The sequence below is a fragment of the Anastrepha ludens genome, chromosome X (genome assembly GCF_028408465.1).
Source record: "Anastrepha ludens isolate Willacy chromosome X, idAnaLude1.1, whole genome shotgun sequence".
In the NCBI taxonomy this organism is placed as follows: domain Eukaryota; kingdom Metazoa; phylum Arthropoda; class Insecta; order Diptera; family Tephritidae; genus Anastrepha; species Anastrepha ludens.
The window spans coordinates 4891472-4963560 of NC_071503.1; positions in this window are offsets into that span (position 1 = coordinate 4891472).

Consider the following 72089-nt stretch of genomic DNA (forward strand, 5'->3'; position numbering starts at 1 on the left):
CTCCCTCCCTTTCCGGAATAGGTGCCTCTACTATCGGAATAAGTTTTGGGTGCCTTTCATATTTATTACTGTTGCATATGTTACAATTTTTTACATATTGCTTGAACTGGTTTATCATCAATGGCCAATAATATTGTTGCCTAATTTGGGCCAAATTTTCACTATAATTTCTATGTGCCCTATTGTGAGTTTGCTCAATAATCGCTCCCTGATCCTCTCTATTAGTAATATGGTTTGGGAACAATTTCGTTTGAAAAAATTTTACAGTTGGAAATGCCTCCCTCAATACGTTTTTTATTTCGTAAATCCCCTCAGGTGTGCAATATATTCCCGTAACCAACTTTGGGTTAATATATTCCTTTAAAACCCCAACAATATTTTCCGGTATGTCGTATTCGATCAAAAATCGTTTATTATTAAAATAAGAAATTGTCTCTAACACGGTTATTTTCGCCCCGTTATCTATCAAAATTTGTTGCTTAAAATGATTTAATGGCTTTTTTGTTTCATGAATCTGATATTCATTACTGCTTTCAGCAGAATGTTGTGTGTCCGCTAACGAATCACCGGAGTCACTATGTTCTTCGGAATTCGTCAAATTATTAAGCATTTGTCTCGACAATGCATCAGCAACGACATTGGTTGCACCTGGTTTGTAAATAATTTTTGGAGAAAATTCTTCAATAAATGATCTCCATCTCTTAATCTTAATATTCGGATTTCTTTCCGTAATCGCAAATGACAAAGGTTGATGATCAGTGTGTATTTCCAGATCACTAACACCGTAAAGGTAATTACGCAATGCTTTCAAAGCCTAGACTATTGCGAACAAGTCTTTCTCATTTGTAGCATAATTAAGCTCCGTAGAATTTAATGTTTTTGATATAAAGACAATAGGTTTCCCCTCTTGTGACAATACTGCACCCAAAGCTACATTTGATGCATCGGTTGTTAAAACAAATTTTTTTTTATAATCAGGTTGTGTCAATTCAACCTGTTGAGCCAGTAAATTCTTCAATTTTTCACAAGCAGTCAATCCGTCTTGATCTAGATTAACTATCTTTTTCTTTGACAAATACTGGGAAATTTTTCCGTTTTCCCCCTGCAAATGCTTAGTTAATGGCTTTGCCACAACCGCGTAATTGTGTATAAATTTTCTATAATAGCCTGTCAGCCCCAAAAATCCCCGCAATTGACGCAATGTCTTTGGTATAGGATAATTTTGTATGGCTTCAACCTTTCTTGGGTCCGTTTTGATTATATTCTTTGCCACTATATATCCCAAAAATTCCACCTCTCTTTGGTAAAACTTAGATTTTTCAGAGGATATTTTCATATTTGCCTCCCTTAATATATTAATTACCAAACTCAAATGTTTTTTATGGTCTTCCAAATTTTTTGAAAAAATTATAACATCGTCGACATAAACGTGACAAAACTTTCCAATATATTCTCTTAATACATTATCCATAGCTCGTTGAAAAATACTTGGTGCATTTTTCAATCCGAACGGCATTCGTAGGAATTCGTACTTCCCGTTATTTGCCGAAAATGCCGTTTTCTCTATATCACCTTCTTTCATTAATATCTGGTAAAACCCAGACTCCAAATCTATTGTAGAAAAATAATTAGACTTTCCCAAATTCGAAACTATAACCTCCGGATTAGGCATTGGGTACCTATCAGATGTGGTTTTTTCATTAATTTTTTTGAAATCGATGACCAATCTCAATTTAGGACTTCCGTCATCATTTACTCCTTTCTTTGGAACCATCCATACTGGAGAATTGTATGGACTTTTACTTTCCCTAATTATATCCTTTTGCAACAGGCTTTGAACCTCATTATTAACAAAATCATTCACTGATATTGGGTAAGGGTATTGTTTTGACCAAATTGGCCTTTCTTCAAAAGTTCGTATTTCCACCTTTACGTCGGTACGAAAAGGTAAATCTAAATTAACATCACTATGTGTTATTGAAATTTCCTCAATCACCTTATTTTGCAAACCTTCGATCGACTCCCCTTTCCTATCTACTTCAAAGGATATCTTTGAGGACTCCGACCTTAAATTATTCAATGAATTTCCAATTTGGGAATCTTCATTCTTATCTTGATTTTTCAATTTTTTTATTTTCGCGGTATCTACCTCAGCTAACGTTTTAGGAGTTAGGTTTTCCGAAATATTTTTTTGCAAATTTTTATTATTTTTTTTGTTTCTAGTATAAGTTTTGGCAGGCCCCTTCTGACCTTTTTTCCCTACAGGTTTCTGATTAATTTTCTTCACACCGTTTTTGGTATTTCTTTCATTATTTTTCCCTTTTGGTTTATTGATAACATCTTCGACAGACGTTTCAGGACCTTCTTGTCCCGAGGGGTTTGGTATATCAAAATCATCAAGAAAATGAATTTTTTCTGTTTTGTTATTACCATAGATCAACACCCGATTTGGAATATCAATCTTGGCCTCGATTTTACTCAAGAAATTTATTCCAATTAAGAGATCACTTTCCAAATTTTCAATCTCGTAAAATCGCTCCTGAACATCAAATAAATTGATATTATGGAAAAAGTTTATGATGGTCGAACCATGAATGGTTCTTACCCTCTTCTTAATTTCTAAAACATTTTTATTTACATAGAGCCCGGCCCGTATATATGAGCTTGTTGCTCCGGTATCAACTAAGATTTTGAAGATTTGCCCCGTCTTCCTATCTGTCTTGACAATGTAGGGCAAATCAGACCTTACTCTAAAAAATGGTTTTCTCTCATGTTATTAATTTTTTGCACCTTCTGTTGAGGTTGCGTACTTATTTGCGCACTATCATTCGACCTCTTTGGCACAGCATATGCCTGATAATTATAATTGGTCTGCTAATTATTTCTATTGCCTCTCACCTGTTGCTGGTACGTTTATACCGGGGTGGGCCTATTTGTGATCTGTAATGATGGATCAACGTCCATTGGCTCTGGACGATTTTGTTTGACCTCATTTGCTTGGGTATTCCTTGGTGGATACCTTAAATTGTTCTGAAAATTCGCACCCCTACGAACGCCCTGAGGAGCGTTTCTGTTTATTGTACAATATTATTATTATTACTATTATTATTACTCCTTGAAAAATGCAATGCGAATTGTGCTCCAACGTGAAGAGGATCTGGTCCAACGGAGGGTTAAGACCTGTAATGAAAGTTCGAAGAGCTGTTTCCCTGTTTTTGGTATTAAGCTCCTTTGTAATTGCGGAATTCGTTCCGTACTCCATTATCGTTTTATTAATTAATAACGTCAGTTTTTTATTGACCTCGTTGTAGAACTCTATTAGGGTACCAGGTCCTTGCGTAAGCACACTCATTTCCTGTTCTATTATGTGACACGGCCTCTTATCAGCGAAGGCAAAATCTAGCCTACTCAGAATTGCATCGAAATTAAGAACCGTACCGTGGTTCGTTAAAATATCGTTAGCGTCCTGCGTAATTTTGTTACGCAAGATAGTCAAGGAAGCAAAATATTTTTTGCTTCCCCTAGTATACAATGACATTGAATTGTTAGCAGCCTCGCGCCAGCTAACATAATTGTTGATTTTTCCTCAAATTCAGGAAGAGATTTTATGACATCTAAACTTTCCTCACAATTGATTGTTGAATCTATTGATTCTGTTGCATATTCAGCAACATTATCGGAATTACTTAAAGCCTGCAACTGACGTCTAACTTGTTCTACCTCGCTACGCAGCAAGGCGGTGCTAGCAGCTATAAGTCGCGACACAACATCCATATTGGACGTGCTGTTATTATTATTCACTATGGGCATATCTGCAAATCTACTTCTCAACTCTTCCAGCTTTATTTTTGATAAAATTTGAAAAATTTTTAATCACTTCTTTATTTTTTACACAATTTTTGTGGTATTCTTAACACTTTTCACAATAGTGTAATCTCTCGTAACCTAAGCTACTAGGTCTATTGCCCATATGCTATACTTATTCTCAATTAATTAATACTTTACAACTTTTAATTCTTAAAAATTATATAATTTCTTACTTATTATTGGAAGATCCTTTCAGGTCCAACTTGGTGATACCGTTTGCTTGCTAAAATGTTTGCATACAGATGGATTCTATTTGATTTTCCCTCAATTGAATGAGTTTTTCCTCATTTGCCTTTTTTCCTTGTTTGATATTATATTTTGTAGAATTGCTCGATATTTTATTCTTATTATTTTTTTAGACTAGGATGCTTTTTGGTTTTCTCCTTTTTTAGTCTTTACACAATCTTTTCATTGCACTTCCTTTGGCACAATAAAAAATAATTTTTACAGCTGTAAATTGCTGTAATGATTTGTTTATTAAATTTTTTCTCCTTTTTCCGGTTTAGGGGTACTTATTTATTTAAATTATGCACTGCCTTTTTATAGGCTATTATAGTACACAACTTTAATTTATTTGGTCCACCAGAACTTAAACAGCTCCTGGCAGGATCGCCAATTAACTTTTGCTTCAATAGCAAAAGCTTTTTAAAAAATGCGCGTCTTTTTGTCGCGCAATGCACAACGGATAAAAAACTGAAGAACAAACTTTATTAATTTCAATATTTATAGAGAATCTGCTTACAACTACATTCATAAGTGAAACTTAAATCTTAGGTTAATTGTTTACATACTGGGTTAGTGGTGTGTGGTCTTTAGCAAAGAGTCAATGACATGGGAAGTGGCTTGCGCTTTTAATCTATGGTTAATTGTTTACATACTGGGTTAGTGGTGTGTGGTATAGGAGGCGTTAACTTGCATATTCATATGATTGCCTTTATGGCTGTTTTACAAATAAATTAATTCAAAAGAAGTATGAATAATGTTATATAGAAAATAAATTTCTAAATAACAGGTATTAGAAAAACCTGAATACACTTTTTTAAATCAATTCTAATTAAACCAAATATAAAAAATGAAATAAAAATATCGAACAAAAAACTGTGCATAGGACTTGAACTTGAGTCAAATATGGGACGATGTACTGCATACACGACACGTCTTTCACGATTGCGTTAAACTATAATTAATAATGAACTATTCTAAATCACTCATTTATTCGATTCGCAGTTTTATATGCACTTATTCTGCGTTAGTTCAAAGTTTGTATGCGTAATTATATGCATATGTATGTGTGTATGTGCGTTTGACTTTCTGGACGGATATTATAATGATATTTTCTCATCAATATAATTTGGATTTGATGAAAGAGATTAAAGACATATGTACATATTTTCTGTTTTGATTGATTTATATAAAAATCAGGTCATATCCAGTATGAACTACAATATTTTATACCGAAAAGAAATTTCCATTTATGAAATACAAAAAAAACAGTATTTTAAAGAAATTTTAATTAAAATAAACTCAAGAATTTTACCAAACTTTCCTGGTTTGAATTGTAAAAAAAAAATGTGCAAGAAAAAAAAATATGACTTCAGGACTTGAACCTGAATTAAATACGTGCCAAAAAACAAAACGAATAATTCCGCCGACTTGAACTTCTGCACCACAAATTAACTGCCGCGCGGCCTTCTTAATCGCAAATTTATTCGCTTCGCTGTGGGCATGAAATAAGTCGATTTCCTTAGTAGTGTGCCGAAAAATATTATGAACTTGCTCAGTAGTTTGGTAAACGCAGAAAAAATCTGAATTCCTGTCCTAGCGTGGTAAGTAAATATAGAAACCCTCCACTCGCGTGGTAAATATCTGCAATTCCCCACTCGTGAGGAAAGTTGAATTTGAAATTACCTCATTATGAATCTACAAATTAGAACTCGAAAAAAGCTGTTAAATGAGCTTTTTTTTGCTCCTTCTCATTGCATTAACATTCTCTGCTACAAGACAGTGCTGAGCACTTTTAACAAAAATTCCAACACATTTACAAGTATTTTATTAGTCTCTAATACAAGCTCATTATCAGAATAGCACCCTACAAGACAGCTGACTATCATATTAGCACTCATATTATCATTATCACTATCATCATCCAACTACACATTTTTGTTCTAGCCATGGGAAAGTTCTGAAAGTTTCCCCTTGTCGGTGTGATATTCTATCTCTCTTTTAACAATAGAAATTTCTTATAACTGAAAATATATCTGCTTTGCTCTAAACTACTCATTTTCGTCATCAAAAAGTAATCAGCACAAACTCCTCAATAACTCCTCGTTTTCGTTAAAAAGTAATCACGCTGATGAGTTTCGTTAAATTGTTTTATTTAGAAATTATAAAATTTATATTTTTCATTGAGATTCGAACTCACGAATTTTCAATATTTTTTTGTTTACATTAAAAAACTTGTACACACAAATTCGGTGTTTCATCCACTGAGATTCGAACTCTCGAATTTTCAAGCCTTAGCCAAGCATCTACTTGCTCGGCTATAATAACTATTCAACAAACACAGCTAAATTTCACACTAGAACTTTCTTCAGAGCACCATATTATTTCTTTAAAATTAATCAACACTGATGCCTTGGCATTTAAAGTACAGTAGATATATTTCTCACTTATATAAAATTGCTATTGGTAAAAGAGAGATAGAAGTCACACCGAACAGGTGAAAAGAATATCAAATGATATATTTGATTTCCTCATTAAAAAATGTGGTATATGCTATTCTGATAATGAGCATGTATTAGAGACTAATAAAATACTTGGAATTTTTGTCAAAAGTGTTCAGCACTGTCTTGTAGGGGCATATACAACATTTTTTAATGGGGAAATCAAATACAGTGAAATTCCCCATTACGGACAGTCCTTATAACCGGACAGCTCCAATTTCTCATAAACGGACAAAATTCAAAAATATCACAGCAAGCTTTGTTGTTCATTATAAAAATGAAATAGGTGATTCTCCTTTTAACATGTATGCACACATTCAAGTCCTGTGTTTTAAACTAAGAGTAGTTTTCCATTCAGTTTGTTAAGTCAGTTGCATGCGAATGGTTGCGCTCAAAGTTCGTAATAATATGGCGCCGAAAAAGAAGGTACTTTCTATTAAAGAAAAAATGGAAATTATTAATATTTTCGAAAAAGATAAATTATCAGTACGTGGAATTGCAAAAAGGTTAAGTACAGTGAGCCCAAAAATTTAATGGTAGGTACACGTTTCTTTTGCTTTGAAAGGTTCAATATTGGCAAAACACTAGCTGCTGAAATCAAAAAAAATAAAGAAAAAATTCGTTCTAAATGGGAGTCTGGAGTTAATGTTCATCAAAAGCGAAGCTTTCTTAAAGAAGGCGGCTCTGAAATAGACAAGATGTGTTTTAATTGGTTCGCTAAAGCTAGAAGTCAAAACATTCCGATTTCTGGTCCCATTTTGAAAGCAAAGGCAATGGAAATTGCAGGCAAACTGGGTGTACCTAATTTTAATGCTTCAGATGGATGGTTAAACAAATGGCGAATAAAGAATAATGTTGCTTTCAAATGCGTATCTGGTGAAGCTGCAGATGTAAACCAGGATGGTGTCGAACAGTTTAGGACAAAACTGCCATCTCTGTTGACCGGTTACAAGCCTCAAGACATTTAGAACGCAGACGAAAGTGGGCTTTTTTTTCGTGCCTTATCTGACAAAACCCTCGCTCTTAAATCCGAAAAATGCGTGGGCGGTACACTATCAAAGGAAAGACTTACAATTTTGTTCTGTGCTAACATGGCTGGAGATAAGGAGCTGCTTTTGGTTATAGGTAAAGCAGCCCGTCCTCGATCTTTTAAACATGTTCCAATCGCAAAACTGCTAGTGGATTGGAAGTCTAATAAAAAAGCATGGATGACTCGAGAAGTAATGAGTGAATGGCTGCAGCAGTTCAATCGAAGAATGAAAGCCCAGAATCGAAAAATTATCTTGTTTTTAGATAAAGCGGCTTCTCACCCAAAGGAATTAAACTTAACCAACATAAAAATTATTTTGTTGCCGCCAAATACAACGGCAGTTAGCCAACCCCTTGATCAAGGTTTAATCCAAAATTTTAATATTTTGTATAGAAGCTTAGTTTAAAAACACTAGTATGGAAATGTAAAGACTTGTACAATGTACTTAATCGATATATGTACATATATGTATTTATATGCAATACTAAAGTATGCAAATATTCTTTACTTCCAAAAATTTCTTAAATAAACTATGTACAATACAATTTATATGTGTGGTATATATTTTGTGACTTCATCCCTTATAAGCCGACATCTCCTATAGCCGGACAAAAACACTGCGACGGTGAGTGTCCGGTTATAAGAAATTTCACTGTATTTCATTTGATATTCTTTTCCCCAGTTCGGTGTGACTTCTATCTCTCTTTTACCAATAGCAATTTTATATAAGTGAGAAATATATCTACTGTACTTTAAATGCCAAGGCATCAGTGTTGATTAATTTTAAAGAAATAATATGGTGCTCTGAAGAAAGTTCTAGTGTGAAATTTAGCTGTGTTTGTTGAATAGTTATTATAGCCGAGCGAGTAGATGCTTGGCTAAGGCTTGAAAATTTGTGAGTTCGAATCTCAGTGGATGAAACACCGTCTTGATCTAGATTAACTATCTTTTTCTTTGACAAATACTGGGAAATTTTTCCGTTTTCCCCCTGCAAATGCTTAGTTAATGGCTTTGCCACAACCGCGTAATTGTGTATAAATTTTCTATAATAGCCTGTCAGCCCCAAAAATCCCCGCAATTGACGCAATGTCTTTGGTATAGGATAATTTTGTATGGCTTCAACCTTTCTTGGGTCCGTTTTGATTATATTCTTTGCCACTATATATCCCAAAAATTCCACCTCTCTTTGGTAAAACTTAGATTTTTCAGAGGATATTTTCATATTTGCCTCCCTTAATATATTAATTACCAAACTCAAATGTTTTTTATGGTCTTCCAAATTTTTTGAAAAAATTATAACATCGTCGACATAAACGTGACAAAACTTTCCAATATATTCTCTTAATACATTATCCATAGCTCGTTGAAAAATACTTGGTGCATTTTTCAATCCGAACGGCATTCGTAGGAATTCGTACTTCCCGTTATTTGCCGAAAATGCCGTTTTCTCTATATCACCTTCTTTCATTAATATCTGGTAAAACCCAGACTCCAAATCTATTGTAGAAAAATAATTAGACTTTCCCAAATTCGAAACTATAACCTCCGGATTAGGCATTGGGTACCTATCAGATGTGGTTTTTTCATTAATTTTTTTGAAATCGATGACCAATCTCAATTTAGGACTTCCGTCATCATTTACTCCTTTCTTTGGAACCATCCATACTGGAGAATTGTATGGACTTTTACTTTCCCTAATTATATCCTTTTGCAACAGGCTTTGAACCTCATTATTAACAAAATCATTCACTGATATTGGGTAAGGGTATTGTTTTGACCAAATTGGCCTTTCTTCAAAAGTTCGTATTTCCACCTTTACGTCGGTACGAAAAGGTAAATCTAAATTAACATCACTATGTGTTATTGAAATTTCCTCAATCACCTTATTTTGCAAACCTTCGATCGACTCCCCTTTCCTATCTACTTCAAAGGATATCTTTGAGGACTCCGACCTTAAATTATTCAATGAATTTCCAATTTGGGAATCTTCATTCTTATCTTGATTTTTCAATTTTTTTATTTTCGCGGTATCTACCTCAGCTAACGTTTTAGGAGTTAGGTTTTCCGAAATATTTTTTTGCAAATTTTTATTATTTTTTTTGTTTCTAGTATAAGTTTTGGCAGGCCCCTTCTGACCTTTTTTCCCTACTGGTTTCTGATTAATTTTCTTCACACCGTTTTTGGTATTTCTTTCATTATTTTTCCCTTTTGGTTTATTGATAACATCTTCGACAGACGTTTCAGGACCTTCTTGTCCCGAGGGGTTTGGTATATCAAAATCATCAAGAAAATGAATTTTTTCTGTTTTGTTATTACCATAGATCAACACCCGATTTGGAATATCAATCTTGGCCTCGATTTTACTCAAGAAATTTATTCCAATTAAGAGATCACTTTCCAAATTTTCAATCTCGTAAAATCGCTCCTGAACATCAAATAAATTGATATTATGGAAAAAGTTTATGATGGTCGAACCATGAATGGTTCTTACCCTCTTCTTAATTTCTAAAACATTTTTATTTACATAGAGCCCGGCCCGTATATATGAGCTTGTTGCTCCGGTATCAACTAAGATTTTGAAGATTTGCCCCGTCTTCCTATCTGTCTTGACAATGTAGGGCAAATCAGACCTTACTCTAAAAAATGGTTTTCTCTCATGTTATTAATTTTTTGCACCTTCTGTTGAGGTTGCGTACTTATTTGCGCACTATCATTCGACCTCTTTGGCACAGCATATGCCTGATAATTATAATTGGTCTGCTAATTATTTCTATTGCCTCTCACCTGTTGCTGGTACGTTTATACCGGGGTGGGCCTATTTGTGATCTGTAATGATGGATCAACGTCCATTGGCTCTGGACGATTTTGTTTGACCTCATTTGCTTGGGTATTCCTTGGTGGATACCTTAAATTGTTCTGAAAATTCGCACCCCTACGAACGCCCTGAGGAGCGTTTCTGTTTATTGTACAATATTATTATTATTACTATTATTATTACTCCTTGAAAAATGCAATGCGAATTGTGCTCCAACGTGAAGAGGATCTGGTCCAACGGAGGGTTAAGACCTGTAATGAAAGTTCGAAGAGCTGTTTCCCTGTTTTTGGTATTAAGCTCCTTTGTAATTGCGGAATTCGTTCCGTACTCCATTATCGTTTTATTAATTAATAACGTCAGTTTTTTATTGACCTCGTTGTAGAACTCTATTAGGGTACCAGGTCCTTGCGTAAGCACACTCATTTCCTGTTCTATTATGTGACACGGCCTCTTATCAGCGAAGGCAAAATCTAGCCTACTCAGAATTGCATCGAAATTAAGAACCGTACCGTGGTTCGTTAAAATATCGTTAGCGTCCTGCGTAATTTTGTTACGCAAGATAGTCAAGGAAGCAAAATATTTTTTGCTTCCCCTAGTATACAATGACATTGAATTGTTAGCAGCCTCGCGCCAGCTAACATAATTGTTGATTTTTCCTCAAATTCAGGAAGAGATTTTATGACATCTAAACTTTCCTCACAATTGATTGTTGAATCTATTGATTCTGTTGCATATTCAGCAACATTATCGGAATTACTTAAAGCCTGCAACTGACGTCTAACTTGTTCTACCTCGCTACGCAGCAAGGCGGTGCTAGCAGCTATAAGTCGCGACACAACATCCATATTGGACGTGCTGTTATTATTATTCACTATGGGCATATCTGCAAATCTACTTCTCAACTCTTCTAGCTTTATTTTTGATAAAATTTGAAAAATTTTTAATCACTTCTTTATTTTTTACACAATTTTTGTGGTATTCTTAACACTTTTCACAATAGTGTAATCTCTCGTAACCTAAGCTACTAGGTCTATTGCCCATATGCTATACTTATTCTCAATTAATTAATACTTTACAACTTTTAATTCTTAAAATTTATATAATTTCTTACTTATTATTGGAAGATCCTTTCAGGTCCAACTTGGTGATACCGTTTGCTTGCTAAAATGTTTGCATACAGATGGATTCTATTTGATTTTCCCTCAATTGAATGAGTTTTTCCTCATTTGCCTTTTTTCCTTGTTTGATATTATATTTTGTAGAATTGCTCGATATTTTATTCTTATTATTTTTTTAGACTAGGATGCTTTTTGGTTTTCTCCTTTTTTAGTCTTTACACAATCTTTTCATTGCACTTCCTTTGGCACAATAAAAAATAATTTTTACAGCTGTAAATTGCTGTAATGATTTGTTTATTAAATTTTTTCTCCTTTTTCCGGTTTAGGGGTACTTATTTATTTAAATTATGCACTGCCTTTTTATAGGCTATTATAGTACACAACTTTAATTTATTTGGTCCACCAGAACTTAAACAGCTCCTGGCAGGATCGCCAATTAACTTTTGCTTCAATAGCAAAAGCTTTTTAAAAAATGCGCGTCTTTTTGTCGCGCAATGCACAACGGATAAAAAACTGAAGAACAAACTTTATTAATTTCAATATTTATAGAGAATCTGCTTACAACTACATTCATAAGTGAAACTTAAATCTTAGGTTAATTGTTTACATACTGGGTTAGTGGTGTGTGGTCTTTAGCAAAGAGTCAATGACATGGGAAGTGGCTTGCGCTTTTAATCTATGGTTAATTGTTTACATACTGGGTTAGTGGTGTGTGGTATAGGAGGCGTTAACTTGCATATTCATATGATTGCCTTTATGGCTGTTTTACAAATAAATTAATTCAAAAGAAGTATGAATAATGTTATATAGAAAATAAATTTCTAAATAACAGGTATTAGAAAAACCTGAATACACTTTTTTAAATCAATTCTAATTAAACCAAATATAAAAAATGAAATAAAAATATCGAACAAAAAACTGTGCATAGGACTTGAACTTGAGTCAAATATGGGACGATGTACTGCATACACGACACGTCTTTCACGATTGCGTTAAACTATAATTAATAATGAACTATTCTAAATCACTCATTTATTCGATTCGCAGTTTTATATGCACTTATTCTGCGTTAGTTCAAAGTTTGTATGCGTAATTATATGCATATGTATGTGTGTATGTGCGTTTGACTTTCTGGACGGATATTATAATGATATTTTCTCATCAATATAATTTGGATTTGATGAAAGAGATTAAAGACATATGTACATATTTTCTGTTTTGATTGATTTATATAAAAATCAGGTCATATCCAGTATGAACTACAATATTTTATACCGAAAAGAAATTTCCATTTATGAAATACAAAAAAAACAGTATTTTAAAGAAATTTTAATTAAAATAAACTCAAGAATTTTACCAAACTTTCCTGGTTTGAATTGTAAAAAAAAAATGTGCAAGAAAAAAAAATATGACTTCAGGACTTGAACCTGAATTAAATACGTGCCAAAAAACAAAACGAATAATTCCGCCGACTTGAACTTCTGCACCACAAATTAACTGCCGCGCGGCCTTCTTAATCGCAAATTTATTCGCTTCGCTGTGGGCATGAAATAAGTCGATTTCCTTAGTAGTGTGCCGAAAAATATTATGAACTTGCTCAGTAGTTTGGTAAACGCAGAAAAAATCTGAATTCCTGTCCTAGCGTGGTAAGTAAATATAGAAACCCTCCACTCGCGTGGTAAATATCTGCAATTCCCCACTCGTGAGGAAAGTTGAATTTGAAATTACCTCATTATGAATCTACAAATTAGAACTCGAAAAAAGCTGTTAAATGAGCTTTTTTTTGCTCCTTCTCATTGCATTAACATTCTCTGCTACAAGACAGTGCTGAGCACTTTTAACAAAAATTCCAACACATTTACAAGTATTTTATTAGTCTCTAATACAAGCTCATTATCAGAATAGCACCCTACAAGACAGCTGACTATCATATTAGCACTCATATTATCATTATCACTATCATCATCCAACTACACATTTTTGTTCTAGCCATGGGAAAGTTCTGAAAGTTTCCCCTTGTCGGTGTGATATTCTATCTCTCTTTTAACAATAGAAATTTCTTATAACTGAAAATATATCTGCTTTGCTCTAAACTACTCATTTTCGTCATCAAAAAGTAATCAGCACAAACTCCTCAATAACTCCTCGTTTTCGTTAAAAAGTAATCACGCTGATGAGTTTCGTTAAATTGTTTTATTTAGAAATTATAAAATTTATATTTTTCATTGAGATTCGAACTCACGAATTTTCAATATTTTTTTGTTTACATTAAAAAACTTGTACACACAAATTCGGTGTTTCATCCACTGAGATTCGAACTCTCGAATTTTCAAGCCTTAGCCAAGCATCTACTTGCTCGGCTATAATAACTATTCAACAAACACAGCTAAATTTCACACTAGAACTTTCTTCAGAGCACCATATTATTTCTTTAAAATTAATCAACACTGATGCCTTGGCATTTAAAGTACAGTAGATATATTTCTCACTTATATAAAATTGCTATTGGTAAAAGAGAGATAGAAGTCACACCGAACAGGTGAAAAGAATATCAAATGATATATTTGATTTCCTCATTAAAAAATGTGGTATATGCTATTCTGATAATGAGCATGTATTAGAGACTAATAAAATACTTGGAATTTTTGTCAAAAGTGTTCAGCACTGTCTTGTAGGGGCATATACAACATTTTTTAATGGGGAAATCAAATACAGTGAAATTCCCCATTACGGACAGTCCTTATAACCGGACAGCTCCAATTTCTCATAAACGGACAAAATTCAAAAATATCACAGCAAGCTTTGTTGTTCATTATAAAAATGAAATAGGTGATTCTCCTTTTAACATGTATGCACACATTCAAGTCCTGTGTTTTAAACTAAGAGTAGTTTTCCATTCAGTTTGTTAAGTCAGTTGCATGCGAATGGTTGCGCTCAAAGTTCGTAATAATATGGCGCCGAAAAAGAAGGTACTTTCTATTAAAGAAAAAATGGAAATTATTAATATTTTCGAAAAAGATAAATTATCAGTACGTGGAATTGCAAAAAGGTTAAGTACAGTGAGCCCAAAAATTTAATGGTAGGTACACGTTTCTTTTGCTTTGAAAGGTTCAATATTGGCAAAACACTAGCTGCTGAAATCAAAAAAAATAAAGAAAAAATTCGTTCTAAATGGGAGTCTGGAGTTAATGTTCATCAAAAGCGAAGCTTTCTTAAAGAAGGCGGCTCTGAAATAGACAAGATGTGTTTTAATTGGTTCGCTAAAGCTAGAAGTCAAAACATTCCGATTTCTGGTCCCATTTTGAAAGCAAAGGCAATGGAAATTGCAGGCAAACTGGGTGTACCTAATTTTAATGCTTCAGATGGATGGTTAAACAAATGGCGAATAAAGAATAATGTTGCTTTCAAATGCGTATCTGGTGAAGCTGCAGATGTAAACCAGGATGGTGTCGAACAGTTTAGGACAAAACTGCCATCTCTGTTGACCGGTTACAAGCCTCAAGACATTTAGAACGCAGACGAAAGTGGGCTTTTTTTTCGTGCCTTATCTGACAAAACCCTCGCTCTTAAATCCGAAAAATGCGTGGGCGGTACACTATCAAAGGAAAGACTTACAATTTTGTTCTGTGCTAACATGGCTGGAGATAAGGAGCTGCTTTTGGTTATAGGTAAAGCAGCCCGTCCTCGATCTTTTAAACATGTTCCAATCGCAAAACTGCTAGTGGATTGGAAGTCTAATAAAAAAGCATGGATGACTCGAGAAGTAATGAGTGAATGGCTGCAGCAGTTCAATCGAAGAATGAAAGCCCAGAATCGAAAAATTATCTTGTTTTTAGATAAAGCGGCTTCTCACCCAAAGGAATTAAACTTAACCAACATAAAAATTATTTTGTTGCCGCCAAATACAACGGCAGTTAGCCAACCCCTTGATCAAGGTTTAATCCAAAATTTTAATATTTTGTATAGAAGCTTAGTTTAAAAACACTAGTATGGAAATGTAAAGACTTGTACAATGTACTTAATCGATATATGTACATATATGTATTTATATGCAATACTAAAGTATGCAAATATTCTTTACTTCCAAAAATTTCTTAAATAAACTATGTACAATACAATTTATATGTGTGGTATATATTTTGTGACTTCATCCCTTATAAGCCGACATCTCCTATAGCCGGACAAAAACACTGCGACGGTGAGTGTCCGGTTATAAGAAATTTCACTGTATTTCATTTGATATTCTTTTCCCCTGTTCGGTGTGACTTCTATCTCTCTTTTACCAATAGCAATTTTATATAAGTGAGAAATATATCTACTGTACTTTAAATGCCAAGGCATCAGTGTTGATTAATTTTAAAGAAATAATATGGTGCTCTGAAGAAAGTTCTAGTGTGAAATTTAGCTGTGTTTGTTGAATAGTTATTATAGCCGAGCGAGTAGATGCTTGGCTAAGGCTTGAAAATTTGTGAGTTCGAATCTCAGTGGATGAAACACCGAATTTGTGTGTACAAGTTTTTTAATGTAAACAAAAAAATATTGAAAATTCGTGAGTTCGAATCTCAATGAAAAATATAAATTTTATAATTTCTAAATAAAACAATTTAACGAAACTCATCAGCGTGATTACTTTTTAACGAAAACGAGGAGTTATTGAGGAGTTTGTGCTGATTACTTTTTGATGACGAAAATGAGTAGTTTAGAGCAAAGCAGATATATTTTTCAGTTATAAGAAATTTCTATTGGTAAAAGAGAGATAGAAAATCACACCGACAAGGGGAAACTATCAGAACTTTCCCATGGTTAGAACAAAAATGTGTAGTTGGATGATGAAAGTGATAATGATAATATGAGTGCTAATATGATAGTCAGCTGTCTTGTAGGGTTCTTTCTACTCTACGACGCGACGTCTTGCTCTTCTACTCGCCGTCAACGATCATAACAAAAAATTCAAATTCCTTAAATTGTCAACTACTCTCTGCGCATCAGTTTTTTACTCACGCAGTTATCCATATCTGTTTGCTACACAATGTATATATATAAATGGACATATACGTACTCCACTACATACATATATATGCGCCGCGACACATGCACTTGTCGCAAAAACACACACATTTGCATGTTTTCGCGACAAATGTGTGTACCAACAACAACAATATAACAATTAAAGGAAATTTAAGAGTAATTGGCAGAATTCAATCACTGCCACTTGGCGCGATAGTTGGCAATGGTTGCTAATTTTTATGTGCGCCTGGTGCGGTAAATTTGAATGAACCGATTTTACTGGCGTTTCGTCTGTCAACTTGTCTGTCAGACCGACTAACGGACCCCTCTGTCCCATTGCCGGATTTTGGATGGCAGAAAATCAAGAAAAATATAAATATTTTGCCCAAAATTGTTTCAGAACTTCGTTGCCAAATTTCTTGACATCCTCCATTCATAAAATTATTTCTGTTGTTTTCAGAAGAAAACAAAATAAATAAAAAATTTACTAAAAATATGACACCTGTTGTTGATAGCTGAAATAGATATGACGTAGTATAGTACATAGTAGCACTACTTGCCACTAGATGCCTGTTTGCTTAGGGGCGCAGAAAAATTAAAATTGTTTTGGCCGTTGGAACATTCTGAAAAAATTATTATGGCCCTAGGATTTCAAAGTTGCGAGACCCCTGCCCCTAAGGCTTCAAAGTTTGAAGATCCCTGGGCTAGGGCATCAAGTGTGCATACGCACATACAAATATGTATGTACATACATGCATATGCAAAAGATAATTGTTTGTGCATTTGTTAGGCAGGAATTTGATCATTAGGATATTTACTCCCTAATTATTGCATGAAATATGATAAGGCGATGCTCGTGAGGTACATAGGTCATGGTTACTTCAGTACATACATATGCGTGCAACACTATGTATATTTATTAAAAATGCAATTGAACTTAGTTGTACCATAAATGCAAGTACGTTTATTTCAAGTTTTATTTTACTTATTTTAAATTTCAAAGCTTTATACTATCTAGAAAATGCATATATGTATGTAGGAAATGACGGACACGACGAACAGATATAATAGGAGATAGAGCGCACAGTGTATGACCGGACTAATACGGACAACAATGTAACGCAACAAAAAGACCGAGATTACCATACCGCGAACATACCCAACGAAGACGTTGACGATACGAACGACAGGACAGATAGAACAATGTAAACTAAAGCGCCATCAAGCGAGGAACGCACAGGAACAAATTGTCTAAGTTGAAGTAATAAAGAAATTGTCTAAATGAAAGTAAGAACAAATTGTTTAACTCGGAATCCTACAAGTGGTGTCAGAACCGAGATTCGGCCACAGTGAATTTAAAAAGTGCAAAATACCGTATACTGGCTAATCACGCCACGTATACATACGTACACACATAACTGGAGTAGCGGCGAGTGCGTTAACGGGAACGATCGCAGCAGCAGCAATGGTAACGGAACGGAGCAGAGAGCAACTGCGCAAGTGAGCGACGTTGGCAGAGCAGCAGCGATACCAGAGCAGCGTAGGCGACAACGGCAGAAAAGGGTACCGCTAATAGTAGAGTAATATAAATGCATAAGGTGCAACTCATGTAAATATACATATGTAAGTACATATTTAAATATTATATATTGATGAACGGTATTTTTTGAATTGTTAAGCGCTAAGTGAATTAATTTAAAAATAATTTTGATTTAATTTCTAAAATTGAAGATTCGCTAGTGTTGCAAACTTATGCGAACATTTTTTAATAATCGAAAATTTTCCTACTTACATTTTTGTTACACCGAATCGTTTATTATTATTACTAAATAATTAGTTGTAAACTCTGTAAGACATGGACCGAGACCAAATTTTAGCATTGATGGTAGACGGGTTGAGGGAACAGTTGGAAGGGTTGGGGTTGGACACAAGCGGACATAAAGCGACATTACGAGACAGATTATTCGTACATTTCGGCCTGAATGCTAGCGACGGCGAAGAATCGGATTATGCCGATGTAGCAGATAGGCGTGGTATGCGTAGACCGACGGCTGAACTTCCAACATTTACCCTTCGTGATATTGAAGATTCACTGATGAAGTTTAACGGATCAGGACAGCCTACATTTGAACAATGGATAGAAGAATGTGAAGATAACGCAATAGCTGTACAGTGGGGTGATCTACAACGATTTATATACGGCAAACAATTGTTAAAGGGTGCAGCGAAGCTTTTCGAAGTCAGAGCGGCATAAGCAGTTGGGATTCACTAAAATCAGCACTGCGTAGAGAATTTGGCACAAATATTTCATCGATCGAGATACATCGTGCTCTTCGTAATCGTCGCCAGCGACAAGGAGAAGATCTTCGTGAATACCTATACGCTATGATGGAGATTCGTAAACCGCTTAATTTAGATGACACCAAAATCAACAAATCAAATTTATATCAGGCGACATGTGTACAAGATCTAAAGGAGCAAATAAAGGTCTATGAGAAGGTGAGATCAAATAGGCCTTCGTCTTCAAACGCGAAACAGGCACAACTAACATCCATGGGAAAAGTTTCAACGAGTTCAGGTGCAATAAGTAAGCGTTGTTTTAATTGCGGCGACAGTTCGCATTTTGCTCGGGACTGTCCGCGCAAGCGGACAATGAAGGTCATCGTGCTAGCGAATGCAAATATATAAAAAAAGATTTGAAGCTCGAAAAGAATTCGGTAAACATGATGAGTGTAACAAAAAGCGGTCTAATTTTTAAAGATATATGTTTGAGCACATCTAATCAAACGGTTTCGGCATTAATTGACACTGGTTCAGATTTATGTTTAATGCGTTACGACACATTGATGATGTTAAATTTAGATGTACAGTTGAACAAGGAGAGGCGGAAATGGGTAGGCATTGGTAATAGTACGCTAACAACAATCGACAGCTTTACCATGCCCATGCAAATAGACGGCGTTTCGTTAGATATAGCGTTCCACGTGACGAGAGAACGCGATTTAAGCTACTCATTGGTAATAGGCAATGATGTCCTCAAACATGTTGACCTAATTATAAGGGAAGAAGGTGCTCTATTTCGAGAAAAGTTAGACGAACACAGTGAAAGGAAACGTGCAGGCGGCCGACAGGTGATGGGAAGAGGGCGAGTCGAAGAAAGTCCAGATGACGGCGCAGCGGTGTGCAAGGCAGTGGCTGGTAATTGCGCAAGTGCAAGTAGTGGTGATTCGATCACTGAAGATTTAGATGCGTTTTACGCAGGTATGAAGGATGCGGCTAGGAAGCTGAGAGAGGGCCCTAACGCGCAACCATTGGTGGATGAGCGTCCACGTAGGCATGCAGAGATGCGAGGTGAAGATGATCACAATCAGAGCGGCGCTGGGAGCGTAAAGTATGTGCACCCGCAGAACAGGGTGGTAAATGAGTGTAATGCGGTAGTAGAGGAGCCTATCGAACGAGAGCCAGCAAGCAACGTCGTGGAGTTGATAGAAGAGTTCGGAAATCATTGTCTAATAGAGAAAATGGAGGAAGACGTACATCACGGGACGGATCTCTTGCATCTGGGTAAAGCAGAAGCAGTAATTATGGCCTACAAGCCTGTGTAGAAAAGGATTTCACCGGTGGAGATGAAAATTTTGCTCACCGACGACAATCCAGTATACGAGCGACCAAGACGTATGTCTTATGCAGACAAAAAGGTAGTGGATGATCAAGTAGCAGATTGGCTAGCGGCAGGCATTATTCAGGTCAGTAATTCAAACTACGCGTCGCCAGTTGTGCTTGTCGGCAAGAAAGATGGCAGCAAACGTCTTTGCTGTGACTATCGTCGATTAAACGATAAAATTGTGCGTGACAATATCCCAATGCCGATGATTGACGATGTTATCGAACAATTGCTTGGAGCTAATGTTTTTTCAACATTGGATCTTGCGAACGGATTTTTCCATGTCCCAGTAGAAGTAAGTTCAAGGAAGTATACCTCTTTCGTCACTCATAATGGTCAATATGAGTTCCGATACGTACCGTTTGGAATATCTAATTCCCCCGCAGTTTTCTCAAGATTCAAAATCGAACTGTGATAGCTTATATGGATGACCTGATAATTCCCCCGAAGGATGAACTAGAAGGGATCAAGAAGCTGATGTTCATGTTAAAAAGGTCAGAAGCAAGTCGCGTGCAAGTCATGTATACATGTATATTGTATTCCCTGTAATAAAATGCAAATTGAAAAAAATTTAGGTCATGGTTGCAGCAGTGCGTATGCACATACATACTATATAACACTATAAGAATTGAAGATGCAGTTGAACTTTTCCACAAATACAACTAACATAATATATGTACACATGTATATATTGAGCAACATTTGTATGCTCTATGAATTCTTGTCTAAAATTAATTTCGACTCGAAAAATCAGTAACAATTTTCATCAAATTTGTATGAAGTTTTCAATTTACCAAAACGCACATAACAAAATGTGAGTTCGTTTTATACATAATGTATTTTGTTTAAATTCTTCTTTTTAATTTAAATCAACAAACATTAAAGTTACTTTGATTCTAAATATCGACGCATAATTCAAACTTTTCTCAATCATTTAAGTTTGTTTGAAAATATAAATTGAATAAAATTATGTTTATCAAGGGAGCATATACTTAAATGCACAAGCAAATTCTTGGCAAAATGCCGTCGGCTTTCGTCAATTTGACTTCATACAGAAACCAAAAGCTGAGCAGAGCCAATGTACTTGTACATAATTCACTGTAACCAGCTCTGTTAAGAAGTTCCCCGCTGTCGAGTTGAGCGAGGTGAAAAAGTATTCGCGGTCAGACTTCATTTTTGACAATTCACAATATTCGTAGCTCGTGAGACTTCTCTATACATTAACGTTCTCTGCATAAACTGTCAATGTGTAATGAAAAAGCAAAATTATTATATTTACAAAGAACATGCAAGAGGAATGCTTAAACTCATTTCCAATCGATACAATGGGTTTAATGTCTGTCAGTTGAATGCGCGAAGTTTGAATGCTAAAAAAATTTACTATCTAAATTTTGCTTTTGATAATTTGAGCATTGAATTGATATGTATGTATTACAGAGACATGGTTTAAAGCAGTGGTCGCTAACCCGTCGATCGCGAGCTACCGGTAGCTCGCAAAGGCAATTCTGGTAACTCGCGCTGCTCACGTTGCAAAAAATCCAAAAGTCCGAAAATCATACCAGTATTAGCAAATTTCAGAAACTTTCATAATAAATAGATAAACAGCGGCAACACTGCGGTAACACTGCCGACAAACACGACGCGAAGTCGCGTCTCCGTTCTAGGATCGGCTGGAACCGATTATCGTGTTCGAGAATTTTTTGGCTTTATATATACGCAATGCACGTCGACATTGCGCTCAGTTTAATACTGAAAGGCATTATCAACGTTCTGCGTGCAGCGGTTGGGTTAGAGTTCGAAACATTATGGCAAGCAGTAGTAAGAAGGCGAAGACATACCATTTCCATTCGGAATGGGAAGAACAGAAGTTAAAGGCAAAAGAGTTTGTTTGTTATGTAATACAGCTGTGTCACTTCCTAAAAAAGGAAATCTTGAGAGGCATCATAAAACTGTACATTCGAATTTTGAGAAGGCATTCCCGTTAAATTCTGCCACCAGAAAAGAAAAACTGAAACATTTACAATAAAAATCCAGTTAATTGGACAACAGTCAATATTTTTGAAAACAATCGACAAAAATAAGGCTGCAACTGAAGCATCTTATCGTGTTTCCCAGATAATTGCACAAAAGAAAAAACCTCATAAAGACGGGGAAATCATAAAACAAGCATTTTTGGAAGCTGCAGATTCTTTATTCGCCAACTTTAGAAATAAAGACGAAATAGTGTCTGCTATAAAATCTATGCAACTTTCTGCTAATACAGTGATGAGGCGAGTAGAAGTAATGAGCAATGATATTTTTTTACAGTTAAGAAGTGACTTAGATAACTGTATTTATTTTTCACTGCAACTGGATGAATCAACAGATGTAGTTGACACCTCACAGATGGCCATATTTGTCAGGATGGCTTTTAGTGATTTTACAATTAAAGAAGATCTTTTGAAGTTTATTCCACTCAAAGGACATACTACTGGGCTAGAGCTGTTTTCTCATTTAAAAAATCTCATCTCTTCTGAGAAAATTCCAATATCAAAAATGGTAGGCCTGACAACTGACGGTGCTCCAGCTATGGTGGGTTGTGATAAGGGGCTCGTGGCGCTATGTCATAAGGATGAAAGTTTTCCACAATTTCTTAGTTACCACTGTATTATACATCAGCAAGCATTATGTGGAAATTTTCTAAACTTGAACAAAGTTATGAAACTGGTGGTGAAAATTGTGAACAAGATTAGAGCTCAAGCGTTACAAAGAAGATTATTTAAAACCTTGGCTGATGAAATTGACTGTAAATACGGAGAGCTACTTCTTCACTCTGAAGTGCGATGGTTAAGCAGAGGACGAGTGCTCAAACGTTTCAATGATGTCCTCCCTGCTATACTCGAATTTTTCAAAGAACGCGATGAACCGATTCCTGAACTAGAAAATTCGACTTGGCTCAGAGATTTTGGTTTTCTTGTGGACATTACAGAGAAATTAAATGAGCTTAACTTGCAGCTTCAAGGCAGGGATAAAGAATTAGCGGAAATGATTTCTGATATAAATGCATTTATTACAAAACTTGAATTTTGGGAACAAAACCTAAAAAGCCGCGATACTAAGCATTTTCCTATTCTTTCCGAAAAGATATCCAAAAATCTAATATATTAGAGCCCTATGACAGTAAATATCATATGGAAATAGTTTCTAACTTGAAGGAAAACTTCAAAAATCGTTTCAAGAATTGCTTTAGTGACGCAATTTGTTGTTTCACCCTTCATGGACATTGATATACAACAGTTTGCAACTTGTGTTATGAACAACTTTGGCGAAGACATTGCTGTGACAGAAATGGAACTGATTGCTTTTCAAAGTGACTTGACTTTAAAATCTTTAGGTTCAAATACAAAATGTATATGGACTTTAGTAAGTAAAGATAAGTATTCAGTTTTATGTCGTGTTGCGTTGAAAGTGAAAGCGTTATTCAGTTCAACTTATTTGTGTGAATCTTCTTTTTCCAATATGAAATTTATTAAAAATAAATACCGCAATCGGCTTACAGATATACATTTGGATAACTGTATTCGAATGACTGTATCAAATTATACTGCCAATATTAAAAAAATTATCGATGAGTCAGAATGTCAACCTTCTCATTAAATATGCTCCTTTTATCTGCCCACATTTTATTTATATAATAATGTACTATTACTGTTTTGTTGTTTTTTTAAGTCGCTTGTGATTTGCCATTATGACTGCAAAAAATTTTGTTACGATTGATAGGTGTGAACATGGATGTAGTTATGCATAAGTATAAGCGCTATAAGTCATAAGTTTATTATATATAGAATGTATATTAGTAAAATAAATACATGTATTGTATTTCGAATATAACTGTGTATTAGTTAATTTATGTTGGCTTGTGCAAGTAGCTCGCTGTTTATTTCAAAATCTTGAAAGTAGCTCAACACTTTGAAAAGGTTGGCGACCACTGGTTTAAAGAGTATATTGATAATAATGTATAAGTTACACCGGCATACAAAAAAAAAAAGTGGGGAGTACTTTTGACTAGACCCATATATCCCTATGTATTTTGACGCGCTGAATCCGAATTCGGTGTCCGTTTTGCCCGTACACCCCCAAAATTTTAAGTAAATAGCGAAAAACCGTGAAACCCCATGAAAAATCGCTGAAAATCGCATTTATAGACGTTTGTCAATTTTAAAAACTTTTCTTATGAGTGTATTATACCTGATTTCAGTGTATTTTGACGCACTGAATCCGAATCCGGGGTTTGTTTTGCCCGTACACCCCCAAAATTTTGATTAAATAGGCTAAATCCGTGAAAAACCGTGAAAACCGTGAAAAACCGTTTCGTTATCAACTACTATAAGTTTCGGTATTCCAAATGCGATCATTAGTTCTCTAATTGGGTCTTTAATATGCTCTATTGCTCTAGAAGGTATTATCTTTACCTGAGCATATTTGGAAAATTTATAAATGGCTGTAAGGATTAATTTTTTTTCAGTGGAATATATATTATATTAACATGGACTATTTCACCTGGGGAGTGAGGAATGGGAGTAGGCTGGATTTGTGGTTTTGCTGGATGTCTATCATATTTTTGAGCACTTCAAGTTGAACATTTTTTTACAAACTGTTCAATTTTCCCATGCATTCTTGGAAAGTAGAATTTTCGTAGAATTTGGGTTTTGTTTTCGCGGCTGTTTCTGTGAGCTCGTTGATGTTCTTCGATGATAATTTGTTCTTGTTCTGTCTCTGATATGATGTCCTGAAGTAGAGTTTGTGTGTAGCGGATTTTTACATTGCTAAAGTGGAGAGGGAATATTTCCTGAATTTTGCCCATCAGTGTTTCTGTGGTGTATAGTCCGTTGACGAGTGAAGGGTCGAGGTAGCGTTTAAATATGTCTATGATATCCTGATTAGAATAATTTTGCTTTGTAACAGTGTGTCTGTGGAAACTTGGAAATGGTAACTGGAATGAGTAGCTATCTTCGTTGCCAAGAACAGTTGGTTTTTAAAAGCGTTTATGGGGGCTTCAGTGGCCGGAATGAGGAGGTGTGAGGAGCTTTCGTCGCTATGATCTGTAACTGTAAGAGTATTAATGTCAGTTTGTGGGGGTCTGGATAGTGCGTCTGCAACGACGTTTGTTTTTCCGGGCTTATATTTCATTTCATAGTTGTATTCTTCGAGGATACACTTCCATCTTTTCATTTTCCCATTGTGGTTTTTATTACTCAATGCGAAAGTGAGTGCCTGGTGATCTGTGAAAATTACAACCTTGGCAGATCCATATAAGTAGTTTCGTAAGGATGTGAGGGCCCAAATTATTGCTAGCATTTCTTTCTCGTTTGCAGCGTAATTCTCTTCAGTTTTATTTAGTGAGCAAGATATGGGAATATACTCGTTGGTAAAATTCCTGGATAGATGCCCTGCACTAGAGAAGTCATTTGGTACTCGAGGGTACCTTAACCACGCTTATCAGCGTAATGGAGAGTAAGGCATCTGGAAATAGCCTTCCACTCTAATGGCGTGTTGTATGATTCGAGGGCAATGTCGGTATTGCCCACGACTTTGTTCCTTATGACATTAAGGATACCGTAGTATTTCGGCGTTCCTCTGAGGGGCTCGTAGATCTGAAGAATGCGATCTACACTCTTTTTCCAAGAGTTATATTCTCCTGGATTTCCTGAAAAATCACGCAGACACCTAACCACGTCTGGTATCTTGTCAAGGTCAGTTATGTTGTTCAAGTGCCTTGCGTCTATAGTCACATCAGTTATGTTGCTAAAACTTGCATTTGGGTTTAATGCTGCCTGAACCATATTTCTTCCTTCCTGACTCATGATATTGTTAACCAGTCCTGTAACTATAGAAGTAAGTTGGTCCATGTTGAATGAATTTGGAGAAGAGGCAGTTGGCTGAGGTGGTGAGGGTACGTTTAGCGTAGGGGGCGGATGAGATTGTTAGGGTTAGACATTATTGAATTTTTATTTCTTATTTATTAATTTTTTATTTTTAAAATTTTTGTTTTTATTTAACAGTTCTCTGGAGGGTCCCCCGTTAGGTGGTGAATCGCAGATTTAAATTATATAATATTATTGGCTGTACAAGCCAGATTTTATTATAATATTTATATATATTTTTTTCTTTATAACACTCTTTATATTTTTGGGGTTTTTTAAATAATTCAATGAATTTGTATTTTGTATTCTCTTGTTACACTCAAAAGTTTTCGGAAAAAATTTTTGTTTTTTTTTTACATTACAATACATTACAACATTTTACATACAATATTACTTAATATTAATATTCTTACTCTAACACTTCCCGGCGGTGGGGTGTGACTCCTCTTTGCTGATTTCCGCTACTGGGGCACCTCCAAGTCGCACTATTGGAAGCGAGCGTTCCTTTCCTATCGGATTCCAACGCTGCACCGGCTCACGGTTCGCGTCCTTGTGATTGCACTCTTTTTTGCACAACACTTCACTCGCGAACTTTAAAACCGGTCCCTCATCGGGCGCCAGTTATTAATTCATGAAATTAATTTTGTTTTTAAAAAAAGCTAGCGGACTTGTGTCCGCTCTTGACTTTATTAAACTGAATCAAACTTAAGATTAATTACATTATGTTTCTTACTTCTACATTACACCTATTTTGACCATCAATATGCTGACTGTTGTTGACTCGTTATTGTTGCTGATCGATACATTTACTAATTTCATGTAAATGTTCGTGGAATGCTGATGCAGCGTCAGCGGTTATAACGAACTCACCGGATGTATTATCAGTGCCACTAACCCATGGGGGTATTGTCCAATTCGAGGTTTTGTAAGGTGTGGTGTTAACTTATATTCTCTGTGCGACTACACTATTATTAGATGTGATAGGACTACGAAGACTCGTGAAGGTGGCATTGCTTTATATTTTAAAAATAATTTTAAATGGAAAGAGATCTGCAGATCAGACCTTCTTTGTGATAATTTTTCCTCCAAGAGTTTGATAGATAGTTTCCAATCATTAGGAACTTCCTTAATCAATAAATATATGTTACTCGCTTTGCACCCCAGTGCAAACCAAGTCTTTTGGATGTATTTTGCGTCAGTGACAGAGCTTACGTCAGTCATATTGATCAGATTCCTATGGCTGGAGTTTCTGACCACGAGTAGATATTCTTATCCTACAACATCCAGTTCAACAGACACAATCAAGTAAAGGAGTTATTTTTTAGAGACTTTAAACTTATGCAACATGATCTCTTAAATAAGGAGGATGCCGAGCTTAATTGGAATATGTGTCGGTTATTCACAACAGTGGATGAAAAACTGCTACATTTCAATGCTTTAGTCAGCCATCTATTTAAGAGGTTTGTTCCGTTGCATGGTTTTCACGTGAGATATTATATTTAATTAGAGAGCGTAGTAAAGCATATAAGAAATGGAAAAATGATAAAAACACTCACTCGTGGCAAAAATATCGTGTAGCAAGATATAAAGTAACTGCAATCACTTGAGATGCTAAAAGGGCATATCTACAATGGGAGTTCAATGATAGTTTACCTTCGAAAGTCCTATGGAAAAACCTTACATCCTTAGGTGTCTCAGGAGAGGGTAAGCCCGTGTACAGTTTGGACCCAGAAATCATAAATACTCACTTTCTAGCATCTAACAGGGCTCCACTCGACATACCTGTAAAAGTTCCTCTACGAGAGCATGCTGATGACGGTGAGTCGGGTTTCAGAAGTCTGCATAGTTGCTCCACAGCTATGCTTAAAATGTTTGAAGATGTTCGCTCTTCTTATGCTAAAAACTACCTAACAGTGCTAGTATTACTCGATTTTTCAAAAGCTTTTGATACTATTGATCACAACATTTTACTGCGAAAACTGTGCAATCATTAAGTTTGGAGCATTTTCTCTGCAACTAATATAAAGTTACCTTTCGAATCGGCTACTACAAGTTAAGTGTAGTGATAGCTCCTCAAGCCTAAAACCAATTACATCAGGTGTGCCGCAGGACTCTATTTTACGTCCAATTTTATTTTGCATTTTTATTAATGATATTTTTGTTGTTGCCAAAATTCGTCGATTCATCTCTATGCTGATGACAACCAGATCTACCTGTCATGGCCAATAGGTCTTATTGAAGATTTGATAGCAAGGCTTAATGAAGACGTACCACTCGTATTTCTAACTGGTCCAAATCTAACAACTTGAAATTAAATGAGTCAAAGGGGAAGGCGATTGCTATTTCACATTCAAAGGATGACCTTAGTTCTTTGCCGCCAATATTGCTTAATGAAGTAATTATTAACTTTGATGACATAGTAACTAACCGGGTTTCATAATAAATTCAAGATTATCATGCCTCGACCATGTAAAGTTTGTTTTAAACAAGGTATATAATATTCGTTGAAAGCTATATTGTACTGCCTACTTACTGTCACGGCAAACTAAATTAAAACTTGTTAAATCACTCATTGTTCCTCATGTATCATACGCTGAATGAGTATATTGCAGGCTTGATAATAATTCGAAACATAAATTGTAAATCGCTTTAAATAATGCAGCGCGTTTCGTGTTTGAAAAGAGGAAATATGACCATATATCTATCTACTCAAAACATATTCTTGGTCATAACCTCGACTCGTATCTCAAAATACGCTCTCTTATGTTGCTGCATAAATTAACATACACACAGAAACCATTGTATCTGTATAAAAACATTAAACAATGGCAGTGCATCCGAACATTGTATCTGATTGATCCGACTTACACTTACTTGGAATCAGAGCGCATGTTCTTTGTTAGTGCCATAAAACTATGGAATTCTATACCAACTACAATAAAGCTTATAAACCAAGCAAGGTGTTTTAAAACTGCAGTTTCTAACTACCTCTAACTTTTAATTGCTCTTCTGTTCTCCCATTCCCGCCATCTTTCTCTTTTTCTCACTTAGTATTCTAAGTTTTAGTCTATAAGTTTAATAGTTAAAATAGTTTTAAAATTAAGTAGTATTTTTATGTATACCATCCTCGTATTCTAGAATAATAAGAAGATGTACTACCACAAGGCTTTGTCTTACTATGTACAAAACAAAACAAATAAATTGAAATTGAAAAACTGAACGATTTTTTAACATCTAGCTTATTTGCGCCCACGCCCCGACGGAAGAGAAGGACAATGCGACCAAAGATTCCTTATATGAGCGCTGCCTCCGCCACGACATAAAAATCGTACTTGGCGACTTCAACGCCAGGGTGGGCAAATTTTGGTCCCACAGTCGGAAAATTCTATCGGCACAACCAAACATCCGGTAACGGACAGAGGCTGATCGATTTCGCCGGGGCCCCAAACATGGTAGTCTGCAGCACCAGATTCAATCATAAGTAAATACACCACGCTAACTGATTTCTCCAGATCGCAAAACGCGAAACAATCGATTATGTTATGATAGATGCAAGACACGCCAGAAGATTCGCTCCTCGACTCTCATTCCTGCTCTCAGAGAGTACTGCCCACCAAACCGGCATGCATGAGTAATGGAGCAACATTTCTCGTTCTCTACGTACCGCCGCCGAAGAAGAAATCGGATTCCGGCGAGCCCGGCACGAAGCGGAGTGTCATGCTGCCGCAGAAAGAACGGATGCCACCCATAGAGCCACGCTGCCATCGGGCGCAACGCGAGCCATGTGAAATCGCTACTGAGAGCTGAAAAAGGAAGAGAGACGCATTATCCGACAGAAGAAACGAGAGGCCGAAATACGTGAGTGCGAGGAGCTTGAGATGCTGGCCAATAGCAACAACGCCCGAAAATTCTATCAGAAAGTTCGGCGGCTTACAGAAGGTTTTAAGACCGGGGCGTTTTCCTGTAAGAGCAAAGACGGTGATCTGGTGACTGACGTACAGAACAATCTTAAATTATGGAGGGAACACTTCTCGAACCTGTTAAAGAGTGAAAGCTGTGCATGTCACAGAGAATGTGAAGATCTCGATACCCCAATCGACGACGACGGAATTGACGTTCCGCTACCCGACCATGACGAGGTGAGAATAGCGATAACGCGTCTAAAGAACAACAAATCCGCGGTCGCCGACGGACTGCCGGCTGAGCTATTCAAAGATGGGGGTGACGAGCTGGTATGGTGCATCCATCAGCTTCTATGCAAAATATTGGCCAGATAAAAGCATATCTGCGGCTTGGAATTTAAGTGCGATCTGTCCAATCCATAAGAAGTGTGCCAAATACCGCGACATTAGTCTTCTAAATATCGCCTATAAAGTTCTAGCGAGCGTATTAAGTGAAAGGCTGAGCCCATCGTCAATAAATTTATTGGATGTATGAGTGTGGCTTTAGGAAAGTCTACCATCGACCTAATATTCACAATACGCCAAATCTTGGAAAAAATCCATGAAAGGAGAATCGACACACCATCTTTTCGTCGAATTCAAAACTGCATTCGTCAGTACGAAAAGGAGTTTCCTGTATGCCGCGATGTCTGAATTTGGTATCCACGCAAAACTAATATGGCTATGCAAGATGACGTTGCTCAACACCAGCAGCGTCGGCAGAATTGATACCATACGAGGTTTCTGACAGGGTGACTCGCTGTCGTGTGACTTCTTCAACCTCATGTTGGGTGCATCGTACGAGCCGCAGAACTTAATCGCTCAGGCACAATTTTTTGTAAGAGCGTACAATTTTTGGCGGTATGCCGTTGATATTAACACCATGGGCCTCAACAACCGCGCTGTTAGTTCTGCCTTTTCCAAACTGGATCAAGAGGCAAAGCGAATGGGTCTAGTGGTGAACGAGGACAAAACGACGTACCTCCTGTCATCAAACAAACAGTAGGCGCACTCGCGTATCGGCGCCCACGTCACTGTTGACAGTTATAATTACGAGGTTGTAAAAGACTTCGTTTATTTAGGAACCAGCATTAACATCGATAACAATGTCAGCCTGGAAATGCATCGCAGAATAGTTCTTGCCAACAAGTGCTACCTTGAACTAAGTAGGCAACTGAGTAGTAAAGTCCTCTCTCGACAAACAAAACTAGCATTCTACAGGGCTCTCATCATGCCCAGCCTAACGTATGGCGCAGAAGCGTTGAAGATGACAACATCCGAGAAAGCGACGCTTGTAATGTTTGAGAGAAAGATTCTGCGCAAGATTTTTGGACTTTTGCACACGGCGAAGTGCAGTGTATAAGATCCAGCGGATTCGTTGGCGCGTCGTGTCGTCCGAATGGAGACTAACGCTCCGGCTCTGAAAATATTCGATGCGGTGACAGCTGGTGGTAGCAGGGGAAAAAGAAGGCCTCCTCTACGTTGGAAAGATCAGGTGGAGATGGACTTGGCTTCACTTCATGTGTGGAACTGGCGCCGGTTAGCACAAGAAAGAAACGACTGACGCTCTTTTTTAAACTCGGCCAAAATCGCGTAAGCGGTTATCGCGCCAATTAAGAAGAAGAATAAGAGCAGCCACTTCTCGTGTATGATTTTAGTTTCCAAAGAAGCCAGATTGCAGAAGATCATCTGATTTCTGTATTATTTGTTTTTTGCTTCATGCAGAGCATTTGCATTTATTGTTGTTTTATTTACAATATTTTGAATTTAGTTCAATCTGTAGCAAGTATAGCTGCCTTATACTTTTTTTGTATTAACTATAAATTAATATCAAAAATAACTTATGTACAGCACTAGTGCACGCGGCAATCTGTTAAAAATTTACCCTATTGCTTCGATATGTTTTCCGTCTGTAGCACGTGGAAACACGTCGTTTCTTGCGTCTGGGACTTTTTCCGTGCCTCTTCCTTTCATCCGACCGAAGGGGTACTCAATGCTTCGAGCATGCGCCAAGTGATGTTCTTGCCCGCTATTGCTTGGCTTCCAACAACTCAAAGGTGATTGTGTGCAAGCTTTGTATCTTGATGATCAAATTGCAAAGGCCAACATCATACCGTTAACCTACTCTCAGCGAATTCGAAACAATCAGCTGACTGATGTTGGTGCCAAACGAAAAAATCAATTCTGCCTTCACTCAAGTTGCTTCGTTGCCATCTGAACAACGAATGATTGAACGAGTCTGTGAATGTGTACTACATGCAAAATGCGCGGGCAGAATGATATAATACAAGATTGCGCCTTCCGAATACTCCGTGTTGTCAGGCTCCTTAAAGCACAAAATCTCCTAGAGAGCACAAAATTTAGCAAAACTCATCCCGTAGAGAACCACTGCGTTGTTTTAGGTACATATTTACACAATACATCAGTTTATGTGCGTATGTGTTTGATTGCATCTACGCAATGCTGCCATTGATATTTTTGCTTACACTTTTTTTCACACATCCACGTTATCAGTTACAATTTTTCATTGTTTAATAAACCAAAGCCAGACACCACCAAATGCAAATAGTTTATTAATCTATAACACAGGCCGACAAAATTTAACCAACATTCAGACCCAGAAACCAGACTATATATTTCCGAAGGTTTATGATGCGCTGAATCCAAATCTGGCCTCAGAATTGCTCTATTGGTTTGAGTTTTCGAGATATCCTAACCTAAAAGTGCAAAAAACCCCATTTTTGCCCATATTTGAGGTTATGTAGCCTTGCAGATGTTTTCTTTCACCAAAATTAAAGGATGGCATCTTTAAATACAATCCTTCTTTTTTCAAATGGCGTTTTGTTTGCTCAAATATCATTTTTTTTCGCAGAGATATCGCATTTTGAAATTTTCATGTTTCGAAATTTTCCTACACCTGAAAATCGATTAAGATAACATAGACATGATATATTCGATTACTAATTTTCTTGAATTGAGTCTTATTTTTCTTAAAATTTTGTCTCACACCATAAGTGTGCTGACTCACCACACCCCTACACTATCTAACCTTTGGGTACCGAGTCACACACAACCCTAACCCCTAGAAACCACCCCTATCATGCCGCAAGCAGGCTTTCCCACAAACTCCAAATTTACATACTATTAATCCATATATTTCAGGCCCTCAAACCCAAGAAAATTAGTAAGCGACTATATCATCTCTATGTTATCTTAATCGATTTTCAGGTGTAGGAAAATTTCGAAACATGAAAATTTCAAAATGCGATATCTCTGCGAAAAAAAATGATATTTGAGCAAACAAAACGCCATTTGAAAAAAGAAGGATTGTATTTAAAGATGCCATCCTTTAATTTTGGTGAAAGAAAACATCTGCAAGGCTACATAACCTCAAATATGGGCAAAAATGGGGTTTTTTGCACTTTTAGGTTAGGATATCTCGAAAACTCAAACTAATAAATTAATTTTAGTTATCAATCCGAATTTTGCATGGACAGAGAAGCAGATATTAGTTTAAATTATTTCGGATACTTTTCCTTGTAGACTAGTGTAATTAACATTATTCAACAATATTTTTAAGTTATTTTAACAAAAATTAAAGTGTTTCCAAGTTTATTTTGTTAATGATTTCGAAATGTACTGTTTCTACATTTACATGGGGTTCTCATTAGTTTGATCGGAACAGACGACAGGGGACTGCGTCTACGTCGGTGATTGTTTGCAGCAGAAGAGTGGGCGAAAGCTGTAGAAACTACGAAACACAATAAATTATACCCGCACACATTTTGCCACGATGTCACTCGCATACAAACGCTCGCGGCACTTCGTTTTCATAAGTTTATTTAGTTAAAATGTTACAAATCGCGATATGACTAAGCCATTCACTTAATTTTCACAAACATGCAAGTCCTCTTACTTATGTTTATTAGTTTTGTATTGGTAAAGAGCCTGACGTCAGGCTTGTCAAAATCGCGAAAAAAGGAACTTTTTTGCACAAATAAATTAAGAAAATTTAAGTTTAATAGCGGTCACCCCCCGCAGGCAATGGCAAACATCCGAGAGTATTTCCGCCATGAAAAAGCTCCTCTTAAAAAATATCTGCTGTTCGGTGTCGTGGAACAACATCCAGACGCACTCCACAAATAGGAGGAGGAGCTCGGCCAAACACCCAACCTAGTTAGACCTCCTGTGCTAAACGTCCCTACTCCACAATCTGTTCCTTCCTCTTCAAATGCAAGCGCATCCAGATGGGACAGATTAACAAGGATTCTGAGTAATATACTCCAACAAGAGGGACGAAACATGGTTCCAGCTCTCCTTAACTCTAACATGAACGTTACGGGCGAGACTATTAGACCAGAATCTAGGAAAATTATAAAAAGTCTCGTAACTCATATTCCTTGGAATGACGCATCGTAGACTACCTGACTGTGTGAAGGAGTTACAAGTTTTTGACGATAACGAACCACCTAATAAAAAAATTAAAATGGTCCTATATCCCGTTGCTATGCATACAAAGAAAGCGGATAAAACTATCATATAAAGACATCCAACACAGATGATCGAAAATCTAAATATCAATCAAATATCACTATACTACCGACAAAAATTGAAAACAAAGAAGACACATGTTTCGCAGCTTGACATCCCAGTAAACCAGTATTTTCCGCCAAAATATTTAGCTGCAATCTGCTTGATGATGAACTTCAAGGCTTAGTAAGATTAGAATATGTTGTTAAAATTAATAAACCAAATTGTAGCCAACCGAAATACGAATGCGGCCTTTGTGAGGTTATTAACGATGAATTAGGCATACAAAATCACTTACTTGGTTACAATCAACGCCTTAAATTTCACCAATATACACATAATATCCTACCCAATGAAATTTACAAAGTTATGACACTCATATATGTTAGCGATTGCGGTTGAGCAGCAGCATGAACGTGATTTACCATATCAATGTCTTGAAAACGAGTTAAATATATAGTCCGTGTCAGAAGAAAAGAACCGGTTTTTCTTGTAACTTCAACATATATTTCGCTCTGCTGTTTACTCCGTAATAGTCCCACTCAAGGGCTACGATGCCAGTGCTAACTCAGGTTAGTATCGTTCAAAACTTTCCCGTAAACGCAACCAAACAAAAATGAGTGAGAAGTACCCGAAGCGTTTCGAGGCGGTATTTTTATGCACGCATTCGAAAGGGCCGAAATTATTTTACGCCGCGGCTGCAAAGGTAATTAAAAATCAAAAAAGTTTGTTCTGATGTGGAATCAGCGGTATAAGGTGTACAAAAATGTTGATGAGTTTTCTGAGCGCGGCTTGAAGCGAGTGACGACAAAAAAGCAGGATAAGTGATAGTTCAACTTTTTAAGCGGGACCCTTCTTTGTGACTACGCCAAGCACGATCAGTTCTTGCTAAAAAGGGAATAGATATGAGTATCAACACCATCGATCGTCGACTAAATGAGGCGAACATATCATCATCCCACATCATCATCAAAACCACTGCTCTCACAAAACCACTGCTCTCAGAAAAACACATTAAGAGACAACAAAACAAGAAAATGGCGTCACAGTATTGGACTAGCCTTCCAAGTCCCTAGACGACAGCCCCATTGAAAATGTGTGGGGAACTATGAAAACGCATCATGCCGGAAAACCAGTCAATGATTTAAAACAACTCGTGCGTCAAGTTCGCAAAATTTAGTCCTGTTTGTCGATGAGCTACTCAGAAAAGCTGGTTCAAAGCCTTAAGAAGATGCCAGGCCTTACTCGACAGCGATGAAGACTAGACGGCTTATTGAGTAATTGAAACTTGTAGTTTTGTTCATACGAGTACAATCATGCAAAAAAAATTTAAATATATGCATATCTTTTACACTTCATGAATAATGGCGGTTCCTTTTTTGACACAGACTGTAAATCGATATGAGATATTATCAAAAGTATTTTCAAGTTGCCATGCTTCTGAACAAAGCGGTCCGACTCTTACACACATTATTTATTCAAAGGTGGTCGATACCTTGATATTGGATATTTATAAACACCTGATACCCTTTAGGAGTATTTCTAAAACCATTTCATTTGGAATACGTGTGAATGCAACTTAGTTTAGAAACCAAAATACTACAAATCGAAAACAAGTTAATTTTAATTGTAGACACTGGATATGAAACACCAGCGTTCAATTCTTTATTACAAAGTCATAATAATGTAATAGCATCTGGAGTTGAAACACCAGATATTGATACTCTTAAGCTTATAGCAGACAGCTTTTTCAAAAATATTTGTAAAAAACCAAATCCTTCATGGCAACCAATTTTCGAAATATCTAAGTCGCCTCATTCTCCTCCTCGATTTATTTCACAATTGAATTGAACTAACAATGTAAATCGCTTTCTTCATTACGAGAGAATGACGTATGGCAAGCATATCAACGCTCTGTTGATCAGAAAGTTATGGAATTAAATGATTTACTTCAAATCTATCGAACTGATCCCAAACCACCTCCAGGTTATGTTCAATAATGACAAATGTTTTGAAAACGGCGTAAAGATGAGTTAATAGAGTTGGGACTAGATCACCAAACATACAATTATTAACCAGAATGGCTAGGATTTTTTAACATTCGTGTTGAAGAGTTATATAATCAAGCTGTGGAGCATGATGCACGAAAACGAATTGGTATTCATGAATACAGTACAAAACCGCAGTAGACATAAACATAAACACTCTCTAATCAAGGCACCTCTAGTAGCACAAACCATTCAGCAGAGGAAATATTAACACAAATGCCTTTCAAAAATAAACAACAGCGTATATTCAGAAAACCAGTATTCACTAAAGAAATAAGAACTGGAGGATGGTTCCATGTGTAGAAGTCCACGCAAATGGGGAAAGTTACTGATCGCCATTCACTTGGGAGTGGCTAGGGACTAGCCCACGTATCCTCTGGGTAGCTTCCGAACACCCGTTCGGGACTGAGCTAACGTGATAAGGCGAAGCATTCCAGGATAGCTGGTTGTGCGTTGGGTTTGGGACCCGTCACTTAAAAATCCCCCCCAATGAAAACATACACAAAGCCTCGGATGAGAACTTCCAACACTGATGACGACCCCACAAACGAAATAAGGAATACGATTTGAGGGCATGTACCTGGAATGTCCGGTCCCTTAATGCGGAAGGTGCCTCTGCCCGGCTGGTTGATGTCCTCGTGAGAGTAAAAGCTGACATCACTGCCATTCAAGAGATGCCATGGACGGGGAAAGGCAAGCAAACCATAGGACCTTGCGACGTCTACTACAGCTGCCAGGTAAAGGAGCGCAAATTCGGTGTCAAATTTGTTGTGGGAGAGAGATTTCGTCGCCAAGTACTGTCGTTCACTCCGGTGGACGAGCGTTTAGCAACAATCCGCATCAAAGCCCGTTTTTTTAAGATACCGCTAATTTGCACCCACGCCCCGACGGAAGAGAAGGACGATGCGACCAAAGATTCCTTCTATGAGCGCCTGGAACGTTGCTATGAGCGCCCCGCCACGACATAAAAATCGTGCTTGGCGACTTCAACGCCAGGGTGGGCAAGGAGGGAATTTTTGGTCCCACAGTTGGAAAATTCAGCCTGCACAACGAATCATCCGGTAACGGACAGAGGCTGATCGACTTCGCCGGGGCCCGAAACATGGTAGTCTGCAGCACCAGATTCCAGCATAAAAATATACACCAAGCTACCTGGCTGTCTCCTGATCGAAAAACCCCAAACCAGATCGATCATGTTGTGATAGATGGAGGACTCGCTTCACCCAACATCGACTCGGATCATTACCTTGTTGCAGCCAAACTGCGCACACGCCTCTGTGCAGCGAAAAGCGTCCATCTATATTAACTACGCAAAGAATGTTCGACATCGAAAAGCTGCAATCACAACAGACAGCCAGAAGATTCGCCACTCGACTCTCACTCCTGCTCTCAGAGAGTACTGCCCAACAAACCGCCATGCACGAACAATGGCGCAACATTTCTCGTTCTCTAAGTACCGCCGCCGAAGAAGAAATCGGATTCCGGCGAGCCCGAAAAAACAAATGGTACGACGAGGAACGTCATGCTGCCGCAGAAAGAAAGGATGCCGCCTATAGAGCCACGCTACGATTGGGCGCAACGCGAGCCATGTGGGATCGCTACAGAGAGCTAAAAAAGGAAGAGAGACATATTATCCGAAAGAAGAAACGAGAGGCCGAAATACATGAGGGCGAGCAGCTTGAGATGCTGGCCAACAGGAACAACGCCCGAAAATTCTATCAGAAAGTTCGGCGGCTACGGAAGGTTTTAAGACCGGGGCGTTTTCCTGTAAGAACAAAGACGGCGAACTGGTGACTGACATCCAGCGCAATCTTAAATTATGGAGGGAACACTTCTCGAACCTGTTAAAGAGTGAAAGCTGTGCATGTCACAGAGAATGTGAAGATCCCGATACCCCAATCGACGACGACAGAATTGACGTTCCGCTACCCGACCATGACGAGGTGAGAATAGCGATAACGCGTCTAAAGAACAACAAATCCGCGGTCGCCGACGGACTGCCGGCTGAGCTATTCAAAGATGGGGGCGAGGAGCTGGTAAGATGTATGCATCAGCTCCTATGCAAAATATGGTCGGATGAAAGCATGCCTTCCGATTGGAATCTAAGTGTGCTCTGCCCAATCCATAAGAAGGGGGATCCTGCAATCCGTGCCAATTACCGCGTGATTAGTCTTCTAATCGCCTATAAGGTTCTAGCGAGCATATTGTGGGAAAGGCTGAAGCCAACCGTCAACCAACTGATTGGACCTTATCAGTGTGGCTTTAGACCTGGAAAGTCTACCATCGACCAAATATTTACAATATGCCAAATCTTGGAAAAGACCCACGAAAGGAGAATCGACACACACCATCTTTTCGTCGATTTCAAAACTGCACTCGTCAGAACGAAAAGGAGTTATCTGTATGCCGCGATGTCTGGATTTGGTATCACCGCAAAACTAATACGGCTTTGCAAGATGACGTTGCTCAACACCAGCAGCGCCGTCAGAATTGGGAAGGACGTCTCTGAGCTATTTGATACCAAACGAGGTTTCAGACAGGGTGACTCGCTGTCGTGTGACTTCTTTAACCTGATGTTGGAGAGCATCGTACGAGCCGCAGAACTTAATCGCTCAGGCACAATTTTTTATAAGAACGTACAATTGTTTGCGTATGCCTATGATATCGACATCATCGGCCTTAACAACCGCGCTGTTAGTTCTGCCTTTTCCAAATAAAGAGGCAAAGCGAATGGGTCTGGTGGTGAACGAGGACAAAACGAAGTACCTCCTGTCTTCAAACAAACAGTCGGCGCACTCGCGTATCGGTACCCACGTCACTGTTGACAATTATAATTTCGAGGTTGTAAAAGACTTCGTATATTTAGGAACTAGCATTAACACCTATAATAATGTCAGCCTGGAAATCCAACGTAGAATCTCTCTTGCCAACAAGTGCTACTTTGGACTAAGTAGGCAACTGAGTAGTAAAGTCCTCTCTCGACGAACAAAACTAACACTCTACAATATTCTCATCATGCCCGTCCTAACGTATGGCGCAGAAGCTTGGACGATGACAACATCCTATGAAGCGATGCTTGGAGTGTTCGAGAGAAAGATTCTGCGTAAGATTTTTGGACCTTTGCACGTTGGCAACGGCGAATATCGCAGACGATGGAACGATGAGCTGTATGAGCTTTACGACGACATAGACATAGCGCAGCGAATAAAGATCCAGCGGCTACTTTGGCTGGGTCATGTCGACCGAATGGATACATACGCTCCGGCTTTAAAAGTATTCGATGCGGTACAAGCTGGTGGTAGCAGAGGAAGAGGAAGGCCTCCTCTGCATTGGAAAGATCAGGTGGAGAAGAACTTGGCTTCACTTGGTGTGTCCAACTGGCGCCGGTTAGCACGAGAAAGAAACGACTGGCGCGCTTTATTAAGCTCGGCCAAAATCGCATAAGCGGTTATCGCACCAATTAAGAAGTATATTCAGAAAACCAGTATTCACTAAAGAAATAAGAACTACAATACAATTTTCAAAAAATTCCTCAATCCACACAGGGTATTAGCTATATTTACCAACGAAGTCACTTACCGCATAATAACATACAAACAGTATATTCAAACATTTTTTCAAACAGTAAGTTATTTAAACTGTTGCATTGTAAAGATTTATTAAAAGACATAACAAATACTGACGAGCAGGAAGAAATAATAAGAAATTACCATCAGAACAATAACCATCGGTGTATAAACGAAACCCATCCCCACCTTAAGAGAAAATTCAATTTACCATTCATGAAAAGTAAAACTATTCAAACAATAAATAACTGCGACAAATGCCAAACTCTGAAAAACGATAGAAATCCCCCGAAACCTATTTACCAACAACCAGAAACACCCGAAAAACCCCTGCATATCCTTCACATGGACGTCTGTAGCACAAATAACGAACAAATCCTCACAATAAATGACAAAATTCAAAATTTGCTACAGGATATACCCTACGTTCCCGAAATTGCGTAATAAAATCTTTAAAAAATTTCATCTGCCTATATGGCATACCACGGAAAATATTCCCAGATGAAGGATCAGAATTTACGGCAAACATTTTCAAAGATTTTTGTCGTCAATTTCAAATTGAATTGCACATCACTTCATTCCAACAAAGCACAAGTAATGCTCCAGTTGAAAGACTTCACTCCACTCTTACTGAAATAGGTATATAGCTGCGTGGCAACAAGTAGAAAAGAAAACAATCAAAGTGAAAGCCATGACGATATATTAAATGAAACACTCATAATATAAATCATTCAATATACTGCGCAACTAAATTAGCTCCGCTTTAATTCTAGGTTGTCAAAAAAGTCTTCCGGTATTTTTATTGAATTTTCAATTGTTCATAAAATTGGTTATAATAATGCGATTTAAGTCAAATATGTGCCGTTTTGTTCGATGACGAGTTCCCAACGAGATGCCAACTTCATAATGCGCCTCTTATGGAAGCTCGATTCCCTATTGTCAAAAAACTCGGAGAGCCAATTTTCACAGGACTCTCTTGTGGACAACTTCCGACTACCAAGCTCGTTCGCCATGGACAGAAATAGGTGGTAATCACTTGGTGCGAGATCCGGACTATACGGTGGATGCAAAAGAACCTCCCATCCGAGCTCCCGGAGCTTCTGGCGCGTCACCAAAGATGTGTGTGGCCTGGCGTTATCCTGATGGAAGACAATTCGGCCTCTCTTGATCAAAGATGGCCTCTTCTGCATGAGTGCTGCATTCAAGCGGTCCAGCTGTTGGCAGTACAGGTCCGAATTGAGCGTTTGGCCATAGGGGAGCAGCTCATAGTGGATGATTCCCTGCCAATCCCACCCAACACACAGAAGAACCTTCCTGACCGTCAATCCAGGCTTGGCCACCGTCTGGGCAGCTTCATCGCTTTTCAACCAGGACCGTTTGCGCTTCACGTTGTCGTAAGTGACCCACTTTTCATCGCCAGCTCTTGGCCGATGCTACGGCTGCTACTATGCTGGTCTCTTTCGATCAATTCAGCGATTTTATCGCAATTTTTGACGACAGGCCTTCCGGACCGTGGCGCATCTTCGATCACCGATTAATAGATAAACTGAACAAAGATGGATTTGAACCAGAAAATTTAGAAAACGAAACAAGTTTAGAAGAGAGGTAAGACGTAAAGAAATAACACCGAGAATCTCAAAACATAAGGCAAAACACAATAATAATTACTACAAAAGACAAGAAATTTCATAAATCAAAACATAAAAGATTACATAAACTTCAAAAAAACGAACATAATACAACACATATTTCCCCAACAACAAGAATAATTACTAACTATAATAATTTTATACATATCATGATCCTCGAGGAATACATAAAAAACGCAAGCAAAATACACTCTACTATTGACAAAAAAACTTCATGGGGCCACTATTGGTATTTACAACACTAACTAAACTAAAACTCACAGAACTCGAAAACAAAATACACACATTTAGGGAGTTCACAAAGTGTACTATTGATGCTATTTCTCCCTTCTGCTATTGAAATAGCACAGTTGTATAGTCGAACGTGTGAACATCCTTTGCTATTTGATGTACTATTGTGCGTGCTATTCACCCAATCAATCAGCTGCTTAGCAGAAGTGAAAATAATACGAAATATAAATATAAACATAAAAATGCCTAGGAGGAGCGAAAAAAGTAAAATAATAGCAGCGATTTGTCAAAAATATACACACGACGTCATCATTGTGGACGAGAGTAAGTAATCCAACACTTAATTTGTGCTCTTTTTACGTGTTGATTGTAGGTGATGAAGACGAGCAGGAAGATATAGATGAAAGTTTCAGACTGAATATGCTGATATTGCTAAACAATCGCTGAGGTGTCCATTTAGGAATTCTTAAGTCAAACCAATGGAAGCTGAATGTATTCGAGCATTTAGATGAAAATAGATTTTGCCAAATGCTGCGGGTAAACTAAATGGAGTTTGACCACCTTTTAATCTTAGTAAAAGATGATAATGTGTTTCGGAGTGATAACAACGCAATACAGCTTCCGATTGAACTTCAGCTTAAAATCGTACTTTAAAGCTTGGGATCTTCGGGTGAAGGACTTTCGATCCGTAAAGTGGCATCCTTATTTGGTGTTGGAGATGGCGATACCATTCAAATCGTAACCAGGCGAGTTTTTTCAGCCATACTCAATTTAAAGGGTAGATTTTTATTCTGGCCCAATGAAAGAGAGCGTTTAAAGTTGGTTGCAGCCACAGAAAAAGAAATGCCTGGATGTGTTGGATACATTGATGACTCCGAAATTAAATTGGCCGAAGCACCGGTTATGCATCATGAGATCTTCTTTTCCTGTAAGCGCCAGTACTCTATCAAAATTCAAGTAATTTGTGATTATCGCTTACGCATAAGGCAAGCTATACTAGGTTACCCGGGTAGTGTCCACGATGCAAAAATGTTTTCGGACTCCTTGCTCTCAAAACACCCACACAGATTTTTGTCGACATCGCAATGGATTGCTGGTGATAGTGCATATCCACTGAAATCATATCTACTGACCCCATTCCGCCTAAATAGTACAGAATACACTGGAGAGGAGAGAGAAAACTTTAACAAATACTTCTCAAAATATCGCGTGCGAATTGAAAATTGTTTCGGGGCTGTGAAAGAAAAATTCCCAAGCCTGAAAGAACTCAAGTTCAGATTGCACACATTGCAAAACAAAAGAGATTGCAATGATGCTATTTTACACAATATTTTCAAAAACTTCAACAATGAGGATCAAGAATGCAGTTTAGAGCCAACTACCAACTTATTACCATTAACGACCCTTAGGGATAGTTTATTAAACTTTATTCAAAATCAACCCAGTAATTATTGCTACTATCAAACTCCTCCACCATGTCAATAAAATCTAGTTACTCCAAATATTTTTACTTATAGCAGAGCTGTTCAGCCCATATACACTTTTAGCACTTTTGTTTTTGTTTTGCCCTGAAGAATAAGCACAGATACAAATTCACACTTTGAATATAAAAACAGAATTTTCATAGCACTCCCATTTGACCTTACATATAAATTCGATTCATATGAAAGTGCCTGAATTTCATATGAAAGTGCAAACAAAAAGCCAAGGCACTTTGGTATGATATTCAAATTTGCATTAACAAATTAACAACAAAAAAATTTTCAAAAATATTATAGCACTGAAAAAAATTTTAATTTAAAATATATTATTAAAGGGGACCATCAAAATTCTTTGAACTTTTAAAATAATTTTTTTTTTTTCAATTTAAAAAAGTTTCTGTGCACATATAATTTTGTATATGTATTGCGATTTGCACTTCAATATAAAATTTTTTTAACAGGCCTGCTTATAGTTTTGAATCAGTTGTGTGTTTTTTATTAATAAAAAGAGTTAAACTCAAAAATATTTTCATACGTACATATATGAGGACATGATTTCATGAAGTTTTTCATTTATACTTGAATTTAGATTCCTCCATAGCCAAACGCCCTTGCATTTCAAGTTAAAGAATTTTCAATTTTTCTTGGCTTTGGAGTTGCTTTTCTTTAAAACTTTCTTCATTTCGTGCCTGCCTTTCCTTTAGCTCAAACTCCTTTTGCTTAAGGGTGAATTTGTTTTCCCTTATGAGCAATGCCTTATCTCTTGCTATAGTTTCTGCCTCCAATTTCGCCTTCTTGAATGTCATTACTTCAGCTAATACCTTAATAATGTCCGAAGCTGCTGTCCGGCTGTATATACCTTTGCAGCTCATGTCTGTTGTTGGAGTCAACGTGCAAACCGGACTCTGAGAGCTAGAAGTGCCTACTGGAATATGAGGGCTTTCCGTAATCTGTACCAGCCTTTGCGATTCGGTTTCAATTATTTGGCCCTCTTCAATTAAATTTGCCATTGTGTCATCGGTAACGGAAGATTCGCAAAGCCGGCTTCCAAAAATGTCATCCAGCTCGTAAAAAAATGAGCACATTTTTAGCAAAGTTCCTTGGAAAAAAATTTTGGCTATTGAAATTAATCGGCAAAGAAATATTTTAGGAACCTACATACCTTTAATGGTATCGCCGTTCATGCTCCTTGCTCCCGTTGATCCCTCCCATGTTTTGGCTTTGTTGTAGCTCGATCTCATGTTCCGCACTTTTGCACGCACCAGCTTCCATTCCATTGTAATATTCTTCTCCTCGCAAAACCCTTATAATAAACTTGAGCGGACGGCTTCTGCAAAATAAACGTATGCACGTACATAATTTTATTTTACTTCTATGCAAACAAAAACAAACCTCAAGTCGCCGATTTTCCAATAAAAATTCGATAAGAGACTTCTCTTCTGCCGCCGTCCATCTCCGAGTTGTGTTGCTGCGAGTGCGCTTGCCTCTGTCCTGGAATAAAAAAAGTGTTTAAAAAGCGAAATGAGTTCGCATTTAAAAAGATATTACTTACTTTATTGTTTTGCTCTAATTCCATTATAATTCCGATTTTGCTTTTGCACGAATTGTGATGGTATACCAAATCAGCTGATCGTATAGCATAGACAAATATATTAGCACACCAAACATACCTTTCAAAGTTGTATTGAAATAGCAGTATTTGTACATGTTAAACAAAGACAACAACTTTACAACTGTGCTAATACAATAGCATTATTAAAGAAATACGACAAATAGTACATATTGTGAACTCCCTAATTGTTACCACTCAATAGATCTAAACGTGATCTTATCAATAGCTTAGGCACTGCAATTAAATTCGTAACAGGCAATATGGATGCTAACGATGCAATCTCCATTTCCATAACCACAGAGTAAAATGTCTGGCAGGGAACGTGTTAAAACAAATTGCAATAAGAAAAATTGACCGCCACGCCGCGTGGGTACGCCCCATTATTGTAAAATGAAGATTTTTGTTTAAATTCATTATGCAGTAAATTATGGGCATCTTAAACTATTGCTGATGCGTTAATTTAATCGTGGCGTGGCGGTCAATTTCTTTTATCGCAACTTGTTTTAACACGTTCCCTTCCAGACAGTTTACTCTGAGAACAGTTCTCTTATTGCCACTGAAATTTAGGTTCCCAATCTGCAAGAAACTGTACTACGCGTATAAAAGTTGCAATATTCTGCGAAATTTGTAAGGATAAACGACACTTAAGTTTGTCATGCTTTAACAAAGTTCACCGTAATATCCCTTTATAATTGCATTCAAACTTGTCACATAAATGTGAAATATTAACTACTAATTATGTTTCCACTAAAATGTTTTATTTTAAACTAATATAGACATCAAAAAAATAGTATGTACGAGGATGCGACTCGTTTGATAGAGTAATGTTCAGCCAGGTACTTGTTAAACTAATTCCTAGAAAAATAAATTAATTGGGTTGTTGTGTTATGCATCTGATAATATAAACCTTTCCTTGAAAATTAAGATTTTTGCACTATTTTAATCATTGCAAGTAATACGTGAGTAACAAAACAATACAACTGTAAAGCGTAGTCTGAACGGAAAGTCTTAAAAAAAACAGTCTGGCAGGCAAATTGAAAACATTCAATCAAACACACCCAGGGGCGACCGCTGTTAGGAAAATGTTTTTCTTAATTTTGGTGTTTCTAATATCAACGCAAATTTAAGAATGCTATGCAAAATACACTACTTAATGTTACTAGTAACTTTAACACAGAACAAGATAAAATTGAGTTCATCATCATTCACAGCATTACAACGCGGGGTGCGTTAAAGCTTCCTTCACAAAACTCCTCTAAAGTGTTGCGAATTCCCATTGCTGTGAGATCGCTTCCTACTGGGTATATCCATCGGTTTCTCGGTCTTCCCTTCGCCTTCGCACCAATTATCTTTCCAGTCATGGCTTTCCTTACAGCGGATTAATCAGGCATTCGGAGCACGTGACCAAGCCACCGAATACGCTGCGCATTTACAAAACGCATAACTGTCACGTCTTGGATAAGTTCGTTCAATTCCGAGTTGTACCTGATTCTGTAGCTGCCATCTTCATTTTTAATTGGTCCGAACACTTTCCTTAAAATTTTCCTTTCGAAGTTAGCAATAAGCCCACTGTCATTACTTTTCATAGTCCACACCTCGCAACCATATGTCAAAATTGGTCGTATAAGAGTTTTATACATGGTCAGCTTCGTAGATCTAGATAAAAGAAATAGAATAAAATTGAGTTATAACTTAAAAAGCTAATGAATAGTATATCAAAAGAAGACAAAATATTTTTAGAACTCCAATATATTAACCAAATAAACTACACCATAGATCTTTTGAATAATCACTTGTCCAACATCGCTGAATCAATTATTTTAGCAAGACTAAACATAATACCGGCCGCCGTAGCCGAATGGGTTGGTGCGTGACTACCAATCGGAATTCACAGAGAGGCCGTAGGTTCGAAACTCGGTGAAACACCAAAATTTAGAAAAACATTTTTCTAATAGCGAGTGTATTTCTGCCATGAAAAAGCTTCTCATAAAAAAAATATTTGCCATTCGGAATCGGCTTAAAACTGTAGGTCCCTCCATTTGGGGAGCAAAATCAACACGCGCACCACAAATAGGAGGAGGAGCTCGGCCAAACACCCAAAAAGGGTGTACGCGCCAATTATATATACATATATGTATATAAAAATAATACCGAAATTGATATTAAGTAATACAGAAATAGATTAAGTACATGAACAAATTAAAAAGCAATCAATTTTAGTCCAAAGAACAAATATACGAGCTGCTTTAATAATTTACATATTATTTTCAATATTGAATTAATCAAATAAGATATATATTTATAACATATACTAAAAACAACATTCAGTTATTTGATATAAATTGCTCAATAAAAGGTCAGTACTACTGCATGTCATCGCAATACACCCAACACGCCACGAATTCTACCTGTACCGCTCCACTAATAAGCCACAATAACAACGCAATGTTAGTCATAATATCCACCTTTGGGATTGTGTTCATCCTCATCATCACATATGTCATAAATAAAACCAACGGCAAATATTTACCGAGTTATTTTTTCAACGCTTCCGCCGCTTTTCACATATTCGTGGCCTTAGCTTTATGCTGCAAACAATCACCGACGTTCGTAGTCCCTTACCGCAGCCCCTAGAGAGCACAAAATTGAGCAAAGAGAGAACAACTGCGTTCTTTTAGTTACATATTTACACAATACATCGGTTTGTATGCGTGTGTGTTCTGTTGTATCTACACAATGTTCCCATTGATATTTTTGCTTACAAACTTTTTCACACATCCGCGTTATCAGTTACAATTTTTCATTGTTTAATAAATCAAATCCAAAAAACCAACATATGCAAATAGTTCATTTATCTATAATTAACATTATTCAACATTGTCTTTAAGTTATTTTAACAAAAATTAAAATTTTTCCAAGTTTATTTTGTAAATGATTTCGAAATGTACTGTTTGGCAACACTGTGTGGTGAGAGAGCAATCCTGAGAGGAATTTCAAAAATCTTGCTATAAAATCTACGATACGGAAGGGAAGTAATTTTTCATTTACATGAGGTCCTCATTAGTTTGACCGTAACAGCTGACAGGGGACTACGTTTACTTCGGTGACTGCTTGCAGCATAGCTCTAGGGGGCGATGAGTTACGGCTGCAATCGCAACCTCAACGGCTACAACAACACCAACCCGACAACCACTGGAAAAGCCACCAAAGGCAAGAAGCTAACCGGTCAACAACACCGGAAATGCAAACGCATCAAGAATTGGTTAAATTTGAGTTATATGAAATAAATGCTTATTAGACTGGCCGTAACTTTGGAAATTCATAAATTTTCGGGTCTTAAAACATGAGGTTAGGAGTAATGAAAAACGGTGTAATTTTTTAACCCGATCCGATGATGCCTAACCGTGCCCATTTGATCCCAAAGTATGGACAATTACAAAAAATCACAATTTTTACAAAATTTTTTTTTGTTTCCAATTTACAATATATAATTTAATTTAATTTAATATGTATATACTTAATATGTATATAATTTAACTTTATTTATATAATTTATTTTAATTTAATAAAATTTTAATTAAAGAATTAGATTGTCTATTTAATGAGAGGTGTAATTTTTTAACCCGATCCGATGATGCCTAACCGTGCCCATTTGATCCCAAAGTATGGACAATTTCAAAAAATCACAATTTTTACAAAATTTTTTTTTGTTTCCAATTTATATAATTTAATTTAATTTAATATGTATATACTTAATATGTATATAATTTAACTTTATTTATATAATTTATTTTAATTTAGAAAAATTTTAATTAAAGAATTAGATTGTCTATTTAATGAGATATGTTTTGGTGTAAGACGGATACAATTGCCTGTAGTGCTCAACAACTTGCAGTAAGTACTGTTTGTCTTCTTCATTATAAGTAAGCGATCTGTTGTAGTCTGTAATCAATTTCAATGCTCTCTCTGCAGCGTCATTAACTACAGACAAATGCTGACAAATTCGTTTTCCCGCTATATAGTCTTCACTTTCTTGCCATGTTGAAGGATCTGATTCCAAAAATCTTGTTTCAATACCTAAGCGGGTAAAGAATGTTTTAGTTCTTGATGAAATAAAATCATTTATATTCTTGCTGCCGTAAAGCATTATTTCTGACATTTTTGCAACAACTCTCTTTGGAACAGCATCTTCCTTCTGGTTATCGCTAGTAATTGCTTCCACCATTTTTCGCTTAATATGTGAAGGAATTTGATCATCAAAAAATGAAAGGCCAACCGCCTCTTCCGACAAATACCATAAATGATTTTTAATTTTATGTAAAAAGGCACTGGATACATTCTTATCGAAATATACAATCACATCTTGAATGAGCTTAAGGTCATTTTGTGGAGCAGCTATTGGATCCACACATCGAAACCAATATGGAACGTAGATGCAGGTTAAAAAAAAACAAACGCTTCTTAGACTCTTTATCTCTGAAGTCGTTAACACGAATTGCTCGCGAAACAGAAACATTTTGAAGCAATATAGGCACTTCGACATAAACCTTGCGTGTGATGTTGCACCAGGTGACCGTACTTGTGAAAAATTTGGTACGTCTTCCCCAACAAAGAGCATCGATAGTTGTAGTAATTCTTTATAATCGGCACGAGTGTGGTGACTATTTAATGCAGTTAGGCAAAAATTCTTAAATATTTCCACTTCAGCTATTGTAAAGACTTTCCGAACTTCATTTTCCGATATTCCACTTTTGAATGACTTAGAATTAACGTTTTTCCAGCTGTTAGAGAAACGATTGAATAAGGGAACTTCCGGTGCTGATGATTTGCCAAAATTTAGTTCGAACATTGCTTTGACTAGCAACTCACTAACATGGTGGCGACTGGAAAGAAAAGTAGATTTCGGTCCAACCTTTTTTCAAGCAAGAACGCTGCTCCATTATTAACTCCCGTATTAGCAGCTGTTGTATCGAATGATACAATTTCCACTAAATCATCGAGCTTCCACTTGCACAAAAAATTATGTATTTCTGCAGCTATTGCATCTCCCGTTGAACTTTCAATTTTTGGTATCCCCAGCAGTTTTTCCATATTTTCTCCTGTGACAACGAGACACAATCTATCTTTCTTTTCTGTGCCTCGGATTTCTGCAAGCAACTTGCCATCCCAGTGAAGGACAAAAACGTCGGGAATCTACAAACAAGCAAAAAGAAAGGTCAAGAATCTAAAATCTTATAAACATATTCAGTAAAACCATTGCATTGAGTCCATTAATAATCTCTTGAGCTTGTCTGCGACGATAATCTCTCCTCATCGAATGTAATGTTGTTCGATTAAGAATTAAATCTTCCATTTTTATTGACGGTGTTCCTTTAACATTTTGCATGGTATTTATGAAGGCAGCAACCGTTGCACTCACCAAATGCATGGCAACTCTTGTTGAGAGGTTACATTTGTCCATGCATGCAAGCATTCTATCATCAATAAAATTAATTTTTCCGCGATTTGCCTTTTTCGGTAGTAAATTAATATTACTTCCGTCTGTATCTTCGCATTCATTCATATCTTTTGCTGAAATATCCTTTTCAGCATCCTCGGTATCAGAGACTTCAAGAGCATAATTAGCTTCAAATGGAATCAAATATTAAAAAAAATAACCAGTAAAGCTTAACTTTAATAAACTTACTATGAACTAAATGCTTTTCAACGCGCTTTCTTTCTTCTTCCATTCGTTGCTCTTTGCGTTTTTCTTTTCTTGTGAGTACAGTATCGGCACCATACATACTCCCTGACGACCTCTATCTCTTTGGAGCAAAAGAAAGTCTTTATCTTCCTGCATTTTCATTATACCTAAGGCATCCATGGCTGCAATGTCATGGAGAATGGAATGTTTTTGTAAATTTCTCCATTCCTCGTAAAGATTTTTAAGTTTTTTAATAAAATTGTTTTCTTGCGCCGTGGGAATTTTAGCTTTTTTCAAAAATTCAATCGAGGCACCAATCGTGTATTTCATACTGCTTTCCAAAGTCGAGTTTTCGTGCCTCATTTTGTAAAACAATGATTGGAGCACCTGTTTCATTGATGGCAACTTGGCCCCCAAAATAACACTTTCACATTCACCCACAAGAAATATTTTTTGCTCAGAATGTAATCTTTTTTTCGGAATGCCTGTTAATGATTTTGAACTCATTTTTTCACTATTTAATTCCTTTTGTACTATTAAACGCATAAGACAACTCAAACTGAATAAAAATGCAATGCCACAGCCTACCAATTCAAATACCGAGAAAAAAATTCACACTGAATAAGAATGCAATGTCAAAGCCTACTAATTCAAATGTCGAGTAAAAATTCAAAACTTTTAGCGTATTCAGCGAACACAACAGTTGATGAATTGTTTAGTGATCACCAAAGTGTTGATTATGAAAAAAAAAAATTTATTTTTTTTATTATAGTCCAGTGTGAAAAATTATTTAAAAAGTACCTTTGCATAAAATTTAAAAATAATTATTTCATTTAATATAGCAGCTGGCTCAACACACCGTTCATAAAACACAATTTCTATTACTCAACTGACGGTGACATATTTTCAACGTATCACTAATCAGTTATGTGTGCTGAAAGCGCCTTTTGTCAGGTGGCTTTCGCGATATAAATTGGGCCATACCGCAATAAAGTAAACAAGATCATTAATTAAAATCGCATTACATCAATTAATATAAGATTCGAACAAAAAAATTGGAAACGAAAAAAATTAGTAAAAATTGTGATTTTTTCAAATTTTCCATACTTTGGGATCAAATAGGCACGGTTAGACATCATCGGATCGGGCTGAAAAAATATACCGATCTTTATTGCATCTAACCTCATGTTTTACGACCCGAAAACTTTTGGATTTTCAATTTTTATTTTTCTCCATACAAGCTGCGGCCAGTCTAATGCTTATCTAAACCAAATTAAACACTTAATATAATAAGAGTTCCATATAATTTGAGCCATATAATATTAATAGCTTATTAATCAGTTACTGCAATAAACTTCCCATACAATTTAAGTTATATGAAATAAATTGCGTAGTAAGCAAATCCAATATTGCAATACTTATTAATAAGCACGAAAATGTATAAATAAAAGTTAATAACTAAATAGTAAACGGTTGTCATATTGCAATTAAGAAGCTAACTACGTTGTTTTTTTTTTAACAACTTAGTGGATGGTCCTATAAATCGCGCAATTCAGCAAAAATTTAGATTCCTGTGTTCTGTCTGTACCTTCGTTTTTGAAAATAGTACCTTTGTTTGTGGTAAATAAATATTAATCAGTGATGTATTCCTGGCTTGTTTGCATCTACACACTGTTGCTGCTTGCCCAATATTGAAATAAAAAATATTCCAATAAATTTCGGAATTAGAAACATTCTTTTGTTAGTTTTCGCATATGATTTGACATAGAATGTGATATAGCGCCATATTTCAAATAATAGACATACATATACAAGTAATATAAATAATAGGTCGTTTAAAAAATAATGAAGATTTATGATTTTTTTTTAATATAACAAGTTAGGAGGTCCTGGAACTATACAAAATTAATTTTAAGCTGTATTCAACCATACCTGCAACCTGCAATATGCGGACAATATGTAATTTGTCGGTTATATTTTCAGTGTAACACAGTGGTAAGAGAGCAATCAACTAACTCGTTTTTGCGGAACAATACAAGAATTTTCATTTACCCACGTACACGATTTACGATACTACGGAATGGAACGGTGGTGATTTTTCATTTACCTGGGGCTCTCATGCTGCTATGAAAAAGTTAATGAAAACCCTGACTCAATTTCGTTGAAGTTTTTCGCGTCGATATATGTAGATATGCATATAAGGACAACCTTTATACCGCTTAAGCCGCCGTAGTAGTTGTTGGTAAACAATATCATAGACCAAGAATGGCAGAATACAAAATTGAGCCTTCCGAATTCACTGCGACGTCATGTCCCGAGATAATTAGTTGAAGTTCAAAATAAACAAGACTGAGCTAAAATAGAAACGACATGAGCTTTGTTCTGATCACTTCGAGTTTATTTATTGAAAATAGCCCCCTCTGGCCTCGATACACTGCTTAGCGCCGTCTAAAAGTTTTTCGAAAGAGTGTTTCAGGTCATTGACAAGAATGTCCTTAGGGATGTCGGTACAAATACTTTAGATGGCCTCTAGGGACGCAAAACGTTTTCCTTTCATGGCGAAATGCAATTTTCTGAATAGGTAGAAGTTACAGGGGGCCATATCAGGTGAATACGGTGAGTGATTGATGGTGAAAATGCGATTTATAGTCAAAACATCAGTCACAAGAGTGGAGCGATGACATGGTGCATTATTATGCAATAAGCGACAGCTTCCTCCCTCGCAGTATTCAGGGCGAATTCGACGAATGCTTTAAATCGCCAAGATAGAAAATTACATTGACGGTTTAGCCCGTTGGCATGAACTCCTTCTGGACAATTTCATTGGTATACTAAAAACAAATGAGCATCGACTTGATTTTTGACTTATCCAAACGCGATTTTTTGGGTGGTGGCTCGTCTGGGGCCTTCTATTCGGCACTTTCACGCTTAGTTTCAGATTCATGTTGCAATCACCACGTTTCGTCACCAGTTACAATATTGTAAAGGAAGTTCTCGTCTTTTCTGGCCTCTTTAATGAAATCTTTCGAATGCTGAATTCTGACCTTTCGTAAGCTCAAATGATCAGTTAAAATGCAATAAATCGATGTTTTGGAGATATTAAACTCCAATTCCATGAATTTCAACGATGATTTTGATGGAGTTTTCGGTGATTACTGATTTGTGCATTGTGATTTATGTCCTCTCAACCATCTCTGAAACGTGTAAACCACTTATGAACTTTGGTACGAGATCGACAATCATCGCCATAACTTTTTTTATCAGTTCAAATGTTTCGGTAAATGTTTTACCGATTTTGAAACCAAATTGGATATTATAATACTTCTTTGTTCGAAACTCACAAGCATACTGACACTTTAGACGCAATAACTTCGCTTCCACTGAACCGAATGTCACCAAGCCTTCACTGGAAGTCAACTAGGGATGTAATTTCCAACGCAAAAACTAATTAACAGCATTCCTATTCAAAATAGAGATGTTAATACATCTTTCTACTATTGGGTGTCAAGTAGTATTTAAACTAGTTTATTTATTAAATTGAATAAACCATTTCAAAAATATGGCAACAACATCTAAAGACACATTTTTAAAATAGGTTTACTTAAATTTCTTTAATTTTGCACCCATACCGTATTACTATATATTTTTATTCATACTAATGTAACTTATTATATTGAAATTTAAACCAAGTGGCAACCCTATATTTTAAATTAACATATTTCAAACCTCTTTCTTTGACACCATATATAAATTATCTGCGTGCTAAATTTCCTGCAAAGCTGTTCAGTCATTTATACGTGATTGAGTCACAAAGATCCAAACTCACAATCCCACAAACATAGGTAGAAACTTTCACATTTATAATATTAGTATGGATATATGCACACATGTCTAAGAATATATATATTTGAAATCTAGAAGTCAAGGCGAATCGATTATATTAATTTATTTAAAATTATTTCAAAACTTGGACTGTTTAAAGAAAGAACCAATATCATTAATAAGAGAACAAACAAAATCGGACTTAGAATATTACATGGATGCGCGCCTGATGCGCACAAATGAGTACGACAGAGACCGTTAATGTATAGAGAAGTCTCGTGGGCTACGAATAGTGTGAATTGTCAAAAATGAAGTCTAACCAGCGCCGTGGTGTGGTGAAACTTTTAACACAGCTAATTACAGCGAATTCTCTCTTTAGTACATTGGCTCTGCAAAATTTTTGGGTTCTGTACGAAATCAAATTCACGAATTGCCGACAGCATTTGAATGAGTTTATTTCTATCTTCCCTTGACAAAGAAAATTTTATTCATTTTATATTTTCAAAAACCTTAAATGTGCATTCAAAGATACATACGAGTATATTTGAATTATAAGCACCAAAATTTAATATCAAAGTAAATTTAATGTTCTCTGCTTTTATTTAAGAAGAAGATTAAGACAGAAACAAAATACATTGTAAAATGACCTCACAGCTTGGTGTGTGCGTTTTATTTATTTGAAACTTTACTAACGTTCTCTGAGTACAATTTATTGTTCCCAATTTCTACAAAAGAATATTGTAACGAAACTAGAAAATTCGCGAGCCGACTCGGAACAATCAGAGATGGCTAACGTATCTTTGTTAAAACTTTGTTGGATTTCCTTCAACCAAATCAAATCCTTCTTAGAGAATTGCTTCATTACCAGGCACTTAGGAAGATGACATATGCAAATTCAAATATGAGAATTTATATACTCGTACATACAGGTATGTATGCGGCTACGCGCACTTGGCACAGCAAAAACATTACGATTCGCACAAAATGCCCAAGGAATCCAGTGCACATTGATAGGCACAGTATTGTGCCAAAAATTATGTATTATATTACCTGAAAAATATTATTTCAACAATTTTCAGCGTTGGTCCCTCTTGTTATGAACAGTGCTGCACAGCTCTATACGCTTCAATATTAAATATTTGGAGCTTCATCCGAAGGCTGAATGTATGTACAGTAACCTCCAAATAAGCCGCACTCTGTTTCAGTGTAAGTTTCTAGCTTTGCAGCTATATACATATGTTTTTGTGCACATGCTATCAATTGGAGAACTACATACATAAAGTAATATACTACATAATTAACTATTTACCTACTATCAGAGAACATAAAATAATTGTTGCGAAATGTTCTTTTTTATACTAATTAACTATTTACCTATTATCAGACAAAATAAAATAATTGTTTCGAACTTTTCTCCTAGTATCGAAATGTCCGAGACAGAACCTTTTTATAAGCTACGTGTTGCTATCTTCTGCATTTTATTCTACGCTCATCGCGCACTTAATGAAAGCAATTGCGGCTCTCGAGCATTTAGAAAACATATTTACATACATATATGCGTGCAAACATATACGGAGCCGCGACCATTCGACATGACAAAATTTCACGATTCACCAAATATTGGCAAATATTTGTGTAGGAAATATTCCAGTATTGACTATTTTGATTTGACTAATCCAACCTTAGATGTAAGTTTTTGTCATTGATGAGAAAAATTGGCATATCGGCGGCTCGTTTCTTGAATGAAAGTACTTTGCTCTCTATGAGCTCGAATTTATCAATGAATTTTTTGATGAAGAGTTTTTGTTGTGCTGTACAATAGTTGAAACTGTTCAGCACCGCCGCGACTATTTTAGACAGTTCAGCGCCATGACAACTAGAATCATGGCTGCTTTGGCTACGCCTATGAATGCATTTTGGTTTTTTGTTTTTGTTGATGTTTTGCTGGGAGCTCAGAAAATAAATATGTACGTGCATAGGCTAGGACGTCATCACATACAAATATGTATACGCGTATGCAAAAGAGAATTGTTTTAGCATATGTAAGGCAGGAGTTCGATCATTCGGATATTTACTCCCAAAATATTGCATGTAAATATCACTATAAAAATTCAAGATGCTATTGAACTTTTGTGCCGCCGTAGCCGAATGGGTTGGTGCGTGATTATCATTCGGAATTCACAGAGAGACGTCGGTTCGAATCTCGGTGAAAGCAAAATTAATAAAAACATTTTTCTAATAGCGGTCGCCCCTCGGCAGGCAATGGCAAACCTCCGAGTGTATTTCTGCCATGAAAAAGCTCCTCATAAAAATATCTGCCGTTCGGAATCGGCTTGAAACTGTAGGTCCCTCCATTTGTGGAACAACATCTACACGCACACCACAAATAGGAGGAGGAGCTCGGCCAAACACCTAACAGAAGTGTACGCGCCAATTATTTATTTTTTTATTTATTGAACTTTTGTGCAAATATAATTAAAATTATATCAAATTTATATTGCAACGCTCTATGCATTCTCGTCTAAAATTAGTTTCAGCACAAAAAATGAGCAATAGTTTTTACCTTATTTGTATAAAGTATTAAATTTAATAAAACGCTCGCACCAAAATGTGATGTCGTTTTACAATGTATTTTGTTTATCTTGTAATCTTGTTTTTAATTAAACAGCGATCATTAAAGTTACTTTGATCTAAAATGTTGGGCTTATAATTCAAATATATGTATATTTGACTGTACATTTAAGTAAATATCAAATGTTACAAATATCATCAGAAGTATTATCGGAAATGTCTTTGCTGATGCTACAAATGTCAGCGGAGTTCTCTTCACAAAAAAATTCGCAGCTGGAAAAGCAGGATACTCGTAGCGTCCCAACTGGAAACGATTGAGGCAGATGTAGATACAGTGAAGACTCGCCTCGTCTGAATATTTCAACCAGTGGTACAAAGTAAGAGCTTCATCCTTCGACGGCCCTGTACCAGTCCCGATATTTAAATTCCAGTTCGAAACAACTGCAACAACAAATCAAAGTTGTTGCATTGGTTGTCTTGCCTGAGGGTTCCGCTGCCGAGGTACTGCAAAAGATGAAGTGCCAAGCATTCTTAAGAAGTATGCGGGATGCGGACAGGAATCGGGCAGCATACACAACATCGAAAAAGACGTTTGCGGAACAGTGTCTTTGGCGCTGGCGCAAGAAACAACAGCCAGTGCACAAAGTCCCGAGGCCCGCGGTCCTTTTGCGTCCTGATTACAACATGTTAACTCGGCTTACGGGTCATCAGGATTGACACCAGTAAGATCCTGATTATGGCATACTGGTTTGGAAGCAGAATGCAATCGAGCTGGTGCAGTGAATCTCTGTAATCTGAGTAAGTGAAAAGAAATCTTGTTGAAATGACTTTGCTGCTGTCTGCCCTATTAAAACTTGACAGGTATCACAGAGCGCTCAAAGTGCGTAGTCTTTAGTTACTATGCAGATTGGGTTGAGACGACCTCCTCTGGCTCTAAACCCTGATGCCCATAAGGACCAGTGTCAATCCCAGTACGGTCTCCCTGTTTCATAAATAACCATAGGACTCACGGAAACTACATGCAAGCGTGGAGATAGCATTGTGAATTTGGACCCATATATTAAGAATGGACAAAAATGAATAAAACAAACAAAAAAATCAAATAAAAAGCAACGATAACGTGAATACCGAAGCTGAAGAAGCCTCTTAGCGGACCACCGTTATAAGAATGTCGCCTACACAGGTAACAGTAACTACCGAACATAAAGCGGAGGGAAGCGTGCCGACTCTTGCTGCGAGTCAACGTCGCACAAACATATTAACAGCGCAATCGAGCAATGTGCCAAGTGGCATTATTGGGTCGCCAACACCCCATCTGGACAATATGGCCAGACAGCTACAGCAGAAAGCAACATCTAAATGCACTCCGCCTCGTCCTGCAACGACGCGGAAGCCCAGTGCGTTATTATAGATCAGTGGTCGCCAACCCGCCGATCGCGAGCTACTGGTAGCTCGCAAAGGCAATTCTGGTAGCTCGCGCTGCTCACGTTGCAAAAAATCCGAAAGTCTGAAAATCATACCAGTATTAGCAAATTTCAGAAATTTTCATAATAAATAGATAAACAGCGGCAACACTGCGGTAAGCGATTTCGCGCCGACAAACACCACGCGAAGTCGCGTCTCCGTTCTAGGATCGGCTGGAACCGATTAGCGTGTTCGAGAATTTTTTGGCTTTATATATACGCAATGCAAGTCGACATTGCGCTCAGTTTAATACTGAACGGCATTATCAACGGTCTGCGTGCAGCGGTTGGGTTAGAGTTCGAAACATTATGGCAAGCAGTAGTAAGAAGGCGAAGACATACCATTTCCATTCGGAATGGGAAGAACAATACTTCTTCACAGAAGTTAAAGGCAAAAGTGTTTTTTTGTTATGTAATACAGCTGTGCCACTTCCTAAAAAGGAAATATTGAGAGGCATCATAAAACTGTACATTCGAATTTTGAGAAGGCATTCCCGTTAAATTCTGCCACCAGAAAAGAAAAACTGAAACATTTACAATAAAAATCCAGTTAATTGGACAACAGGCAATATTTTTGAAAAGAATCGACAAAAATAAGGCTGCAACTGAAGCATCTTATCGTGTTTCCCAGATAATTGCACAAAAGAAAAAACCTTATGAAGACGAGGAAATCATAAAACAACCATTTTTGGAAGCTGCAGATTCTTTATTCGCCAACTTTAGAAATAAAGACGAAATAGTGTCTGCTATAAAATCTATGCAACTTTCTGCTAATACAGTGATGAGGCGAGTAGAAGTAATGAGCAATGATATTTTTTTACAGTTAAGAAGTGACTTAGATAACTGTATTTATTTTTCACTGCAACTGGATGAATCAACAGATGTAGTTGACACCTCACAGATGGCCATATTTGTCAGGATGGCTTTTAGTGATTTTACAATTAAAGAAGATCTTTTGAAGTTTATTCCACTCAAAGGACATACTACTGGGCTAGAGCTGTTTTCTCATTTAAAAAATCTCATCTCTTCTGAGAAAATTCCAATATCAAAAATGGTAGGCCTGACAACTGACGGTGCTCCAGCTATGGTGGGTTGTGATAAGGGGCTCGTGGCGCTATGTCATAAGGATGAAAGTTTTCCACAATTTCTTAGTTACCACTGTATTATACATCAGCAAGCATTATGTGGAAATTTTCTAAACTTGAACAAAGTTATGAAACTGGTGGTGAAAACTGTGAACAAGATTAGAGCCCAAGCGTTACAAAGAAGATTATTTAAAACCTTGGCTGATGAAATTGACTGTCAATACGGAGAGCTACTTCTTCACTCTGAAGTGCGATGGTTAAGCAGAGGACGAGTGCTCAAACGTTTCAATGATGTCCTCCCTGCTATACTCGAATTTTTCAAAGAACGCGATGAACCGATTCCTGAGCTGGAAAATTCGACTTGGCTCAGAGATTTTGGTTTTCTTGTGGACATTACAGAGAAATTAAATGAGCTTAACTTGCAGCTTCAAGGCAGGGATAAAGAATTAGCGGAAATGATTTCTGATATAAATGCATTTATTACAAAACTTGAATTTTGGGAACAAAACCTAAAAAACCGCGATACTAAGCATTTTCCTATTTTTTCCGAAAAGATATCCAAAAATCTATTAGAGCCCTATGACAGTAAATATCATATGGAAATAATTTCTAACTTGAAGGAAAACTTCAAAAATCGTTTCAAGGATTTCAGCAAAATTGCTTTAGTGACGAAATTTGTTGTTTCACCATTCATGGACATTGATATACAACAGTTTGCAACTTGTGTTATGAACAACTTTGGCGAAGGCATTGCTGTGACAGAAATGGAACTGATTGCTTTTCAAAGTGACTTGACTTTAAAATCTTTAGGTTCAAATACAAAATGTATATGGACTTTAGTAAGTAAAGATAAGTATTCAGTTTTATGTCGTGTTGCGTTGAAAGTGAAAGCGTTATTCAGTTCAACTTATTTGTGTGAATCTTCTTTTTCCAATATGAAATTTATTAAAAATAAATACCGCAATCGGCTTACAGATATACATTTGGATAACTGTATTCGAATGACTGTATCAAATTATACTGCAAATATTAAAAAAATTATCGATGAGTCAGAATGTCAACCTTCTCATTAAATATGCTCTTTTTATCTGCCCATATTTTATTTATATAATAATGTACTATTACTGTTTTGTTGTTTTTTTAAGTCGCTTGTGATTTGCCATTATGACTGCAAAAAATTTTGTTACGATTGATAGGTGTGAACATGGATGTAGTTATGCATAAGTATAAGCACTAAAAGTCATAAGTTTATTATATATAGAATGTATATTAGTAAAATAAATACATGTATTGTATGTCGAATATGACTATGTATTATTTAATGTATGTTGGCTTGTGCAAGTAGCTCGCTGTTTATTTCAAAATCTTGAAAGTAGCTCAACACATTGAAAAGGTTGGCGACCACTGTTATTGATTATTATCACATGTGGAACCGCTGAAAAATTTCCACGGTAACATTAGAAAAATGTGCATTATAATAAAACGTGTGTTTGTAATAACGTAATCACATAACTCGAAGCCGAATAGCGAAGGACCAGGCTAATGTCGACGGCGGTGTGGATGACTCGAGTAGCATCGCAAAAAAGTGTGAAACTTTCCGCTAAAAAGCTACAGATAGAGTTAGCCCTAAAACTGTCGCAACGCAGACAACAGCAAAATCTCCATCTGCCAAAAAAAGAAAGACGACAAAAATCCAAAAAAAAAAAAAACCTGTGGGAGGAGAAAAGGTAGCACATCAATTAGACCTATGTAAGTCAGATGCGATTATCATCGAAACAAAGGCAGATAGCGAACTTTTTTAAACAATACTGGAAATTTATAAAGATAGATTCATTCTTAGATTATAAGAACTGCTTGTGAAGCTTATTCCGCTTATTTTGAAGTTTTTTAACTTGATAAGTGTACTATGGTAGTTTAAAAGGTTGTTTTTTAAGTTGCGGTACATATTTAATTTTGAGCAACTGCGCTTTAAAGGTAAAATAGCACTCAAAAATATCTAACCCAGAAAGGAAATCCTCCCAATTGATGTGATGTAAAATGCTGTTTAATCTAGGAAAGTCACAAGAGGAGAAATTGAAAGCTATTGTCTCGACTTGTTTACTACTCAACGTTGAGCAATAAAGTGTCATTATGTTTATCAGCAGGCGAGAAGGATGAGAAGCATTCAGAGATTGAACTATTAATATTAGCGCTGACGAATATGAGATCAAGAATTCTATTAAGCTTGGTGGGTTGGTTGGTTAAAGTGGTGATTCTTACAGAATCCAACTAGCGCTTCCGCGCCATTTTGTTGCCACATCCTCGTTACCAACTTGTTTAACTGTTATTTACAGCATAACTATATCCAGTCTGTGCGGTTAAGGAACCTTATTAGGTTGTTAACGTCTATGCCAGATAGTTGTTCGAGGAAATGGAAGTATGAATTGTGAAGGATACCCATTTTGGCTGCTTGTTCTCCGATAGACCAAAAGCCAGTTATGACTGCCGTTAGTCTCCAGGCGTCCCGTCGTTTCATTCTTATTAATGCCGACGATTGCTTGAGGTTGTAGGTGGGCCATAACGTTCTGCTAATTTTGCATTTCGTCTGGGCTTTCCACCTACAGTCTGCGTTTCGGAAGTATTTTTGGGAAATTGTGCTCTTGACTGCACCTAATGGTGTGAGCACCGATTCTGCAAGAGCGTTATTCATGGCAGATCCCCCTCTTGCCAGTTCATCTGCTTTTTCGTTACCTTCAATGTTCCGATGTCCCGGGACCCAGATTAAGGTAACTTTATGGTTTTCACTCAAGAGGCTATTCCTACTTTGTTCCACCACTTTGGAGGTTGTTGTGGCCGAACCCAGTGCCTAGATTGCAGCTTGGCTATCCGAGAGAATAGCGATATTACCCTTAAAAGAGAAATCTGCGATTAGTAGCCTACAGGCTTCCCCAATTGCCAGTACTTCCGCCTGGAAGATACTGCTGGTATTAGGGAGACGCACAGATTTCTCAATTTTAAGTCTGTGAGAATATATACCAGCTCCAACACCGTAGCCCATTTTACTTCCATCCGTATAGACCGTAGTGTCGAAGTTGTTTAGAGAGAGTCCCTTATTCCATTCTTCCTTAGATGGAAAGAGAGTGGCAGAATTCCTATTGAAAGTTACCGTCGGGACGATGTAGTCAGTTCTCACCGAGATTAACTGAGTTTGTCGCAATAATATCATATATTAGCTTATACTTAAGCTTATTTTCGAAAGAATTAATTTGTATTAAATCAAGGCTTAATAGGTTATCAATTACATATGATTCTAGTGATGATGTGGCATTAGTTGGGATTAGACTGTGCTTACAGAAGTCAGTAGACCAAAAAACATTCGGAAAATTACAATCTCCAAAAACACTAATATGGTTATCATCAACCTTATTTAGAACTAGGGAAACAAAGTTGTCCGTATGCGACTTGTAAAGATCAAGATTACTATTAGGCGGTATGTAAGATACAATAAGTATACGAGTACTAATTGGATACTCATTTAAAAGCGAGATATGGAATGTTTGTTTCACTGCAATGAGAACTCCACCCCCTAAAGAGCAACCCGTTCTTTCTACACTTCGGTCTTTTCGAAAAACACCATATAAGTTTGAGTCGAAGTATTCATCGTCAAAAAAGTTAGCATTGAGCCAGGTTTCAATAAAACTGATGACGTCACAATGTAAACGAGAATTACGGGTGCGAATTGTCTCCGACTTAGTACGAATGCCACCCATATTCTGAAAATAAATGTTTAAATCATTTAGTTATGCACAAGTACTATCGCAATTGGCTAAATTATTTTGCATGGACGGTCTTCCTTTTGAAAAAAATTTAAAGGGATTACCTTTGACGTCAGCAGGCCAAACGGACGGTTTTATAACTTGGTCAAACAGGGATGGCGGATCCTCTAGCTTAAAATTATATTAATTTTTTTTAAACTTTGGATATCTGTATCCTTTTTTATCAGCTTAAAACATAGAACCTGATTTTTATCAATATTTCCATTTTTAGCAACATAAGAAATTATATAATATTATCCTCAGTTACAGAAGGTTTTAAGGACGTAAGATGTAATCACTTATTCGTAGCTACTTCACCAAGCTCAATACTTGAATTAAGACCAATAACTACATCCCGAGAGCTTTTATTATTTTTACGCCTTCGTCCTTGAATAGTTGTCCACGAAGTTTGAGTATGCATTTGATCACTAAGTACTGGAACAGTGTTTTGTTTGGCTCCCGCAGTCGACATGTTGATGTGAGCAGCAGCAGCATCAGCATTAGTTGAAGAAGCAGGAGAGCAGGTGGAGTTGAAAAATGATATTAGCAGCAGCAGCCGCAGCATAACTGAGCGAAGCAGTGGGTCCAGAAGTGAGCGTCAATACAGCATGATGGAAAGAATAATGAGATGACGCCTATCGTGGTGCCGTTACTTTGCGCTCAGCGAATTTGACAATCAGTTACATGGTTTTAGTTTCAGTATGGCCAGATTACCATTTACGTAACTTGATTTAGCATTTTTTTTGTTAATTAGTCTCGGATTTTTAGTTTTTTCTTCATGACATTTTTCTAACCTGTTCTAATTAAAAGTAATGTTTATAATTTTGTAAAATACGCATTTTTTAAAAATTAGTTCATTAATTCACTTAGTTTTATTTAGCTTTACTTTTCTTTAACATCTGGTCACATTGCCCGCGATTGCAGTTGTTGTTGGTTCTGTTCTGCTTTCAGCAGTCAAATCTCTCTCTCGCTATTGCAGTGTTGCCTAGCTTTGAATATAAAAACTCACTAAAATGCCCATTTAAAGAAAATAAAACACCAAATTTTTATTAAAATGTGGGCTTTTTTTAAATAACTATGTTATGCCGATGTACAATTAATTTATGAGTTTTTTTTGTTAAGCGAGACTCTTTTGTTAAGGAAACGTATTTTTTGCTATATTTGAGGTTATGTAACTAGATAAGGTACTCATTTTGTAAAAATGTTAGTATAGTTTCTTTAGTATTTTCTGGTATTTTGTGGCTTATTTTTACAATGAATACACCTCTTGATGCCCTATATCCCACTAAGAAAAGAAACGATTACACCTCTATGGTTTTAATTCGCATTCAGTAAGTTCAAACGCTTTTTAAAATGTGTAAAAAGGTTTTCAATCTCAAGAAGAGTTGGAGCATTATCAAACTTTATAAGAGTCAAAAAATTTTCATTAGCTCTAAAATCTTCTCAGAGTGACCTTTTTTAACCTTTTTTTGTTTATTAATATAGTTTTGTTTTAACTTAAAGTTTCGGTCAATACACTAACAGTGGCTGATGATCCTCTTAATGGCTCTGCCGCTATCGTGGCCTCTCTTAACACAGCAGCAGCAGCATAAGTATTAATGTCATTTAACACACTAGTTCCGTGAGAGGGCGAGATAGCATTCGCATTAACAGCAGATGTAGGAGAGTTAGTTTGGTGATTTGTTTTGATTTTAGTTTCGTCGTTTGAGTTCAGGGCCAATAGTCAATGAGCGGACAACGAACAGAAAGAGGAGAGAGCAAGGAGCTCGCATGTTTTGAACTACCACTAGCAACAATGCTTTTGTGTTTTTTATCTCAGTTGTTAATGTAGAGAGAGCGACATCTTTTGCTTAAAGCTTCGAGTGCAATGAGCGAATTTCTGCGAGAAGATCATCTGATTTTCGCATTATTTGTTTTTTCCCTTCACGCAGAGCATTTACAGCAGATAGTATGCGACCAAGAATGATAGAAACAAGATTGCGCCCATCAGAGCATACGTGACGTCACGTTTGCTGAGTTGTGCAGTATTGCCAACCATTTGCTCTTCGCAATAAATTTAGTGCTTTTTTATACCGAAAATGCGAAAATTTTGAAGTTTCGTGTTTGTTTCTTTTTGCGTTTAATTTAAAGCTACCGAAACTGTAAGTTTTAAAAACTACACATTATATACATTACCCATTTCGAACATGAGTTGGTTTTCAATGCTATCACTAGTAAATTGCTTCATAAATATAAAGCTCGTTTTTGGATTGAAGGCATTTCCTCGCCGGCAGAAATGCATCCACTGTTTGCAGAGCGCCTCATCCTTTGGAAATATAAAAAAGCTTATATCACACGCTTTATTGAGGTTCTTACTAGCACAATTTTTCACTGCACATTTCATGTTTTCTTATTTTTCACTTATACGAGTACACTTTCACGAATTATCTTATTTTTGCGTAAATATTCACTAAAACGTTTGTTACCGTTTGTTCTTATTAACGTACATTTCAAAGAAGAAACGAATATTCATAAACATCAACAATAACCGCAATCATGGGCAATGTGACCAGATCTCTGAGAAGATTTTAGTGCTAATGAAAATTTTTTTACTCTTATAAAATTTGATAATTTGAAAGTGCTAATTTAATTTTTGGCTCCATTTAAGGTTATGCAAAAATATTAAATGCCCCTCTCCCAACTCTTCTTAAGATTGAAAACCTTTTTACACATTTTAAAAAGCCTTTGAATTTATTGAATGCGAATTAAAACCATAGAGGTGTAATCGTTTCTTCCGGTCAACAATCCTTAGTGAGACATAGGACATTAAGAGTTATATTCATTGTAAAAATAAACAACAAAATACCAGAAAATACTAAAGCAACCATACTGATATTTTTACAAAAAGAGTACCTTATCTAGTTACATAACTTCAAATATAGCAAAAAAGTCGTTCCCTTAACAAAAGAGTCTCGCTTAACAAAAAAACCTCATAAATTAAATTGTACATAAGCATGACACATTTATTTAAAAAAACGCACATTTTAAAGACAGTTTGTCACGCATACAAAGTTCTTTAAGTGATTCAATAAACATTTGTTGGGTTATTTTCTTTGAATGGGCATTTTAATGCGTTTTTATATCCAAAGCTAGGCAACACTGCAGTAGCGAGAGAGAGATTTGACTGCCGAAAGCAGAAGAACACCAACAACACCTGCACTCGCGGGCAATGCCACCAGATGTTAAAAAAAAGTAAAGCTAAATAAAACTAAGTGAATTATTTAAATAATTATTAAAAAATGTATATTTTACAAAATTATAAACATGACATTTTAATTAGAACAGCTAGAAAAATGTCATGAAGAAAGAACTAAAACTCCGAGACAAAAAATAATAAAAATAACGAAAAAAAAATGCTAAATCAAGTTACGAAAATGGTAATCTGGCCATACTGGAGCTAAAATAACGTAACTAGTTGTCAAATTCGCTGAGCGCAAAGTAACGGGACCACGATAGGCGCCACCTCATTATTCTTTCCATCATGGTATGCGACTATTTTCCGTTCTAAGGACAGCTAGTTCTTTAACAACAACAAGCAATGTTATTTGTTGCATATTATTGTGCAAAAAAATATAAGGCAAATTTATTCTTCAAATTAACCTGATCGAAGCACTACAAAATGTGGACTGAGGATTGACTTCTAATTCTTCCTCTTTTAAACAGATTTTAATTATTAAAAGCAAAAACAATTGCTAAAATTATTAAATTATTAAAAGCTAAAACAATTGGATGCGTCTGCAGTAACTTGATAACCAATATTTGGATTGTTGCGCCAATTCGTGGAATTGGTTACAACTTCGATTGTGAGACAGTAAATGCAAAAATCTAATTTAGCAAAACTTATGAAGAATTCATCTGTGGGAAATTCTGATTGCGAAAGTTTGTATTAAATTGAATTATCAGCGTTAATTGGTTTATGAGAAATCAAATAGGTAATTATGTAAATATGTTGATCGCTTTGTTATAGCGGAATGAAAGCTAAACTTTAGTTAAAATTAATTTGGACTATCAGCATTAATTTGTTTATGAGGAATCAAAATTGTAAGTATGTAAATATGTAAATTGCTTTATAGTGCAAACAAAAGGAAATGATTTATTATGTGTTAACTCCTCCGCCCTTAAAATCGAGCGTCCTCGGTCGATGAGTTAACGTAAAATTTTGGTACGTCTTCGATTTCTATTTCTATTGTACTTCGATTTGGTTGGGTTTCTTTATTTATTCTTTGTGGTTTTAATTTTAACAATATAATTATAAATGATTGTTATAGATATTATATAAACTGATAAAAATATGGAGTTCTTCTTCCTTAGAAGCGATATTTCTTCTACTCCATTTTCTTGAAGTTCTTTAATTAAGTCTAGAAATAACATTTCTTCTATTTTGTTGTTTGTTGCTTGTTTCCTTTGAAAAATATATTTTGTTATTTATTTCAAGATTTGTGTTAACATTAAATATTATTATGAAATATGAACCTTGGAGTTTTATACACTCGTTGTCAAATTTTGCATTACCATTAAAATTGTTTAATAAAATTATATCATCTGAAATCATTTTGATTGATTTTACATGTTGATTGTTTATTTTGGTACTATTGCTCATTTTGCTTTTTAGCAGGTGTGTGCATAGTACACCATTGTAATGTTTTTTACAATATTTCTTGGACAAATCGTTAAATTCATATATGATTTATAACTTTCTTTTTTCCCGTAAATTTTATTTCCGCATATTAAAATCGACTTATATTCTATTTTGTTAATAACATTTCCTATTTTTATAGGTCTTATTTCTAACGCTCTACAATCACTTTTTTCCGTTGTAGGCAAACTTATTACATAAATTAAGCTTTCTTTATTTGAAGAAATTTTTTTTTCGGCAAACTCTAGTGCCTCGTCTAAGTTAATGAAGGTCATGTTTTCATTTTTTAAAAGGTTTTTTGTTATATTCATTTCCTTATCGGATAAAATGTATGAATTACTTTTTTCGACTTTGCCCAATGAATGGCATAAGCTTTATTGATAAGTTCTTCTTTTAATATTTCTAATTTGTATTTTATTTGTTATACAAGATCATTATCAATTTCTTTTTCTTTCTTTACGAATTTAGATATTTTATTAATATTTTCAATAACTTCATTTATTTTTTCATTACTTAATTTTTTTATAACAACTTGAATGTTGTTATTTTCTAAAACATTGTTAATTTTTTCCATGAGAATATTATAGTCGCTATAGTCTGGATTTCCCGCAATCCGTTTCCATGGAGATTCTATAAAGTCCAAAGATCTCTTGAATGAATGAATTTGAAGAGGTCGAGCCAAGGAGCACCAGGAGATTTGGTGGCTCCTAAAACACTCAGGCTAAAGAGCCCATTGTATTTAAAGCTCTGGAAAGGGGGTAGATAGTCAAGGAGGGAGGGAGAAAAGTATCAGAGAAAGAGATAGGAAAGAATAGAGACAGAGATAGAGATAGTTAGTCCTGTGAGAATTTTCCAGATTCTTTGACAAATCTGTAAATATCCTCCAGTTTTAGAGAACGAATATTAGTCATTCCCATGACATCGGAACCCAATACCCGTAGTCGCGCTCTAGCAAAGGCAGGACACTCACAGAGAAAGTGCTCAGTGCTATCCGCCTCCTCCAAGCATGACAGGCATTCCGGGTCCTCGATGATTCCAATGGTGGTCATATGCTGACCCCATGGGTTGTGTCCTGTAATGATCCTGACCATCAACCGAATGTCTTTCCTTCTAAGTTTAAGTAGAAAGTTTGACAGTTTTCTGTTCGGACTTGTCACAAAACACTTTGCAGTTCTTCAGCGTTCTAGACCGGACCATCGCTCTTAATGTAGATTGCCTACATAATCGTTGATCCAATTCTTGATTCCTGCGGGACTGATTCCGATTATTGGCTCTGGCCCCTGTGGGGGCACCGCTGATCCACGGTTGGCCAATTCGTCGGCAATTTCGTTTCCTTGAACACCGGAGTGTCCCGGAACCCATATAAGTACAAGCCTGTTTTGTCTTGCGACAGAATTAAGCTTCTTCTTACATTCTTGAAAAATCTTCGAGGTTTGCTTCGCGTTCTCCAGGGCCTTCAATGCAGCCTGACTGTCACTGAAGACTCCAATCTGTTTCCCGCTCCATCTCCTCTCGATTATCCATTCGGCTACTTTTAGGATGGCAAAAACTTCTGTTTGGAAAACAGTTGCCATTCCCCCCATAGCATAGTGATACTTATTACTATCGTTTAAGTACCATCCGGCTCCAGACCCTATTTCAGTCCTGGACCCATCGGTAAAGAAAATATCCGTCAAACCTCCCTGCATGCATTCTGGATTGCTCCATTGCTCACGCAATGGAAATCTGACATCAAGGTCATCTTTAGGTGCCAACAACAGTGGATACTGCTCCGACAGCAACTTAAAGATTTCTCTGTGTCCCGAAGTTCCATCTTCGTGCCAGAAACCATATTTATGGAGTCTACACATTGCTTTTATTGCTTCCTGTTGTATCTTAAGATCCAGGGGGAGCAAATTAAGCATAGCATTTAGGGCATCACCAGAGGTTGTACTCATGGCACCCGTGATGCATAAACATACACTTCTTTGCAGCCTGTATAGTTCCCGGATTGTGGACTTAACCATGCTCCGTCGCCACCAGACCACAGAAGCGTAAGTGATGATTGGTCTGATAAGTGCTGTGTATATCCATAGGACCACAGCAGGTTTCAGACCCCAAGTTTTGCCAAAGGCTCTACGGCATTGCTGAAAAATCTTCAATGCACGATTCACCTTCAGTGAAACGTGTGTCTCCGAAGTCAGCTTCTTATCCAAGATTACTCCTAGATATTTAACTTCGTTGGAAAGACTAAGTGTCACACCTTTCAGTGTTCGAAGACTGAGTCCATCCAATTTTCGTTTTCTCGTAAACAAGACTATGGTTGTTTTGTTCGGATTAACGGAAAAACCTTGTCTCATGCACCAATCATCGATTTTGTCAAGAATCCTCTGCACTTTCGTGCAAAGCCTCCTTAAGGATTTATCCGATGTTAGCGCACAGACGTCGTTCGCATATACTTGGACGTGAAAGCCGAGTTCCTGCATCTCCACTAATAGGGAGTCTACGACGAAGCACCACAGCAGCGGAGAAAGAACACCCCCTTGGGGACATCCTTGCTTGGCCCTGACTGTGATTTGCTCATCGTCGCTCCCACCAGCGGTTAACAGCCTCTCAGAGAGCATGGAGTATATCCATTTTATAATGACTTGATTAACTCCGTGTCGTTCGGCAGAAGAACATATCGAGCCGAAAGTGGCATTATCAAAAGCCCCCTCAATGTCCACGAACACGCCCATTGTGTATTCGTCAGCTTCCGGCCCGGCTTCAATCTTGTTAACAAGATCGTGTAAGGCTGATTCACATGATTTTCCACTCTGGTAAGGGTGTTGATTTCTACTAAGTGGACTTCTCGGCAATACCCCCACTCGAATATGTTTCTCCACCACTCGTTCCAGACTTTTCAACATGAACGATGTCAAACTGATTGGTCTAAAACTTTTTGCTAGGGAATAGTCATCTTTTCCTGGTTTTGGAATAAATACTACTCTTACGCGTCGCCATTTTGATGGTATATAACCAAATGCAAGACAGCGGTCTAAATGAAGGACCTTACAAAGTCTCGCTGTTTCCCTCATTTCTTCGACGTTACTGCAGAAATTTCTATAAGATTTAAGTTTGGCTTGCCGTACTTTTTTCTTATATTCTCTCTGGGCAAGTCGATGATTGGCCCAGTCCTCTTCTGTTTTGGTCTTCAAGGCCTTATTAAGAAGTTTCCTGGACCTTACACGAAGTTTCGACAGTTCAGGGTTCCACCAAGGAACCGCTTTCCCCTGTCTGCTTTGCCTGAGTGGACACAGTTCCTCAAAGCAATTGATTAAATTACCTTCTAATTTCTTAGTAGCATCTTCAATCATTTCTGCTGATTTGAGTTTATTCAGGTTTGGTAATCGCTCTGTTACAAGCTCACCATACCTGTCCCACTCCACATTTCGAGGATTCCTACCGGAAGGTATTGATATTGTGTCAATTCCCAGTCGGAATTCGATAAGACGATGATCAGAAAGAGAGTCCTCTTCCAAAACTCGCCATCGGTTGATTTAATTTCCAACTGACCTATTGGTAAGTGTTAAATCAATCACCTCTTGTCTCCTTCTGGTCACAAAAGTTGGTTTGTTACCAGTGTTTTGGATGACCAAATCGGATGACAGGATGAAATCCAGTAACTTGAGACCTCTGGGGTTGCATTTGCTGCTTCCCCACACAATGTTCTGTGAATTTGCGTCACAGCCCACTATTAGCCCCAGATTATTGGATTCTGCGTACTTGACCACTTCTCTTAGCACCCTCGAAGGAGGTGGCTGTAAAGAGTCGTAGGGTAGGTAGGCCGAAA